The following is a 72,089-nucleotide window of genomic DNA, read 5'->3' on the forward strand; positions in this document are numbered from 1 at the left end:
CCACCAGAGACGGCCTCAGGTACACATCTCATCAGAAAGACCACACCTCTGACAGTGCAGAATTCCCCCAGAACTGCGTGAGTCTCAATGTTGCGCCCACATGAACAATAATATTGATCTCCAAGGTGAAGCACCAGAGAATGTCTGGTGACTACGAAGCTGTGTTGCATTAAGAAGTCAATTACTTTCAAATGAGGCACAAAGCTGGCAAAGGGAAACAGAAGTATTTGCTTAGCACTGCTAAAAATCTTCACCCGATCACAGCAATCCAAATGGGCAGAGGTTTGCACATTTGAACATGATTGCGGACAGCCTTATGAGGCATAGACCAAAAGAAGGGCGTTGACCAAATTCTCAAGTTCCATTGTGTTAGTGGCAACAAGGAGAGATCCCTTTATTGTCTCGTGTCCAGACAGAAATATTTCGGAAACACAGAAAATCAGGAAAACAAGGTAGTGTCTCAAACAGAAGTAAAAAGCAGTGTCAGTTGCCTTTCATGTATGAAACGGTAATGCAGTGATTTTATAACATGAAACGTGGCATTAAAGGGACCACGATCAAAAAAGGAAAAGTTTGATTCAGGCCATTCGCATTGTGCTTGAAAAACAAGCGGGCAGGAGCTACAAATGAACCTTTGCTACCCTGGGGTGAAAGAGCCATATTCAGGCTGGTTTATAAATGGACAAGCAGCTCTGCCTGGGTTTCCTCAGGGTGCCCCAGTTTCCTCCCACAGTCCAAAGATGTGCGGGTTACGTGGATTAGCCATGATAAATTGCCCCTTAGTGTCCAAAAAGGTTAGGTGGGATTACTGGGTTACGGGTGGAGGTGTGGACTTAAGTTGGATTTCTTAAGTTGGATGCTCCTTCCAAGGGCCGGTGCAGACTCAATGGGCTGAATGGCCCCCTTCTTAACTGCAAATTCTATGATTCTGTGATTCTATCATGTGACTAAACTCTTAAGTTGACCAGGCAACAATACAACAACAACCCACATATATAACATCCCTCCCCTTTTACTTCGAAGGTCCATCACAACAAATAACCATAGTTTGTTTTCCATTGTCATTGAAACATGTATGCAACGGCAAGAGTAAAATCATTATACCTAGAGGGGCCAGATGGCCGACTCCTTATTCTTATGTTCTTATACTGTAGTAATACAGTTAATAGGAAAGATAGCCTGGTGGGCTTCTCTTCCTCACTGGCTGCCTGGGCACTTCAGGGATGAGATGATTCTTGGCCTTAGAGGTACTCTCTGGGTCTTCAGAGGATGTCTCCTCCCTGGAAGGCATTACAGTCTCTTTTGCAGAAGGAAGACGATTAGCAGTAGTGGAATCTTCGGCAATCCTGGCTTCTGTGCATTGAGCAGGAGTCAATCACATGATCTGGTTGTATGGGTGGTGTTTCCTCCAGAGGTAGTTCTGGCAAACACGGTACTGACACATTGATGCCTGTAGATAACAACTGATCTGCATATCACCTCCACACTAAACGCGTCATCAGTTTGTACTGCATAGGCGATAGGGCCAGTTTGAGCCAATATAGTTGCAGGAACCATTTCTCGCTAGTGGTATAATTGCCCGCCAACACGTGCTCTCCCTGTTTAACAAGTGTCTTATTGAATTGTCTTCTCTTCTCATGGTCTGTGACAGCTGGTTGCGTTCTACTATTTTGGTCATCTCCTGCAGTAAAAGTAGATCAGCCCCCTCTTCAGGAGAAGTAAAGTTGGAGAACTCTGAGTCATTGCCTGTGTGGTGTTGTGGTAAGTAACCAAGAAAACGTTAAAGCGGCGATGTAATGAACCTTGGTCCTTGGAGGATTTTTGTCTTTGCTTCAGGGATTGACAAACCTTTCAGCTAAACCATTCATGGATGGGTGGTAAGGTGCTGATTAGATGTGTTGGATATCACTCATGGTTAAATAGTCCTTGAACTCCTGAGCCGTGAACTGTGGACCGTTGTCACTCACGATTTGTTCTGGTTTCCCAAATCCGGTGAAAATCTCATCCAGATTTTCAATGGGTTGTTCCGCAGTGGATGATTTCATCAGGACCACCGCAGGAGTTTGCATCTACAACAACCGTGGACACGTGCCCCTTGTATGGACCAGCAAGATCAATGTGTAGATGTTGCCATGGAGTTTTAGGCCACACCCATGGATGCAATAGGGACAACGGTGGTGTGTTCCTTACCCGCGCACAGTCCTGCGCTTTTCCCTCTATCTGGGCATCAATTCCTGGCCACCGGAAGTGGCTCTGTGCTGGTTCCTTCATGTGAACTATAAATGGGTGTCCTTTGTGTAATTATTCCAAGTTTGGAGGAATTTCCTACAACAGGCATCCACCCTATACTGTCAACCCCAGTCTCCTGGAAATGTACAGTTTTAATTCAGAATATATTCCTACTATCCTCCCTTTTAATACTATTTCTGGTACTTTCCCCATCACGGGATCATTTCTGGTATGTCGTTGGACTTGAACTGCAGTCAGTGGACTGTGTTCTATTTCTGCACAATATAAGATATTTTCTGGCTGGTATCTGATCAGCGGGCAAATGCAAACGTGACAATGCACCAACATTGGAAAGGCTCTGTGACTGACCGTATTTGTTCTCATATGAACGTGCAGATAATATTAAAGACTGTTGGAGTTTGCTTGCTGCCAACAAAAGAATACCTCTATGTGGCCCAGAAATAGCTGTTAAGGGCCTGTGGTCCGTCAACAACATGAAATGATGACCATAGAAATATTAGTGACATTTTTTCACACCAAAAATCACATTCAGTGCCGATTTCTCCAATTCAGCATTTGTTGAGATACGTGACGTTAAAGCTATTGGTCTTTCTTCCCCTGAAAGTAGTATGTGTGATAACACCTCAACTCTACAGCCAAGCATCGCAGGCAAATTGCAATGGTAACTTTGGGTTGAAACGTACCAACACTTCCGACTTCTTCAGTGTTTGTTGAACTGACTGACAGGCTTTTTTGCATTCTGGTGTCCATTGACATGCTTGTTTTACACATAGCAAAGTATTAATGGTTGAAGCAAGGTTGCCAGATTCAGGACAAATTTCCTAAATTAGTTAATTAACCCTCGGAATGATCTTAACTAGGTTCCATTCGTTGATCGTGGGGCATCCATAATAGCCTCCATCTTCTTAGGTGCCTCGTGTAAACCCTTGCCATCGATCACATGGCCTAAATATTGGACTGATATTTGAAAGAAGTCACATTTAACTCTCCTCACATGCGAATCATGCATCCTTAGGTGTTTCAATGTGACTTCCAAGTTACAAACGTGTTCCTGATCATGGGTACCAGTAATCAGTATATCATGAAAGTAACACTGTACTCCCTGTAAGCCACTAAGGATTAGCTCCATTGACCATCGAAATATAAGGGTTGCCTTAGTGATGGGATCTAAGACTCCTCTATCCCCAAGTCTCAGTTCAGATCCTATCTTTGGACGTATGCCGCAGGGATCTGTTCTAGCCTTGAGACTCTCAGATTAGCTGTTTTGTTTGATCTTTAATGACACTTGTACTCCTTTCATGGACCCCTGTGCATCCTCAAATACACTGCTGTATTTTTCTAAAAACGTCTGTAAATCCGTCTTTGAATCAACTGAGCTGTTCACAGCATTCTCAGTTCAACATTATCTTTTCCAGCCAAGAGCAGCCAAAGCGATCTGGAAAACATCTTCGGACAACATGGAGTGGCAGCTCTGCAGTTTTCTCAATTAATTCGACTTTGACTATGATGTATCCTCTCAGAGGCGCTGTTTCCTTGGTGTGAGTCCTCAGGATGACATCTGGTAGCTTTAACGGTAGGTGATTAAATTTTTGTCATAGATGGTCTCGGAAATTAAGAAGACGGTAGCTCCCGTATCGACCACCATAGGTTGTCCATTCAATTTTGGAACGACCCAGAGCCGATGTGATTCACCTTCAAGTCATGGTCCCCACAGTGCAGAATGAGGCCATTCGGCCCATCGAGCCTGCACCGACCCTCTGAAAGAGCACTCTACCTTAGCCCATCCCCTGCAATAATCTCACCTAACATTTGCACACTAAGGGGCAATTTAGCACAGCCAATCCACCTAACCCACACATGGTTGGGCTGTGGGAGGAAACCGGAGCACCCAGGGAAACCCACGCAGACACGGGGAGAAAGTGCAAACTTCACACAGACAGTCACCCAAGATTGGAATTGAACCCGGGTTCCTGGAATGGAATGTGGGCAGCACGGTAGCACAGTGGTTAGTACTGTTGATTCACAGCGCCAGGGTCCCAGGTTCGATTCCCGCTTGGGTCACTGTCTGTGCGGAGTCTGCACGTTCTCCCCGTGACTGCGTGGGTTTCCTCCAGGTGCTCCGGTTTCCTCCCACAGTCCAAAGATGTGCAGGTTAAGTGGATTGGCCATGATAAATTGTCCACAGTGTCCAAAAAGGTTAAGTGGGGTTACTGGGTTATGGGGATAGGGTGGAGGTGTGGGCTTGGGCAGGGTGCTCTTTCCAAGGGCCAGTGCAGACTTGAGGGGCCGAATGGCCTCCTTCAGCACTGTAAAAAAAAATTCATCTGGTCCCAACTTAGGGAGCAGTCTTAAGGTAAATAGAATACTTGTCGAGCTTGACAGAATTAGAGTAGGCAATAGCAATTCATTCGATGGGGTCAGAGTAAGGGGACAAAAAAGAAAGCTTAAATCTGAGTTAATGTGCATGTGTGTGAATGCACAGTGTGATTAATAAGATTGGTGAGTTACAGGCACAGGGTTGCCAAATGGAATTATAATATTACTGCTATGACAGAGACCTGGCTCAAAGGGCAAGACTGGGTGTTAAATGTTCCTGGGCATAAGGTGTTTAGGAGACACAGGACAGGAATAAAAGGGGGTGGGGTGGTGGGGGTGGGGAAAGAGCGGCGATGTTGATTAATATTTACATTACTGGAGTGACAGAACGTTCCAGAGGGGTCAAGAACAAAGTCTATCCGGCTCAAGGCATGACTGAAAAAAGGGCCATAACATTGATTGGTGCAGTTTGTAGATCACCAACCAGTGGAAGGGCAATTTAGAGTGGCCAATCCACCTAGCCTGCACACCTTTGGGTTGTGGGGGCAAAACCCACACAAACACGGGGAGAATGTGCAAACTCCACACGGACAGTGACCCAGAGCCGGGATTGAACCTGGGACCTCAGCGCCGTGAGGCTGCAGTGCTAACCACTGCGCCACTGTGCTGCCCTTTTCTAAAGTAATTATAATGGTGACTTCAATTATCCAAATATAGACTGAGACCGAGACTGGGGTAGGAATAGTGCGAAAGGACAAGAGGGGTGAGAGCTCCTGGAATGTGTTTAAGATGGTTTTCTGCAGCAGGCATTGTTGAACCTGGCTCTGAGGAATGAGTTGGTCGAAGTGGATCAATTATTAGTGGGAGAACATTTAGGGTACAGTGACCATTGCATCATAAGGTTTAGATTGGTTACAAGAATCAGCCCAGAGCAGGGAATAATTGAGGGGAAGCCAACTTCAATGGGTGGAGAATGCTTCTGAGTGGAGTGCCTGAGCAATAGGCCACCATCGAAGAAGAAGTATTTCAGGCAATGTCAAGGTACATTCCTGTGATGGGGAAAGGTCTAGCAAATAAATTCAAAGATGATGAGCGAGAGAGAGAAAGAGAGAGGTGAAGATGGAAAGGAAGATACTGTGCGCACGACAGAAGTCACATAGAAAACACAATGCAGAACCGGCTGAATATAGAAGGACCAGGGAGGAAGTGAAACCACTCATAAGAAAAGCAAGGTGAGAGCATGAAAAGAGGCTGGCAGCTCACATAAAAGGGAATCCGAAGGTTTTCTTTAAGCATATAAATAATGAGAGGGTGTAAAGGAAAGAATAGCACTAATTTGGGATAAAAAAGAGGACTTACATGTGGAGCAGGAGAAGTAACAGAGGTCGCAGAGATGGTTGATAAGGACAACACTGTTGATGTTGCTGTTCGGGTAGCACGGTAGCACAGTGGTTAGCACAATTGCTTCACCGCTCCAGGGTCCCAGGTTCGATTCCCGGCTTGGTTCACTATCTGTGCGGAGTCTGCACATCCTCCCCGTGTGTGCGTGGGTTTCCTCCGGGTGCTCCGGTTTCCTCCCACAATCCAAAGGTGTGCAGGTTAGGTGGATTGTCCGTGATAAATTGCCCTTAGTGTCCAAAATTGCCTTTAGTGTTGGGTGGGGTTACTGGGTTATTGGGATAGGGGGAGGTGTTGACCTTGGGTAGGGTGCTCTTTCCAAGAGCCGGTGCAGGCTCGATGGGCCGAATGGCCTCCTTCTGCACTGTAAATTCTATGGTTCTATGATGTGATGTATATGGATTTTCAAAAGTCTTTTGATTCAGCGCCGTACAACACACTTGGGAGTAAAATTCCAGCTCAGGGAATAAAAGGGAAAGTATACACTTGGGTAAGAAATTGGTTGAGTGACAGGAAACAGGTAGTGATAAACGCATGTTTTTCAGAACCGAGAAAGGTTTGTAGTGGAGTTCCTTAGGGGTCAGTTGGGTGCTTTGCTCTTCCTGATATATTAATGGCCTAGACGGTGAGGTGGTGTTCAGGGCACAATTTCAAAATTTGCAGGTGATGCGAAGATTGGAAGCATTGTCTGCTGTGATGAGAATAGTCTTCAACTTCAAAAGGACATAGACATGTTGATAGATTGGGAAGAAAAGTGGCAGATGAAGTTCAATACAGAGAAGGAAGATGTGTGGAAGAATATGAAGAGACAGCACAAGATAATGCGAGGAACTCTAAAGTAGGTGCAGGAACAGAGAGACCTCAGTTGATACGTACATAAGTCATTGAAGATGGCAGGGCACGTTGAGAGAGCAGTTAATAAAGCATACAGTATCTTAGGCTTTATCAATAGGGACATTGAGTATAAGAGTAAGGTGGTCATGTTGAACTTGTATATGACGAGTTAGGCCTCACCTGGAGCACTGCATACTGTTCTGGGTGCCATACTTGAGGAAGGATATGAAGGGATTAGAGGGAGTACAAAGGAGATTCACAAGAATGATTCCAGGGGTAAAGAAATGTAGCTATAAGGATAGATTGGAGAGGTTCGGACTGTTTTTCTTGGGAAAAAGAAGGCTGAGAGGAGACTTCATAGAGGTATTCAAAATCCCGAGGAGTACGGACAGGGTAAATAATAATAAATTGTCCCCACTCGAGAGCATCAAGAACTAGAGGGCACAGGTTCAAACTATTTGCAAAAGGAGTACAAGTGATGTGAGGAAAATAGTTTTCACCCAGGGGGTGGTTGGAGTCTAGAACGAACTTCCTGCGAGGATGGTGGAAGCAGGTTTGATGGAGGAATTCACAAGGCAATTGGATTGCTTTCTGAAACGAAAGGATGTACAAGGTGAGGGGGATAAGGCAGGGTGGGGGGGGGGGGGGGTAGAATGGTCTTTCAGAGAGCCAGTGCAGACTCGATGGGTCGAATGGCCTCCTTCTGCACTGGAAAGATTCTGTGCAAGGTCCATCAGATTGTCTGGTGGGTATTCGCCAGTTCCACTCAAATGAAGCCAAAGCTGGATTTGGCTAGGCCACAACCTACTGCGTGGAATTTGTTTTAACAGATTTTTATGGAGCAGTCTCTGCCTCCACCATCTGCTCCCCTTCCAACCATCAGAAAGCCCCAATGCAAAAACCAATCCATTTTCTGCCACACCACCTGTACCAAGCTGAAGAATGGCCGTCTGCAGTTTAATTGGTTCAGGTCCTCCACCGGTAACCATGGGTACACCAATGATATTGTGCTAATTTGGAGTTTAGCTTGAAAATCTCCCCTGACATGAGAATAAGGCTCTCCACCAGCAATGTTAACCTGGAAAGTTACGCACCCAAATGCCCATTTCTGCTGCAATCCCGTTCCAAACTCTTTTTGTTTTATCGGCAAGACTTTCACTTTATCATGTTGGGCTTGAATCAAACCCAGACCAGGAGTTGAAAGGACATGGACCTGATTCTCACAGAAGTTAGTTTCGATTTCAGCTTTAATCATTTTCTTTTTAGATGTGGAAGCCACACTTGCACATACTAACCACAAACTAGGGCCACAGAATTGTTCAGTACTTCACTGCATCAAAGGTGTAACGTAATTGGTTTAGAAACGTTTTGTTTAAGGACGCTAATTTCCAAAGTGACAAATCAGCTCTCTGATGCATTCCCAATTGGACTGGGGGCTCCGATTTTATTGATTTATGCCAGACTGTCACATTGCGGGTATCACACTGTATAACAAACACTGACCATACATGGCGACAAACTTTGTTTCATAAAGTGCCGAATGTCGTGTCAATTCATTTTGCATGGGAAATAAGACACTCTCAGAATAGAATCATACAATTATGCAAAAGTTACAGGACAGAAGAAGGCCATTTGGCCCATCTTGTCCATACCAGCCCGAGGACACCCAGATGCCCTTTTCTAATCCCACCTTCCCGCACCCGATCCATAGCCCTGTAGTTTAGACCCAACTCGGGCAGTGAATTCCAGACGCCCACTACCCTCTGCATAAAAAGGTTTTTCCTCATGTCCTCTCTACACTTTCTGCCACTTATCTTGAATCTATGTCCCCGGTTCTAGAATTCTCCACCAGGGGAAACCATTTCATTCTGTCCACCCTATCGCTTCACCTCGTAATTTTCTACACCTCAATCAAATTACCCCCAGCCTTCTTTGTTCCAAGGAAAATAATCCCAACCTCTCCAATCTCTCCTCGTAGCCGCACTTTTCTAACCCTGGCAACATTCTTGTAAAGGTCTTCTGCACTCTTTCCAGAGCTATAACGTCCTTCCTATAATGTGGCGACCAGACCTGCGTTCAATACTCCAGTTGTGGCCTCACCAATATTTTATACAATTCCAACATTATATCCTTACTTTTATATTCTATACCTCTGCTAATGAAGGAGAGCATTCCATATGCTTTCTTAATAACCTTGCCAACTTGAACTGCTGCTTTTAGGGCCCTGTGTACCTATACACCCAGATCTCTCACTTCATCTACCTCTCTTAGTATATTTCTATTTATTGTGCACTCCCTACAACTGTTTGACCTCCCTAAATGCTGACCTCACACTTCTCTGTGTTAATTTCCATCTGACGCTTTATCGCCCATTTCACCAATCCATCTATATTGTTTGAGATTGTAGCTATCCTCTACATTGTCCACCATTTGGCCAATCTTTATGTCATCTATACATTTTCCAGTCATGCTCCCCACGTTCACATCCAAATCGTTAATATATAACACAAACAGTAAGGGTCCCAACACCGAGCCCTGTGGAACATCTCTTGAAGCAACTTTCCAATTGCAAGGTCAGCCATCGACCACTACACTTTGTTTCCTGTTACTGAGCCAGCTTTTTACCCAGTTTGCCACATTGCCCTGTATCCTATGGGTTTTCACTTTCGTGACCAATCTGCCATGTGGGGCTTTGTCTAATGCCTTATTAAAGTCCATGTACACCACATCCACTGCACTACCTACTGCAAGGGTGGGATTTTTCCCAGCAAATATAAAGAAGTGATTTGACACAAGTTTACTTTAAAAATATTGTGGCATTTTGTCCATGATTTTTTTAAAACCACATTAGGCCCATGGAGAAAACTCTGCCTTGAGGCTTCAACTGTCATCATGACTCCAACTTCAAATCCTAGCCATGCATGCCTGGATAGTGGAGGCTGGAAGTAAATATAAAGTGAATCTGACAAAACATTCTTCACGCTATTTGGGAGTCGTGCACATTATTCACATAGAACAAAATAAGATTTTTTTGCGACCGAAGCCAAAGGGTGGTTGTGGAATGTTGTTTTTCAAACTGGAGGCCTGTGACCAGCGATGTGCCTCAGGGATCGGTGCTGGGTCCAGTTATTTGTGATATATATAAATGATTTGGATGAGAATGTAGAGGCATGGTTAGTAAGTTTGCAGATGACACCAAGATTGGTGGCATAGTGGACAGTGAAGAAGGTTATATAAGATTGCAACAGGATATTGACCAATTGGGCAAGTGGGCCGATGAATGGCAGATGGAGTTTAATTTAGATAAATGTGAGGTAGATCAAATCAGGGCAGGACCTACTCAGTTAATGGTAGGGAGTTGGGGAGAGTTACAGAACAAAGAGATCTAGGGGCACAGGTTCATAGTTCCTTGAAAGTGGAGTCACAGGTGGACAGGGTGGTGAAGGCGGCATTCTGCATGGTAGGTTTTATTGGTCAGAACATTTAATAAAGGAGTTGGGACGTCTTGTTGAAGTTGTACAAGACATTGGTAAGACCACACATGGAATACTGTGTTCAGTTCTGGTCACCCTATTATAGGAAGGATATTGTTAAACTAGAAATAGTGCAGAAGAGATTTACTAGGCTGCTACCGGGACTTGATGGTCTAAGTTATAAGGAGAGGCTGGGACCTTTTTTCCCTGGAGCGTAGGAGGTTTAGGGGTGATCTTATAGAGGTCTATAAAATAATGAGGGGCATAGATAAGGTAGATAGTCAACATATTTTCCCAAAAGTATGGAGTCGAGAACTAAGGTGAGACGGGAGAGATACAAAAGAGACCAGAGGAGAAATTCTTTCACACAGAGGGTGGTGAGTGTCTGGAACGAGCTGCCAGAGGCAGTGGTAGAGGCGGGTACAATTTATTCCTTTAAAAAGCAGTTAGACAGTTACATGGGCAGGGTGGGTATACATAGACCATACAGTGCAGAAGGAGACCATTCGGCCCATCATGTCTGCACCGACCCACTTAAGCCCACACTTCCTCCCTATCCCCCTAACCCAATAACCCCTCCTAACCTTTTTGGTCACTAAGGGCAATTTAGCATGGCCAATCCACCTAACCTGCACGTCTTTGGACTGTGGGAGGAAACCGGAGCACCCGGAGGAAACCCACGCACACACGGGGAGACCGAGCAGACTCCGCACAGTGACCCAGCGGGGAATCGAACTTGGGACCCTGGCACTGTGAAGCCACAGTGCTATCCACTTGTGCTACCGTGCTGCCCCCGCCGGTATTGAGGGATATGGGCCAAATGCAGGCAAGTGGTACTAGCTTAGTGATAGCAACTGGACGGCATGGACAAGCTGGGCTGAAGGGCCTGTTTCCATGCTGAAAACATCTATGACTCTATGTACATAACTTGGCCTTGCATCGCTGCTACAAATTATACAACATGAATGATATAATGTAGGAACCTCAAGCTATATTTATCTGGGTGCGTCCTAGCATAAATTCATTAATGAACTCTATCCATGGCTTTGCCTTGTAATTAAAACTACACTTCTGTTGTAATAAAATCAATAGAAAATGACCTGAGCATGGCTCATGGGTTCAAATGCAAAGAATTTTCGATAAGTAACAATAGATTAAGTGAATTTCCCTCAAAGCCTTCCTATTGCAAGTAACAGGAGTCTTAAAGGTAATTTTCTGTTTAGTAGCTCACTGAACACTGAAGTCAATTCAATTGTCAAATAAGCAAGCAATCAGCAGCTTGAAAACTGAAATTGACAACCTCTCTGGAAGTGATCAGAGTATAAACCTGACTGGACGAAGTAGTCCGAGTTTCAGGTCTACACTCTGTTCCATTGCTGTGATGTTCAGCCACAGTCAGTGTGTGTGATTCACTCTCTGCATCATTGAAGTAATATGCTGGATTCCAGACAATTGTAATGCATCACAATAGGAACACCCTTCAGTGTCTGGAAAAGCATTGGGTTGATTGCCCAGTTATGGAACCCACAATTTCACTCAGTATAAACAGTGCTTAGAGTTTCCAATCACTTTCACAACAAGACCACAATTTTCAGCCTCTTTCAAAAAGGTACCCAGAACTCTGAAAGGCCACAAGGTTTGACTGGCATTCAGGAAAAGGCATGATCTTGCAATCGTATCCTCAAGAGTGGATTTACACCTTGTTGGGCCCCACGCTCACCTTCGTTTCTGGGTCCACTCCCCGCCCCATGATGTCACGTCCCCCCCCCCAACCCCGCCCACCTTCACCCCATGGAACGCAAAGGCATAAGCTACAAAAATACACAATACTTGCTTTAGTGCAAGTCTGCAACCCTAGCCAACCCCCCTCCCCCTGCACACAGTCTGCTCCCCGGGTCCCCTACAGCCTCTCACACTACCCCTCCACTCTCAAACTCTCACTAACGTTCCTCACCTGAGGTCTTCACGGCAGCCTCCTGCTTCACTCATTGTCTCCTTGTGCTGGTAAGGCCCGATTCGGCACCTCGAGCCACACTGTTGTTGGCTGGCCTTCCCTCCTTAGCCCTAGCTGGGTCGTTGCCCCGCCGCCTGCCCCCCTCGTCACTCGACGACTCCTGACGGCGACCGGCTGACTCACCACCTGGTGGTTTCTGTCTGGCATCTCGCTTTGCTGTAGCTGGCTGGCCGGCCCTCAGACCTGGGTCAGGAAACCAGCTGGCTGTGCCTCTTTTCGCAAAAGTAAAATACAGGGGTCTGGATTCTCCGCCCCGACATTTCAGCCTCGACCCGCCAGCGGGATTCTCTGTTACGCCGGTCGGTCAATGGGGTTTCCCATTGTGGGGCAGCCCCACGCCGTCGGGAAACCCCCGGCGCCAGCAAAACGGAGCATCGCGCCGGCGGGGAATCCTGCCCATTATCTTCTGTCTCTGCCCCTCGTCCTCGTGCACGTGCCTCAACATTCGGACCAGTCTGCTTCCCCGCTCCAAGGGAGCTCGACCAGCCAGAGTCTGATGTCGCTTGAGCCTATCAGCAGGCAATGCAGAGTAATCAAGCTCTAATTGGCTGGTACAGGGCCTCCCCATTGGTCAGGGCCTTGTGCCTAGTCATGGTGTATTTCATTGTAAATCTGCCTCTGCCTATCCTACAAACATTTTCAAGTATTTTGACTTCTTATAAAAGGTAATGTTAAATCACGCCCCCTGCAGTTGTGATGTAAGTGCTGAGTGCTGACTGTATCAGCCTAACTTGATTCATCTTAAAGTCAACTGGACATAGAAGGGAACCATCCATAAGTTTCACCTTTTTCTGAGAGTATGTTTTTGTTTACTTTGCACCTTGTAAATGAACACATTTGAAAAAAAATACACACAGCTTTCTATCTTCCTGAGAGCTCACAGAAGTAACATTTATACATGGCCAAGATGCAGAAATGGAAAAACAACTTCAATTCGTATCGTCCCCTCGACAAGGTTATCTCAGGATAATCCAAATCACTTCAGATCCAAAGGCGGCCAATTTACACTCGAGCTTCCACAAACCGCAAAAACAATTAATCTGCTTTACTGATGTGAAAGGAAAAATGTTTGCCAAATCAGAACTTCGAATGTGGCCAAGAGATTTGATTTGCCTCCACCAGAACGGGCAGTCAGGGCTCTTCAATGCCTCACAAACACCTCCAGCAGCGGCCCGGAGGAGTAATCCCAGATCCTGTGAAGTCCCGAAAAAAGGTGGGAATGGTGTGGATTGTTCTCACGCCATGTAACTCGGCTCTGAGAGTATTACCATCCAGCCAAACTGATCGTAGCGGCTCTAATTTCTTTTGATATCAGAACTTTAAAAAAAATTCTATTCTTTTCCAATTAAGGGGCAATTTAGCTTGACCAATGAATCTACTCTGCACATCTTTGGGTTGTGGGGGTGACACCCACGCAGACACGGGGAGATTGTGCAAACTCCACACAGACAGTGACCCAGAGCCGGGATTGAACCCGGGTCCTCGGCCCCGTGAGGCACCAGTGCTAACCACAGCACCACCATCGTATCAGAATGTTAACACATTCATCTGAAGTTCTTCTTTCACGATTTAACACAATTGTGAAACATCTAAAACAGGAGGCTGGATTCTCAGATTCTGGGGTTATGTCCCCACGCCGGCGTGGGAATGGTGCCGTTTTATGCCAGAAAATCTGGCTCACAACGGCCATCGATTCCCCCGTTTTGCTGGAGGCTAGCAGGACGGCAGCGTAGAGCGCCCAACTCTAGCTGCTGATACGCCCTGGAGAATTGCCGGGTCCGTGGCCGCAGATGCGCACGGTGGCAGCCTGCAGCAGTCGCACCGTGCTACATGGCAGCGGTCGCTCGTGGACCCGGCCCGCGAAATAGTTCCCCCCTTCGGCCGGCTCGCCCACCCAGGACCGCCTCACCACAGTGCCCTCAGCCCCAAATAATGTCACCCCCTGACCGCGGACCGGCCCTCCCTCAACTGTGGTGGCGCTGGACTGAGTCTGCAGCCGCCACACCGAGTTCCCGATGGGTGAGACCGTGAGAGACCCACGCCATCGGGAATGAAGTGTTGGCTAGTGAGGACTTAAGAGATGAACAGACACTTCCAACACTGATGAAGGTTCAACTCAATTTTATTAACTACTTCTAACTAACTGACTCACGATGACTGTGGGTCTAAATGATGCTAACTTGAACTAGAGACCTAAGCCTTGTCCGAACCAGTTGATTCTCTCAGCACGTGTTGAGAGTCTGTGCTGGGCTGGATGAGTTCTTGTTACACTGAGAGGCAGCACCCAGAATGAGTGGGAACCGTGGTGCCCTCTGCCTTTATAGTGAGTGTATTCTAACTGGCGATTGATTGCGGTGTTTGTACATGTTGATTGGTCCCTGTGTGTGTCCATCAGTGTGTGTCTGCACCATGATATACTGGTGTATATTATGACAGGGAACTTGGCCAATGTGGGGTGGAGCATCAGGTGGCGGGCCTTGGGCAATGGCAGTCGATACGTGGCGTAGCGCGCTCACAGAGTATGCCACATTGGAGGGGGTGGAGCATCGCAAAAGCGGCGCCGTCCCCGATTTCGTCGGAAACTTGGATTCTCCAGCCAGTCGGCGAACACGATTTCGATGTCGCCAACCGGATAATCCAACCCAGGGTTTTTCAGAGTTTTCATATGTAACATGCGTTTTAAACACTAACATCTTTTAAAAGACAACAGCAATTGTCCAAATGGTGTCATCATGGGAGAAGATAGTAATTCCTGGTGTGGAGCAATATCACAACATCAATAAAAATAACCGGTTACTATCGAGCAAATATGAAAAGCTACAGATAGCATACGCAGATATGTCCACCGGGTCACCTGGTAACTTCTTGCAGCTCGCATGATGCAGTGGTTGCTAGGCTTTTGGTGGGAGCCAACCCAGAGGTGCACTTGCTCGGTGGTCAACCCCTCAGTGGGGGAGGGGGTTAGGAGAAGACCAAAAGCAGGACGTCGCCCCCTGTTTGATCACTGGTTGACACAGAAAGTGATTTGAGGAAGGCCGAAACTTCACCCAAGAGATTTGACTAGAACTCTGAAAAAAATGAACAAGGTAAATTATAAGATGAACGAATTAGTCCATCCCCCGGTCAATAAGACAGAGCGCTTTCGAGTATTAAGCGGTAGTACATGGGGAAAGTGGCAAATTCAGAAACCCTCAAGCAGAATGTATCATAAGTATACTCAATGATACAAAATAGTAAGATGTTAATGGAATGATTAATATCTGAGAAAACTTTGTTCAGCATCCATTCTGTCTGGTTAATGACAACCAGAACAGTTAAAGTCAGTTGTCTGTGGAGTAGTTTTAATGCTGACAGCATTGACAAATATTGATGAACTTGTTTCTAACAGCATACTTTGAAGTTGAATAAACATGCATCAAGTAATGGAATTGAATATAAGCAAATTATAAATCAAGATTTCAATATCACTATCTTCAGATTTATGGCTGTTTTATTTGAAAGGACCAGCATGATTCGCTCTCAGCGATATGTTCTTGTTCGCCTCTCAAGTCTTCTTTCTTCGTTTCTTTTTCCCCCTCGAGGCAGTGTCCCATGATAAATTTAGGTTCATAATTGTTGGCCGCCCTCCAATATCTCTCCTGAATAACTGCTCTTCATGTGTGACACCGGACAGTGAATGTGTTAGATAGGAGAACATCACAGGCATGTCTGATCCTGTCTTCACTCAATACTGACACAAAGTCAATCCATCAGGAGCGACTGGGTAATAATTAACATGAAAACGGGATGATTTTCTTTCCCCCACCCACTGCACTTGCCTGGAGATAGAAAACATTAGTGTCCCAAACACTGCCTTGACTCAGGATAGACTGTGTCAACCAATGCGGTTGGCCAGTTGGTAAAAGTGGGGCCTGGGGGAATAAAAATATTGAAAAACACCGATTTGAAATACAGGTCAAGAACTGCATTAACCAGCAGGCAGCACCTAATAATAATAATAATTGCTTATTGTCACAAGTAGGCTTCAATGAAGTTACTGTGAAAAGCCCCTAGTCGCCACATTCCGGCGCCTGTTCGGGGAGGTCGGTACGGGAATTGAACCGTGCTGCTGGCCTGCCTTGGTCTGCTTTAAAAGCCAGCGATTTAGACCAGTGTGCTGGAACCCGTGCTGCTGGCCTTGTACTGCATTACAAGCCAGCTGTCTAGCCCACTGTGCTAAATCAGCCCCTGTATACAAATCCACTAAGCAACATATTGCTAGAGGAAATTAAAGCCTGATTTTTTGAACCTTTCTTGGATTGTAATAAAAGTTCTCACCTTCAAGTTATTGTGGTGCAAATAAAAATTTTGTGAGCATTAGTATTTAGTGTCAAAATGGGGTGAATGTAGGATGGAAGCGGATATCTTCAGGAGCACCAGTTTTTAAAAACGTCTCTGATATCCGGAAAGAACAATGCAGAGTCAATCATTAGGAATGCCTGAAGAAAACAGACAGATTATCCAATACGAGTATTTTCACATCTTACAAAGGTCAAAGGAAAAACAGGGCAAACCACCACTCGGCAACAAAGGGCAGTTCTGAGAAATTTTGAGATCACCCACAGAAAAGGAATGGTGAAAAGGTGAATAATCTGATGAGCATAAGAGTGAATTTTAGGAGTTAACAACAGTGCAAATAGCTCAATGCCAGTTTCCCGTGCAAAAGATCTGAATCTAACAGTGTGGATTGGGCCAATGCTCCGTTTGGCTCCCTTGAAGGCAGACAGATGAGCAGATTTTGATTATGAATAAATTAATCTGTTAGGACTACTGAATAAACAGAAGGACCATATGGTTAAGCACGCCAAAAGCTCTGATAAGCTTTGAGGGTTCAGTGTGAAGCATTAAGGTCATTTCAGTGACTGCTTCAACTACCAGATTCAGCTCATAATTCAACTACAGTGTGTCTTACTAAAATGCAAACATACATGATTACAGTGACAAAGGCTAGACATGAAACTAGAGAAGAAAAGCCAAATAAAGCACAGGTCAATAAGTGACTTAAAGATCTAATTTTCAATAGGCCTGAAAATCAGATGCAAATAAGCATTTTATTTCTATATTCCTGTCGACACCCTTTGACCAAGAAGATTGAGAGTAATTTATCTAATCCCATTTCCTCACCAGTATACTCTAAAACCACTTACTAGAGGGTGTGGAAAAGCATACCAAGGTGCTCCTCCCTCAATATGGCTTGGGCTGGTTTAGCACAGGGCTAAATCGCTGGCTTTGAAAGCAGACCAAGCAGGCCAGCAGCACAGTTCAATTCCCGTACCAGCCTCCCCGAACAGGCGCCGGAATGTGGCGACTAGGGGCTTTTCACAGTAACTTCATTTGAAGCCTACTCGTGACAATAAGTGATTTTCATTTCATTTCCCAAAATGAAAATGGTTCAGTCCAGGAATTCGCTGTGTGGGGGAATAGTGATCCTACCACAGAAGAATTGGTATTGTCTAACATGGCTTTGCCCTCCTCCTGCACGTCTCAATTTTCTAAAATCAGGAAAACTGGTTTGGAGGCTGCTGGCATGTACCAGCACAAAGGAGCGTAATTAAAAAGTGCAGCTGAAATGATACGATCGAAGCTTGTGTTAAGGCTGAGCCTGAGGTGACATTCAGTGACCTCACCAGCTGACAAAAAGTAATTCAAGCAGATTGGGAGAGGGTATCCTCAAAGACACACAATTTGTTGGAAGTTCTTCAAAAAGGTGCAAAAATTCTTAAATTTGCCAGAAAGTAACAGTATTGAAGCTATTTTTCGCCTCTTTCATCCATTGTGCATTCCCTCTCCTTATACAACACCTTGGTGACAGCTCAAGGCAGCGAGAGAAGGTGAAATCAATCACTGCAAAGATATTTCCCCCAAAGTTGAATCTCCCTCCGACTCCCTCTGAAATGTACCAGCCTGGCTAACATGTGATGCTGTTGAGATAAGGGAATGAATAGCATCGACAGCTGTTAGAATAGAGCTACCATTATGAATATAAAAGCATAGGCCATATATGTAAGCACTATAAAAATATGCATCACAAAAACTGTAGGACAACGGAGAAAACACCACAATGAATATACGTTTTAAATAAAAATGCTATTGTAATTGAATAAATGTTGGTTTAATTCTAGGGTATAGATGGCATGCATAAGGGAAGAAAAATAATACTAATAATAATCTTTATTAGTGTCACAAGTAGGCTTACATTAACACTGCAATGAAGTTACTGTGAAAATCCACCAGTCACCACACTTTGGTACACAGAGGGAGAATTCAGAATATCCAAATCATCCAACAGCACGGCTTTCAGGACTTGTAGGTGGAAACCAGAGCACCCAGAGAAAACCCACACAGACACAGAGAGAACGTGCAGACCCCGCACAGACAGTGACCAAGCCGGGAATCATACCCTGGTTCCTGGCGCTGTGAAGCAACTGTGCTGAACATCCTAGATCCTGGTGAAAATAATAATCGTCTAATTATTTCCGACATACATTACTTTACATAATAACCTTATGTAGTACTCCAGACAATAGTGTTGCACTACTTCCTTCAATATGAGTCAACAATTCCATAATACAATTGAGTAAAAGAAAAATAAACTGCTTTCTTTTCTAAAGGAAAATACATCTTATAACATGCACAAGGAAAGATCTGCAAATATTTTTTTTTCTTTTATAAATTTAGAGTACCCAATTCATTTTCTTCCAATTAAGGGGCAATTTAGGGTGGCCAATCCACCTACCCTGCACATCTTTGGATTGTGGGGGTGAGACCCACGCAGACACGGGGAGAATGTGCAAACTCCACACGGACAGTGACCCAGAACTGGGATTGAACCTGGAACCTCGGCACCGTGAAACAGCAGTGCTAACCACTGTGCCACCATGCGGCCCTAAGATCTGAAAATCTGAGTGAACTGCACTTGCGTAAGGCGTGGTGAATATTGCTCACCGCCATGGCAAAGTATTTAGATAACTGCTACAGAAAACAAAATTAAATCTGGAACACTGGGGGTGTACTGACGTTAACATTCTCGCGCACAATACCTGTGTCATGTTTCGGGAATACACTTACTTTGTAATTATCTCCAAAGTTACAGCAGTAACCACAGGTCAGAGGAAGCAATCTGCAAGCAGCTACAATTGGAACTATGCAAACGTGTTCACTCAGCTTCATGCATGACAGAGGGTAGAATTTTATATTAGAAGAAATTTACAGACACCAAACATCAAGCGAGAAAAAGGTCAAGGAAATAATGAAAAAAAAGCAATTACACGTCAAAGCACTGTAAACCGAAGAATTGGATTTCCAAATTATATCAAAATGTGAGAATTAATGTTTTTATTTTGTAATTAAAAGTAGTGTTCGAAAAACTCAGCAGGACTGCCAGCACGTGTGAAGAGAAAAGAGGTAATAGAGTTAAATCTGAAGTCATATTTGACTCGAAACATCAACTGTTTCTCTCTGAAATGAAATGAAAATCACTTATTGTCACGAGTAGGCTTCAAATGAAGTTACTGTGAAAAGCCCTAGTCGCCACATTCTGGCGCCTGTTCGGGGAGGCCGGTACGGGAATTGAACCGTGCTGTTGGCCTGCCTTGGTCTGATTTAAAAGCCAGTGATTTAGCCCAGTGTGCTAAACCAGCCCAAACCTGCTGAGATTTTTCAGTATTGCTTTTGTTTCAGATTTCCAGAACTCACGGTATTTTGCTTTACTTTTAGGTGTAAAATGTTTGCTGATTCAATTTTCAAAATATTATCAGCATTGTATGAATCTTCAACGTTAATCATACAAAATGCAATTTAGACATTTTTAAAAGACAGTGCTTACAATAATGAAACTTGTTCCTGACTTGGTACGGCCTCCCACTTCACCCCCTAGCGTTTTGCAACTTGTGCAACCTCTTGCCCAAGCCCTTATGGTGCGCATGTTTGACTAACTGATGCACCATCAATTGGACACGAGATGAAGATGAGATCCAAACAAAAGGCTTTAATGCACAAGATGTGTGCCCGGTAGCAGACGTACAGAAGAATGGCCGACTGCCGGGAAGCACGGGTTCTTATATACCGCCTTGTAGGTGGAGCTACCTACCTCTCAGCCAATCAGCCGAGAGGCACATGACTTACCCAGGCCAATGGGAAGGGAATCCTCTGCACCAATAGCAGCTCACTTCTAAGGTACCGTAATATCCCTAGTCATACTACCACATTCACCCCTTGTTGAGAAAGAAGCGGGGGGGGGGGGGGGGGGGGGAACGCGGGCATGAGGGGGGGGGTGGTATCCCGTGAGTGCGTGAGACTGGTAGTATGACTAGAGATGTTTAGGTCGTACCGTTGCATCGATGGCTGCCCACTGACCCGTAACTTATGTGCAAAAGGAAAAACAACAACTATGCACAGTGTGCACAATCAGGGGGGGTGGGGGGGGTGGGGTGGGGTGGGGGGGGGGGGGGGGGAATGGGTGAACAGGTAAAGAACAAAAGAAAATCACAAGAGTCCATCCGCAGGCAGAAGTCCACCAGTAGGTCACATTGATTCAATCAGTCGAGTGGACGGGCTTTGTCGGCGTAATTGGGGACCCACTGGGCGTAATATGAAAAGAAGCCCAAACAGCGCTTGAGGGCTTTGAGGGAGTGGGGGAGGGGGAGCTCCATCAGGGGGCGCATGCGTTCAGCGTCGGGGCCTATTACTCCGTTGCGCACTACGTAGTCGAGGATGGCTAGACGGTCGGTGCCAAACACGCACTTATCCTTATTGTAGGTCAGGTTAAGGAGTTTTGCGGTAAGGAGGAATTTGTGGAGGTTGGTGTTGTGGTCCTGCCGGTCGTGGCCACAGATGGTGACATTGGCGAGATACGGGAAGATTGCCCGTAAACCGTGTTGGTCGACCATTCGGTCCATCTCCCTTTGGAAGACCAAGACCCCATTTGTGACACCGAAAGGAACCCTTAAAAAGTGGTAGAGTTGGCCATCCGCTTCGAACGCAATGTACTTTCGGTCACTCGTGCGGATGGGGAGCTGATGGTAGGAGGACTTAAGGTCCACCGTGGAAAAAACCTTGTACTGCGCGATCCTGTTGACCAGGTCGGAGATACGTGGGAGAGGATACACGTCCAGCTGCGTAAACCTGTTGATGGTCTGACTGTAGTCTATGACCATCCGATTTTTCTCCCCGGTCTTAACCACCAGCACTTGTGCTCGCCAGGGGCTGTTGCTTGCCGCTATGACCCCTTCCTTCAGAAACCTTTGGACTTCGGTCCTGATGAAGGTCCGGTCCTGGGCACTGTACCGTCTGCTCCTGGTGGCGACGGGTTTGCAATCCGGGTGAGGTTTGCAAACAAGGATAGTGGATCGACCTTGAGGGACGCGAGGCTGCAGACAGTAAGGGGGGGCATAGGGCCACCGAATTTGAATGTTAAACTCTGGAGGTTGCACTGGAAATCTAACCCCAGGAGTGCTGCCACGCAGAGGCGGGGAAGGACGAAGAGCTTATGGTTTTTAAACTCCCTCCCCTGGACCGTGAGGTCCGCTACGCAGCACCCTGTGATCTGGACCGAGTGCGAGCCGGAGGCCAGAGCGATTCTTTGTTTTACCGGGTAAATGGTAAGTGCGCAGCGTCTTACCGTGGCGGGGTGGACGAAACTTTCTGTACTCCCGGAGTCCAACAGGCAACTCGCCTCATGGCCGTTGAGAAGGATTTTCGTGGTCGCCGTGGAAAGTGTGCGGGGCCGTGACTGATCCAACGTTAGTGAGGCGAGTTGTGGCAGGAACTCCAAGTCGTCATCCGGCAGCGAGTGGTCACTTGCGGGGTCCTCGGTGCCGATCCAAGATGGCGGCGCCCGTCGGCCGCACGTGGTGGGGGGTGAACAAAATGGCGACACCCTGGAGGTCGCACATGGAGTCGGGGGCCCAAAAAGGCAGCGCCCGGTGATCACTCGTGGCGGTGGGGGGGTGGGGGCAGCGAGGTTCGCGGGCCGCGCGAGGACCGTGGGGGGGGGGCCGCGGTCGCTGCTCGGGACTGCAGCGACCGCCTTTGACTGGCAAACGGCCGCAAAATGACCCTTTTTGCCGCAGCTTTTACAGGTTGCGGTGCGGGCCGGGCAGCGCTGGCGGGGGTGCTTGGCCTGGCCGCAAACGTAGCAGCGGGGCCCCGTGGGTTTATCGGGGCGTCCTGCAGCGCAGGCCTGAGGGGGTTCCGAGTCTGCGGAAGTGAGGCGGGTCGCATTCCATGCTGCCCAGGGGGCTGCCGCGCGGTCGGGAGCGTACGCGCGGGCGTTGCGATTAGCGACATCTAGAGAGGAGGCGAGGGCCCGTGCCTCAGCGAGGCTTAACGTTTCCTTCTCCAAGAGTCTCTGGTGGATCTGGGAAGATTGAACACCCGCAACAAAAGCGTCTCTAATTAAAAGTTTGGTGTGTTCGGCCACAGAAACTTGTGGGCAGGCGCAGTTTCTCCCCAGAATAAGGAGGGCCCGGTAGAATTCGTCTAAAGACTCTCCAGGGAATTGCTGTCTCGTGGCCAGTAGGTGCCGTGCGTAGACCTGGTTCACCTGCCGGATGAAATGTCCTTTGAGCAAGTCCATAGCTGTGTCATAGTCTGTTGTGTCCTCTATGAGCGTATACACGGCGGTGCCAACGCACGAGTGGAGGATGTGCAGTTTTTGTTCCCTCGTCGGGCGGTTTTCGGCTTTGCTCAAGTAACTATTGAAACACGCCAGCCAGTGTTTAAATGCTGCTGTTGCATTTGCTGCGTGTGGGCTGAGTCGAAGGCACTCCAGCTTGATATGAAGCTCCATCTTTTAAAACTTGTGCATTAAATTGATGCACCATCAATTGGACACAAGACGAAGATGAGATCCACACAAAAGGCTTTAATGCACAAGATGTGTGCCCGGCAGCAGACGTACAGAAGAATGGCCGACTGCCGGGAAGCACGGGTTCTTATATACCGCCTTGAAGGCGGAGTTACCCACCTCTCAGCCAATCAGCTGAGAGGCACATGACTTACCCGGGCCAATGGGCAGCTAGTCCTCTGCACCAATAGCAGCTCACTTCTAAGGTACCGTAATACCCCTAGTCATACTACCACACTAACCACATCACCAAATAACATGCATTGGCTATATCTTTTGTCAAAGATACTGGAGATTAATTTGCTTCATACAAGTACAAATGAACACGACAGAGCGTATTTCATTTATGGATTTGAATATCAGATTCCTATAATTCAGTAATGAACAACTACTCTAGCCCAAGACATAGCGTGCCCCTACAAAGTTTGTTTGGAAGTGTTTGTGTAAAATGTGTCCATAAACAAGCATTAAACAGAAGCTGGGGAAAGTACTTCATTTTGAATCTCCGTTCCTCATATTAGACCAGTCCGAGAACCAAAAGAGAAAATACTGGATAATCTCGGCAGGTCTGACAGCGTCTGTGGAGCTAACAGAGTCTGGATGACTCTTTGTCAAAGCTAGAGGGAAGTGGAAATAAGGTGATATTTATACTGTTGTGAGTGGGAGGGGTGGAAGGTTAGGGTTGGATACAGGACAAGCGATAGATGGAGATTGACATGCCACAACAGCAGATCTGCTGGTAGGAGCAGCCCCGAGCAAGAGCAGCAGTAGTGCATGTTTAAAAATGGGACAAATAACAAAATCAGTTAAAACTGGCTGTGAATTAAGCCTAACAGAGGCAACGCATCAGCTTAGCCTTCGCCTGTGACCAGACTCAGTAACACACACCAAGCCAATCTGTGCCTTCTCTTTATGTCATCAACTTTCACTCAGCAAGACACAAATAACACTGAAGCGAATAATTCTTTGCTGATGGAGACAGTTGTTTTTGTTAGAGGTCCATCAGCATCAACTATGGTCCACATTAAGACAATGACTCCAAAACATTGCTGGAGAATTAGATTTTTTCTCGGTTTCTCTCCTGAAGGTGGTAACACAGCCCACACCATTAAAATGGGCCTGGAAGTAATTGCCCATACCGGTGATGGTTCAGCAGGAGGAAAAATCACAGCTGTGCTCGATCCTGTCCTTGCCCAACATCTACTAAGCATGCATCTCATGCGGGACCATTAGAGTAAATAACAATGGAACCCACCCCCTACCCCCAGACATTTTTTACCTTCCTAGGCCCAAGGATATTGAATAAAATATATTGCCCTAACTTCCTGATGGACTTAATAGAGATTGGAAATCAATCCGTGCTTTCCTAAAACATGTGGCACAACCACCAACCTAACCCATGAGGGGAATAAAGGGAAAATATACCATGGAAATTATCCAAAGATATTCACACTTTGTACTAATAGAACAGCTCATATTATAAATTGATTCAAAAGTCTCGTTTGACATCTCGAAGCTACCTTGCTGAATCAATATGACATCACTAAAGTCTACTTCCCCTTCACATCCCATAACATTCCCAACAGAAGATAGGAAAGTTGGCTGACAATTTTGAAATCACAGTGGATTTTGCAATGGACAGTTGAAACCTCAGACATTTACCGAGCAGATTTAAGAAAGTGTTTAACGATGCTAAGTTTACACTTGTCGAAACTAATTTGGCAGAAAACAGAGTTGAAAAGATGATCACAGAATGAGGTCTACAACTTCGCAATATCATGCCTTTAAATCTAATTTGGTCACTTCCGGTGGCGGCTATGAAGGAGTAAGTCGCACATTTGGTGGCTCCCGCTCTGGTCGGACTTTTGAGCACTTTCCCCCGATCTTTTAACGGACTTGAATTGTAGAACGGATGTTAGTGGCAATTCTCTACTGAATTCCCACTTCGCTGCATGGAGAAACGGACTGGAAGTGTTCGTAAGGGCAGAAACAAGACAGAGAAGGTTTGGGCTGTAGTTGCAACAGAAGACAGCATGGCGGAGGGGCAAACCTTGGGCTTGTCAACTCAGCAATCTATGGAGCAGCTGATGCAGGTCATCCAGGAGGGCTTTGCTACGCAGAAACGGCACTGCTCGGACCCGATAAAAGCGTCGATTGAGCGGCTGGAACTCAGGTTGGACGCCCAGGATTGGGGAATCCAGAAGGTGGAGAAGGCGCTGGCTGAGCAGGAGGAGTATCAGGCCACGGTGGAGCTGGAGGTGGGGATGCTGAGGGACCAGCAAAAGAAGCTTCTGGAGAAGGTTGAGGACCTAGAAAATAGGTCCCGCTGGCAGAACCTAAGAATCGTCGGGCTCCTGGAGGGGTCCGAAGGAATGGACGCTGGGGCATACATCGCAGACATGTTTGAGAAGCTGCTGGGGGATGGGGCATTCTCCTGGCCCTTGGAGGTGGACAGGGCTCACAGAGCACTCGCAAAGAAGCCACGAATGGGAGATCTCCCGAGGGCAATAGTGGTGAGATTCCACAGGTTCTCTGATAAGGAGCGTATTCTGCAGTGGGCCAAGCAGACACAGAGCTGTAGGTGGGACAATAGCATCCTGTGGGTTTACCAAGACCTGAGTGTAAAGTGGCCAGGAGGAGAGCAGGCTTCAACCAAATCAGGGCAATCCTTTTAAAGAAAAAGGTGAAGTTTGGACTGTTATACCCAGCCTGTCTCTGGGTCACACATGAGGATCAGCACTTTTTCTTTGAGTTGCCTGAGGATGCGTTGGACTTTGCAAGAACGAAAGGGATGACGAAGGACTGAGAACTTTTGAACTTGGCTGCAATGTTCGTGTTTCTGTTTTCTCTGTTTTGTTTCTGTTTTTGTAAAAGGTTTCTCGTTTTGCTTGGAACCAGCACTAGAGCTGGGTGAGTTCAAGTTTTCATTTGCACTATTGGGGGATGGAGGTGTGCTTGATTTAATCTTGGTGTTTTTCGGTTGGGCAATTTTGTGGGGATTGTTTGATGTTGGGAGTTTGTTTGCGTGCGCGGGGAGGGTGGGGAGGGAATAGGTGGGAGCCTATCTGGCGCCGGGAATGGGGGCCACCAAGCTAGCTGGATGAGCTAGCTCTCGGAAGCGCAGTGGGGGGTGTGCATATATTTGGTTGAGGAAAGGGATTGGGTTACAGGGTGTTGTTGCTGGGGGGAGGGGGTGGGGCAATGAGCCCCCTAACTAGGCTGATCACCTGAAATGGGCCGGTCAAAAGGGCGCTTGTGTTCGTGCGTCTTAGGGGATTGAAGGCGGACGTAGTGATGTTGCAGGAGACGCACCTTAAGGTAACGGACCAGGTTAGACTGAGGAAAGGCTGGGTCAGCCAGGTGTTTCATTTGGGACTAGATTCAAAGGCTAGAGGGGTCGCGATCCTGATCAATAAGCAAATGGTGTTTGAGGCGGATAGAATAGTCTCGGACGTGGGAGGTCGGTACATTATGGTCAGTGGGAAACTGGAGAGGGTGTAGGTGGTGTTAGTGAATGTATATGCGCCAAATTGGGAAGATGTGGAGTTTATAAAGAGGATGCTGGGGAAGATACCGGATCTGGACTCACACAGGTTGGTCATGGGAGGGGACTTCAATACAGTTATGAACCAGTTATTAGACTGGTCAAGCTCGAAAACAGGCAGGGTGCCAGCAATGGCAAAGGAACTAAGAGGGTTCATGGAGCTGATTGGGGGGGGGGGGGGGGGGATCCATGGAGGTTTGGGCAGCCGAGGGTGAAGGAGTTCTCCTTCTACTCACACATGCATAAAGTGTACTCCTGGATTGAGTTCTTTATTTTGAGCTGGGTCTTTCTGGCTGGGGTAGTGGACATGGGGTATTTGGCGATCACAATCTCAGACCATGCTCCGCACTGGGTTGACCTGCAGGTTAGTAAAAACGGTAATCAGCGCCCGCACTGGAGGTTAGATGCAGAACTTTTGGCTGACGAAGGGGTGTGCGAGCGGCTGAGAAAATGCATTCAGAACGAGCTGCAGGTCAATGAGACGGGGGAAACTTCGGCAGAGGTGGTTTCGGAAGCACTGAAGGCAGTGGTAAGGGGGGAGCTGATCTCAATCCGAGCTCATAGGGAGAAGGTTGACAGGGCAGAGATGGACAGACTGATAAAGGAGATACAGATCGAAAGGAGGTATGTGGAGACCCCAGAGGCAGGGCTCCTGAGGGAACGGTGGAGGCTGCAGGCGGAGTTTAGCTTGCTGACCACAGGGAGGGCGGTGGAGCAGCTGAGAAAGGCAAGGGGGGCGATTTATGAACATGGGGAGAAGGCCAGCAGCATGCTTGCACAGCAGCTAAAGAAGAGGGAGGCAGCTAGAGAGATAGGGAAAGTAACGAATGGTTAGGGGAACCTGGTTGGTGATTCGGTCGGGGTGAATAAGGCGTTTAGAGATTTTTACAGCAGGCTGTACAGGTCGGAACCCCACGGGGCCGGAGGGGATGAGGCACTTCCTGGAGGGGCTGAATTTCCCAACGGTGGACAGGGAGCGGGTAGAAGGACTGGGGGCCCCAAATTGAGCTGGAAGAGATAGTGGAGGGCGTGAAGGCCATGCAGGCGGGTAAGGCCCCGGGTCCGGACGGGTACCCAGTGGAGTTCTATAAAAGGTTCTCGGGGATACTGGGGCCAGTGTTGTTGAGGATGTTCTATGAGGCAAGGGAAAGAGGGGTGCTGCCCCCGACGATGTCACATGCAATGATTTTGCTGATTCTTAAGTGGGACTAGAACCTGGAGCTGTGTGGGTCCTACAGGCCGATTTCCCTGCTGAATGTGGATGCCAAGTTGCTGGCCAAAATCTTGTCTTCCAGGATTGAGGATTGTGTTCCGGACATTATTGTGGAGGAGCAGACGGGGTTTTTTAAGGGTAGGCAGTTTGTGGCCAATGTAAGGCGGCTGTTAAATGTGATCATGATGCCCCGGAAGGTAGGGAGGTGGAGGTAGTGATCGCAATGGATGCAGAAAAGGCTTTTGATCAGGTAGAATGGGAATATCTGTGGGAGGTACTGGGACGGTTCAGATTTGGACAGGGCTTTATTGACTGGGTCAGGTTACTGTATCAGGCTCCGGTGGCAAGTGTGCGGATGAACAGGACAACTTCCCACTACTTTAGACTGCACCGGGGGACGAGACAGGGATGCCCCCTCTCCCCACTGTTGTTTGCGCTGACTGTAGTCGTTGGCAATCGCTCTGAAGGGCTGGAGGGTACTGATCCGGGGGGGGGGGGGGGGGGGGGGGGGAGGGAAAGCACAGGGTTTCGCTCTATGCGGATGATCTGCTTCTGTACGTTTTGGACCCAGTAGAGGGGACGGAGGAAATTATGAAGATTCATGGGGAATTCGGACAGTTTTCGGGGTATAAGCTAAACATGGATAAGAGTGAGATGTTTGTGGTTCAGGCGAGGGGACAGGAGGGGCGACTGGGGGAGCTGCCGTTTAGGTCAGTAGCGGATAGTTTTAGGAACCTGGGCATCCAGGTGGCGCGGGAATGGGACCGGCTGCATAAATTAAATCTGGTCCGGCTAGTGGACCAAATGAAGGACAATTTCCGGAGATGGGACGCACTCCCGCTGTCACTGGCCGGGAGGGTACAAATGGTGAAAATGGCGGTCCTCCCGAGATTCCTATTTGTATTTCAGTGTCTCCCCATTTTTATTCGCGGTCCTTTTTTAAGCAGGTCAACAGGGTGATCACGGGCTTCGTCTGGGTGGGCAAAACCCCACGGGTAAGGAAGGTAATGCTCGAGCGGAGCGGGGGAAGAGGGCGGGCTGGCACTGCCAAATTTTAGTTATTATTACTGGGCAGCTAACACAGCTATGATCAGGAAGTGGGTGGTGGGGGAGGGGTCAGAGTGGGTGCGTATGGAGGCGGTTTCTTGTAAGGGCACCAGTCTGGGGGCGTTCGTAACTGCGCCTCTGCCTCTCCCGCCGGGGTGGTACTCCACCAGCCCCGTGGTGGTGGTGGTGGCAGCCCTGAGAGTTTGGGGCCAGTGGAGGCGGCATGTGGGAGCACGGTCTGGGCCCCAATTTGTGATAACCACCGGTTTGCCCAGGGGCGTATGGGTGGGGGGTTCAGGGTATGGTGGAGAGAGGGGATTGAGAGGATGGGGATTGAGAGGATGGGGGATGTGTTCATTGAGAGGAGCTTTCAGAGGATGAGGGCATTGGAGGAAAAGTTTGGGCTGGCGAGGGGAAACGAATTCAGATACTTGCAGGTGCGGGACTTCCTTTGTAAACAGGTGGCAACCTTCCCGCTCCTACCGCTGAGGGGAATTCAGGAAAGGGTAATTTCCAGAGGATAGGTGGGGGAGGTGAGCGTCTCGGACATCTAAAAGGAGCTTATGGGGTCGGAGGAAAATGAAATGAAAAATGAAAATCGCTTATTGTCACGAGTAGGCTTCAACGAAGTTACTGTGAAAAGCCCCTAGTCGCCACATTCTGGCGCCTGTCCGGGGAGGCTGGTACGGGAGACGCAGACCAAGGAGCTGAATCGTAAGTGGGAGGAGCTGGGAGGTGAGATAGAGGATGGTTTATGGGCAGACGCGTTGAGTAGAGTCAACACGTCTGCAACATGTGCCAGGCTCAGCCTGATACAATTTAAGGTTGTGCACGGGGCTCACATGACAGTGGCCCGGATGAGCAGATTCTTTGGGGTGGAGGACAGTTGCACAAAATGCGTGGGAGGACCAGCAAACCATGTCCATATGTTCTGGACATGCGCAAAGCTTCGGGGATTTTGGCATGGGTTTGCGGACGTCGTGTCCAAGGTTTTAAAAACAAGGGTGTCGCTGGGTCCAGAGGTGGCGATTTTCAGGGTGTCGTCAGATCCGGAAATCCAGGAGAAAGAGGCAGATGCTCTGCCTTTGCGCCCCTGGTAGCCCGGAGACAGATACTATTGGCATGGAGGGACCCAAAGCCCCCGAAGTCGGAGACCTGGCTATCGGACATTGCTAACTTTCTCTGTATGGAGAAAATCAAGTTCGCCTTGAGAGGGTCACTGTTCACCCGGAGGTGGCACCCGTTCGTCGACCTCTTTGCGGAAAATTCATCGTCAGCAGACTGGGGGGGGGGGGGGGGGGGGGAAAGAGAAGAGTAGTTTAGGTTCGAGCAGGGGGTAATAAGGGTGGGACCTGTACGAAAGGTAAACGTTTTTTGCACTATGTTTATGGTTTCATGTATCTTGTTTATTTTGTTCTTTCTCTACCAAAAATACCTCAATAAAATGTATATTAGAAGGAATCTAATTCGGGAACCAAAGTATATTAGCAGCAATATACGAGGCGACTGGAATGTTCAAACCTATCATTAGGGCGGCACAGTAGCTAGCACAGTTGCTTCACAGCACCAAGGTCCCAGGTTCGATTCCCAGCTAGGGTCACTGTGCAGTCTGCACGTTCTCCCCGTGTCTGCGTGGGTTTCCTCCGGGTGCTCCGGTTTCCTCCCACAAGTCCCGAAAGACGTTAGGTTTATTGGACATTCGGAATTCTCCCTGTGTACCCAAACAGGCACCCGAGTGTGGCGACTAGGGTGTTTTCACAGTAACTTCATTGCAGTGTTAATGTAAGTCTACTTGTGACAATAATAAAGATTAGAATAATTATTATGTGCAAATGCAACCAGCCCAATTTTTTTCAAGTTAATTAAAAATCAGAACCTAGATTTTCTGATTGGTTTAAAGCAGCATTTTCCAAGCTGAGTTGCAATCCCAATTAGGACCTCAAAAAGAGTGGGTGGCATCATGAGCTCCCCTTCCTCAGAGACAGCATTCTGCAGATACCCAGACGATGTCCAGTCCTGCCCTAGCCATGGTTGTGTCTCAGCTTCTCTCCAATGGGTGGCAGACGAACGTGAGGGTATGGGCAGGTGGGCTTCATAAATTTGTGCAGGCCACAAATCCCAGATAAGCTACCAGTCCTACACTTGCTTTGCAAGGCTACATCCAGGTTCATGGTTGCGATTTTCACACGGGTAAAGTGTGACAAGTGCATGCCTGGCCATCCTGGGCCAGGAAGCTGGATTGGGCCTTTACTGATTCTTCTGTGATGGGGAACATGGAGAGTTTGATTGAAACCTACACAAGATATGAAATAATAACATTTTTAGGTTCAAACACATATGTATATGTTGACCTAGAATGCGCAAACTTTAAATTATATACTGAATGCTACAATGCTGCTTTATTGTGCTTTTGCAGAATCAGAGGTCATGTTAATTTTCAAAGTTGAAATGGAGTCACGTGGAAAAGTTTGGGACCTTCCATCAAGCAGCTGAGCTACATTGACCACTCAAGACTGATATTTAATTCTTCGGCAATGCAAGCAGTTTATCTCAATTGGAGTGGTGGTAGAGGCAACACCATTTCTGTCTTGATAAGCATAATACCTGGCTCAGTTGTGAAGATCCTCAACTTTAGCAGTCTATTGACACTCACCATGAATAATGGTCATTTGGCCGAGTTACCTTGGAAGGGTGGCTTCTCCACCAACTGAACAATGGTTCAGGGAGTGATGGGAGAAATAAAAGCTTAAGAATATTTTTTTCAGAATTAAGAGAGCAGACTGATGGGTTGTCATATATTTATTTTTATAAATTCATCCCACTTTACTGTACAGTGTTGTCGTTCCCAAATGAAGGTGAAGTAATCTGCTTCAGGACACACAGTTCGCCCTGCCAACGTAAAGAAACAGTTGTTAAGCAGAAATCATTTAACATGCGGGTGGAAAGAACAAATGCAAATCCTACACAAAGTCCAGAAATTGATTAATGCGATCCACACCTTGATATAAACAATGCACCAATGGTTCACCTTGGGTTGAATGTTTGCACTCAAGTTGCAAGGGCCGGGAATGCAAATATAACAACTTTCTATTTGAGCGCAGTGTGCAGATTAGTGAAGCAAACAGAGACAATATGATAAAGCTCTGGGAAATGTACTTCAAATCTGGTTGATATGAACTTGGGTATTATCACATCAACACCAAGATTGACATCCCAGCTAATAAGTGACTTTCTACGAGTCACCCAATTGCCCCGTCCTCAATCAGAGTCGATGCAAGCAGACTATAATTTTTAAAAACAACAATGGGCAGCACGGTGGCGCAGTGGGTTAGCGCTGCCGCCTCACGGCGCTGAGGTCCCAGGTTCGATCCCAGCTCTGGGTCACTGTCTGTGTGGAGTTTGCACATTCTCCCTGTGTCTGCGTGGGTTTCGCCCCCACAACCCAAAGATGTGCAGGGTAGGTGGACTGGCCACGCTAAATTGCCCCTTAATTGGAAAAAATGAATTGGGCACACTAAATTTATTAAAAAAAACAACAATGTTGTCCCAAAGGATTCTCCGAGCATGGCGGTATTTTAAAATATTTCACAGGGTATTGCCAATTACAAAATGGCAAAATAATCAACAAATGTCAGAACATTTGAAAATAAACAAAATAACTATCCTTTGGCTCTCAGCATTTAGTTATCATCCAAATTTTACTTGCCCTAAGATTTTCCCTATGGGTTTATATCTCAGTTCCAAAGCATTCAATGAATTTATAAATATAGTGCTGCTACAAAATAATTTAAACCACATAATTTATTTGGTTAGATATTTCTTGTATTTATTTGTTCTGAAAGACCTGGAAATCACCCAGTGTTCTGAAGATGACAGAAGGTGATCAAAGTCCCACCTCCAATAAACCTTCTCACACCTGGCTTAGCAAGGGTCAGTTAGAAACGAGTGACACGCATTCATTTCAGACTGAAAGTACAACCTATTTTGATGTATATCACACTTAAAAGTAAACACAGCTCACGTTTAAAGCCTTGCTGACAAGTGTCATTTTTAACTATTAGTCTGACAGGTTGGATACGCACATACAAATTACACTGCCACAAAGTCAGAGGTTAAGGCAAGGTAACTGACCTGATGGTACAGTAATCAAATAAATTACACAACATCAAAACCCAATAATTAAATAGTATATTAGGCAGAAAATACTGTACATTTGGGTAAAACTACCTCAATGTTTCCGACTGAAAATTTAGATTACTGTAAACAGTACCTGGTAAAAAGGACTAATGTCCCCCATATACCGTGAAAAATTAAGAAATTAAAAATACTAAAAATAAACACAAATTTGAATTTCATACAGCCTACTTCAGACTCAGATAAGGTCAGGAGCCTGTGTCTGTCCAGCAGTCCACGAGGAATACCAAAAATAATACAAAGAGGAAGAGCAATGATTAAGGGCTACTCCCGTGATATCTTTTAAGCAAGGTTTGATGGCTGGTGCAGACACAATGGGCCAAAGGGGCTCTGTCAGTGCTGCAAAAACTCTATGAACTGTCAGAAAAAAGAATTTCACGCTCTGAAAAAAGCTCCCAAAACAAGAGTTCCAGAACTAATCTTGTGAAAATGTAAAACCATGAATATCCATTATTCCCCCCATCGTGCATAATTTCATAATACGACTGAACCCCAGAGAAACTTTCAGAGCAATGAGACACTGAACTAAGAAATCTGTTGCATGCAATCTATCTGCGTACAATCTACATTCTGTTGTGGGGCAGGTTTAGAGAACCCCAAAGTGTAACATGGAGTTCACCTGACCCACGACTTTTAATAGATTGTGGTATGGGGAGCACACGGCCCACTGTACAGGTGTGGTACAGCAGAAATGGAAATGTATTTTTTAAAGCAAAACAATGTTTAGTCTAGGAACTCAAGTTAACCTTTTTAAAACATAGTGAAGATCTTAGCAACCATCAATTCAAATACAACCCCCAAAGAATACAACACTAAGTAATTCTTAATAACTTCCCAAACACCAACAAGACAAAGAAGTACCTTTTAACAGAAGCACATTAGGTTTACATTCACTACTGAGAACATTTATAATTCTGAATTCACCAAATGATCAAGAGGTAGTCTTTTCATGGTAGAGATCAACAGACACCTGCTTTGTCTGGCTTCAGCTCCAACACTGAAAACGAAACTAAAACACACCCTGCAGCAACAGCCTAAAACAAAAGTAAAAAGCTGACAGCCCAGCTCCACCCACTCTCTGACACCACTGCAGTAATATGAGCAGCCAAACATTTCTTAAAGCGACATTCTCATGACAATTCCAATAACTATTCAGCAAACACTTTGGACTTTGGCATCAAAACGATTTCCAAATTTGTGGATGACACTGAATTGGGGTAGATGGCCAATACAGAGGGCTGCAACAAATTTCAGGAAGACATTAATAAACTTGCAGAATGGGTAAATAATTGGCAAATGAAGTTCAACACAGATAAATGTACATTTTGATGGGAATAGGGAGGTCACATTACATGAAAAATGCAAACTCTCGTTGGGGTAGAGGAATAAAGGGATCTTGGAATACAGACCATAAGACATAGGAGCAAAATTAGGCCACTCGGCCCATTGAGACTGCACCGCCATTCAATCATTGCTGATATTTTCTCATCCCCATTCTCCTGCCTTCTCCCCATAACCCCTGATCCCTTTAATCAAAAGGATACAAATAGATCAAATGAGTGGGCAAAACATTGGCAGGTGATATATAATGCAGGAAAATGTGAAGTTATGCATTTTACTAGGAAGAATCAAGGCGCTGAATATTTTTTTAAGATGGGGAAAGACTGCAGAAGATTGTAGCTTAGAGAGATTGGTGGGGTCTTCGTGCTTAAATCACAAAAAGCTAACTGCAAGTTCAGCAGGTAATAGGGAAGGCAATGGAATGTTGGCCTTTATCCCAAAAGGAATGGAGTGTAAAAATAGGGACGTTTTGCTAAAACTATACAAGGCACTGGTTAGACCATACCTGAAATACTATGAACAGTTTAGGTTCCCTTATCTCAGGGGAAAGATATGCTGGCATTGGAGGCAGTCCAGAGAAGGTTCACACGGTTGATCCGGGATATGTTATGAGAAGTTGAGTCGTTTTTGCCTGTACTCATTGAAATTAGGAAGAATGAAGAGGTGATCTCATTCAGACATATAGGATTCTCAGGGGGTTTGACAGGGTGGATGCTAAAAGGATGTTTCCCTGTGTGGGAGAGTCTAGGACCAGAAGGCATAATCTCAGAGTAAGTGATCGCCCATTTCAGACAGAGATGAGGAGGAATTTCTTCTCTCAGAGGATAGTGAATCTGTGGAATTCTTCACCGCAGAGAGCTGTAGAGGCTGGGACATAAAGTATGTTCCAGGCTGGAATAGATATTTTTAATCAGCGAGGGAATGGAGATAAGGCAGTAAAGTGGAGTTGAAGATTATCAGATTGGTCATGATCTCATTGAATGGTGGAGCAAGCTCAATGGGTCGCATAGTTTACTTCTGCGCCTACATCTTATGGTCTAGAGTTTCACCACTGGGTACCAAGATCGGAAAAAATACAAACTAAGCAAGGTGTAGAAATAGAAAATAGGAAAGTTATGCTAAAATGGAGTAATGCAGGTATTTCTGTTCGCCATATTACAAAAAAGACTAGAGGCCCTTGAGAAGATGAAAAGGAGATGTACAAGGGTGATACCAGGCTATACACATCAGGGAAGGGCTAGCAATGCGGGTCTCAATCAGCTAAGGGGTGACCTAGATGTATTTAAAATTATGGAAGGTTTTGATACAGCAGAAAGTGATGATTTAAAAATGTTTTTATTTTTATTTTTAAAAAGAGTATCCAATTCCCCCCCCCCCAATTAAGGGGCAATTTAGCGTGGCCAATTCACCTATCTTGCACATCTTTGGGTTTGGGGGGTGAGACCCACGCATACACAGGGAGAATGTGCAAACTCCACACAGACAGTGACCCAGGGCCAGGATCGAACCTGGGGTCTCGGCGGCGAGAGGCAGTAATGCTAACCACTGCGCCACCACACTGCCCCAGAAAGTGGTGATTTAAGCAGAGTGGTGAAAATGTGGAACTTGTTATCACAGGGAGTGGCTGAAACAAAAAAAGTATAGATATATTTATGGTGAGCGTAGACGTGAAGGGATAGACAGGTTACAATTATTGATTTAGATGAGAAAAAATGGCAGAAAGCTCAACTAGAACATAGAAACGAGCATGGGCAGCTTTAGCCAAATGGCTTATTAATGCGTCCTATATTTCTGCGTAATCCTATGAAAAGGAGAGTTCAGCAAATTTTCCAAGAAGGAGTGTAGCAATATCGTAGCCAAAACAAAATGTCGTTCATAAACTAGAACATCTGAAAAAACTGTAGAAAATAGCTGGGGATTAATTACAAACCTCCAGGTTTGAAGAAAAGCTGCAAAACTCTCAATATTACATTATGCGTAAACAAAGGCCATTCTAAATTTGTAACTTATTCTTCGATGAAAAAGCAGTCTACCAGTATGAGCCAGTCAGATGGTGTTAAATCCCACAGCACAGCTCAAAAGGCAGAGAATTTAGGCCACTTTTCCTCCCTCAATTAATGCTACCAAAAACAGACCAACTTGTTATTCACCTCACTGCAGTTTGAGACCTTAGTGAGCACAGAAGAGCTGTGTCGGCCGACACGAACTCTGGTTTATGGAGTGCTTGGAGATCATTCAGAGACATGGTAACGTGCAAAGCAAACACATTTTCCTCACACAAAGTACCTCAACCTAAAGGTTTGAGAGAAACCCCAAAATGTAGTCACATTTCTGATTTGCAGATGTAAAGCAAACAAGGGCAGCACGGTAGCATGGTGGTTAGTATCAATGCTTCACAGCTCCAGGGTCCCAGGTTCAATTCCCGGCTGGGTCACTGTCTGTGCGGAGTCTTCACGTCCTCTCCGTGTGTGCGTGGGTTTCCTCCGGGTGCTCCGGTTTCCTCCCACAGTCCAAAGATGTGCGGGTTAGGTGGATTGGCCAGGCTAAATTGCCCATAGTGTCCTAAAAAATAATGTTAATGGGGGTTGTTGGGTTACTGGTATAGGGTGGATACGTGGGCTTGAGTAGGGTGATCATTGCTCGGCACAACATTGAGGGCCGAAGGGCCTGTTCTGTGCTGTACTGTTCTAATTCTAATTTTAAAACAAACTTGTGCTGCAATTTAAAAAAATGTAAGATCAAGAAGCTGCGGTCGATCAGATCAGGCCTCTTCCAGGACTTCTTTTTCGTAGATTCTACACATTAAACATATGTACAAGTGATGTTATTTGGATCTCCCTTCAAATTTATACAAAAACACATTCCCCAACTCGAGGATATCTACAACTAAAAATGGAGTGGGTTTTTAAACCAATTACACAATGCAAATCCAAACAAAACATGTGAATTCTGAGAATTACTGTTTTTTTTCTTAAATTCTTCATTCCTCCATTTGTTTTGTCCCTAGGTTCACAAGATGTAATGCCTCTTGCTTGGGCAAAGAAAATTAGCGACAATGATCATAATTTTTTATCATTTACATCAGCCATATATGTTTACTTATGGTGTGTTATTAAAATGCTTCTAATAATCAATGAACATCAGACATGGCATTTTGCAATGTCAATACCTTAATTACTTTACTGCAATTTTTCTCCCTTCATACTCTTATTTTTCTGGCTTGCTTTTGCTCTTTCTAGTACTCTTACAAATTATGGGACAGAGTTTCAGACTAATGGAAATGCAGCCAACAAAGCTGTTCTCAACAATACGTACACTATGATTAATATGGACAATAGAGCAGTTTTGATTTTTCTTCTTTCATTCTCCCCCGCCCACAACCGGCCCCATCCCTGCAAATGTGACATCCATTTGCGTTAATAAAGCTCAGGTCAACAAAATTGCTGAGCCTCTCCCATGTTCCTGAAGATAATTGCATGGACCCTACCCACGCATCCTTTTTCAATGTGTGAAGATTGACAGTGAGCATTTCCAGGGTAATCACAACTGAGCCCAATGCCATCCACCCAAATGTATTTTCATCAGTAGTTTCAGCATTATTGGTGGATAAGGAAGCCAGACTGATTTTCATCCCGCCCTTTCGTTCAATATCTCAATGCAGGTGGGCAAAATGGAATCCAACTTGGGAAGTGTAATATGATGCATTTGGAGAGGTCAAACTTGGCAAGGATTACACAGTAAATGGGAGGACAATAATAGGTGGAGATGAAGTGAGGGAGCTTGGAGTAAATGCCTACAGATCCCTGAAGGTGGCAGGCCAGGTTGGTACGGTGGTTAAGGCAAATGGAATCCTTTTATTTACTGGCCAAGGTGCACAATATAAGAGCATGGAGGTTATGCTGGAACTAAATAAAACATTACTTAGGCCACAACTTAAGTAGTGTGTGTAGGTCTGGTCCTCATTACAGAAAGCATATAATTGCACTGGAGAGGTTACAAAGGAGATGTAGGATGTTTCCAGGACTGGAAAGTTGCAGCTACGAAGAAAAATTGGATAGGGTGGGCTTGTTCTCCTTGGAACAGAGGAGGCAGAGAGGAGATTTGATTGAGGTACAAAATTGTGAGGGAGCTACTGAAGAGTGGATAAGAAGGTTTATTTACTTTTGCAGAAAGGTCAATGACTTTGGGGCATAGATTTAAAGTGACTGGTAAAACGATTACAGGGGAAGCAAGGAACATTTCTTTTCACCCAGATGGTTGTGTAACGGCATATAACTCGCAGCCTGAAAGGGCAATACATGTATAAATCCTCAACTCATTTAAAGTGTATGGATCTGCACCTCAAGTGCCATAATCTGTAGGGCTAGCTCATTTTTCAGCCATCGCAGACACGATCAACCAAGTGGCCCCTTTCTGTGCAGTAAATTTCCTATGATTCCATTCTAACACTATTGAGCCCAACAATAGAGTTTAATGCGACCCAATTCAGATTAGCTAATTAAGCACAAAACAAAAAGATCATCCTCTGATGTAAACTGGCCTTGTTGGGACAGGTACTCATGGAAAAAAAACATCCAAATTAGTTTTTTGAATATTAGAAGAAAACTAAAATATAATCAGCTGTAAATAATGTATCCTCCAGGAAGGGGAAACTAGGATACCGTAGAAAGATTGAACCGAATGGTACAGAACTTACAAAATGTGTCATCTAGTGGTAGAACTTTAGCAATGAACCTACATCAAGTAGCAATAGCCAAAACATACAAATGCACATTAAAGTGAATTGTTCATGTATCCTCAAGGCTCAAGTTGTGAAAATTAGTGTATATAGTGTGTAAACTACAAAGATGAAAAATGTTCAGGTGCAGGAAAATGTCTCAGTAGTTGATCTTGGTCAGTGTATCTGTCGGCCAGGGTATGCTCCTGAGTCAGGAGGTACCCAAGATGTGCACTTTGGGTCATTGTCCAGTGAGAACACCCCCAGGCCTCTCATCCCTGCTGGAAATTACATCTCACCCCTTAATTTCATGTCAGATACCACAGTTAAAACTGGTGTGCAAAATCTGTACATAATCTGATATTACAGTAAGCAGCTATCGACAACTCTTCCCACAAACAGAATTTGCAGGGTTTGTTTAACCTTCTTTATTAGCTTTAAAAGCAACTTATCTTTGCTGAAAGATGTATCAGAATTGTGATGACTGTTCAGCTCCTATTCAAAGGAATACTTAATTCCTTATGGACAGGAGGAAAGGCTCTGAAGCACTAAGGCAGATAACCAGATGGGGTATCTCATCTCAAGGGGCATGAAGAGCTAAACATCCAAAATATAAATACACTACATTCCAATGTTCAGAAAAGACTAAATGCTAAAGCAAAATGATGCTGTATCAACCTCTTTTTGTGGCACCAAAATCATTATCTCTCCATCTCAGAAGGATTCCAATAAACAGCATGAATACATTTGGAACCAAAGAGAGTATTTTCCAGAAGAGGAGTGATCAAAGACTGGCAAGCAGCAACTGGGGTCAATAACAACACTTTGAACCTGACAAATGAATATCAAAACCTTGGCAGTCACATTCCTCACGATAGCGGAGGGAGTACACTGCACTACTTCCGCAGCGCACTTTGGCATTTCAACATGGTCGAGTCATTGCATGCATTGTTTGGCAAATCCAATTCGGTATCCCAAGATTTTAAGCAGCATAGCAGAAACTAATATAAATGATGCAGTGTACTGCTTCAAAGTTCAAAAGATTAAGCCAAGTGCTATAATATTCTCAGCATAAGATGCATCATCTTCTATTATTATGACCGTTAGACTTTATAAAAAGGTTATATTTTAAACCGTCTCTTTAAATTGAAGGTAGAACAGAATGACCTGGAAGAGGTGGTGTGAAGTTGTTCAAACTCTTGCGCAGCAACGGGCCCACATGATTTGGTTGCCATGAGCATAGGGGGCCCAGATCAAGTCCTACTAAAAGTCAACTACGGGTTTTAACACCGGGTGCAGAGGGGCAAGACTCGATATGCAGACATAACAGGCAGTCAGTCAAAAGTTGGGGCAGTAGACCCACATCAGTGCTGCTATGCTAGGTAGAAGAAAAAGACTTATTTTAGGTTATTCACTAAGCAGAGGGCTGGTGTTGACAGAACAGTTAAAGACCACAAAATCACAAGAGGGTATGTACCTTGCAATGGGAAATCGACTTGAAGGGGACTTTGTTTAAAAGCAGCCCATGTGCAAATCCAAACCTGGACGATATCCAGGTCTGGGCTGACAAACGGAAAGTAATATTTGTGCCAAACAATTGTCAGGCAATGACCCCCAAGAGAGAATCAAACCATCGTCCCTTGACATTCAATGGCATTAGTGGTTAGCACTGCTGCCTTACAGTGCCAGGGATCTAGGTTCCATTCCAACCGTGGGTGACTGTGTGGAGTTTGCATATTCTTCCCATGTCTGCTTGGGTTTCCTCCCACAGTCTAGAGTAGGTGGATTGGCTATGCTAAATTCCCCCTTGGCAGGGTTACAGGGATAGGGTGCTCTTTCAGAGGGTCGGTGCAGACTCAACGAGTGGATGTTTTGGTCTGTATATTGACGATGGGGATGCTGTTTTTGTTTGGAGGATTGATATTGTATTTGTTTTGTTGTTTATTTGATGAAAATGTTGAAAATAAAAATTCGGACTATATGTCCACATAGAGCGCAACATAATGTATAAATGCAGCTTGCGGTTTTCGGTTGTGTTAAGAAGTTAAGGGAGGGGATACCCAATCTGTATTTTAGTGTATTGATTGATTATTGAGTAATGTTTAGTTAAGACTGGTTTTGTTTGGTTTGTTAACGTAAAACCGTGTGAAAGATTGTGTAGATCAGTCAGAAACTCGCATCTCTTATCAATCTCTACAGAGACTTAACCCTTTTTAAAATTTAAATTCAATTAAGGGGTAATTTAGCATGGCCAATCTGCCTACCTTGCACATCTTTGGGTTGTGGGGGTGAGACCCACACAGACACGGGGAGAATGTGCAAACTCCACACGGACAGTGACCTGGAGCTGGGATCTAACCGGGGTCCTTGGCGCCTTGAGGCAGCAAGGAGTTGATATTTTTTATATTATGGAAAAAGGCAACATGCAAACACCAGCAGATTCATTCTTATATACTTCGAAGATATGTGCTCACCTCCATTGGTACGTCACCTTTCAATTGCTGCAACTTACCTGCTAGTTGTGCAGTCATTCAATATTTTTGAATATTCAAAATAATCTAAATAAAAAATCTGTCCAGGGGTCCAAACCAACATGACCACAAAGACAGTTCTCAATTCAAAAAAGCTCTTACCTATCGATCAAGTCACTCCAGGGCTTTTATGATTGCTTCATGAGCTTCTATACTAATTAAGACCTCAGCCCGTTCTATCTCACCAGAGGCTGATGATAGTTCAGCATTAGCCTTGTCCAGGTTAGCCTTTGCAGCCTGTAACAAAAATTTAAAACTTTTAACAACTCAGCGATTAAATATCTATGTGCCTTTTTGGCACCATTTAATTTTTACCTCCTTAACAAAATAATGCAAATAATAGTTTACTCAGGCATGTCTTACAAAATGACTGGGTACATAGTCTACAATCCATTTAGTTGGGCCATCCAAAAGGAAGGCCCAGAATTAGTTTCACACATAGTTACAAGTACAAAATTAAATAGCAACGGTCGACAGGAAAATATTCAATCAATATTCATTATAGTGTGCAAAATCTAACTCCAAAACAAATAAAGACACGTTGCACAAATAGCTGTGCTTTTATCTAAATCCTAGTCAATCCAATGTTGAAGTATTGCTGCCAGTTTATACCACCCCGATGCAAGGCAACCACATATCCTCACCACCAAGATGAGAATTTATTTTAATGTTGCGAGAAGTTTAACAACGGTATTTACATTTACACCTTGAAATCAACAGGAAAGCGATGCCATTTCTTCAATAGAATTGATTTACTAGGCTACCAATTTTGTTGAAAACTCAATTCCATCAAAAGCGCAATCCATAACTGAAACTTGGGCCCAGCTCAAAAAGTATACCCCGTGTAAGCCAGAGGCTGCACAGTTCAGATTTTTCTTAATTGAGAAGCCCAGGTGAAGGGTAAAGATCTATAGTGCAGGGCATGACTTGAGTTTGAAATTAAATTGTGGATTCAATCAGCTCTGTCCTATTTGTCGTGCAAGGAATTTGATTAAAGCAGTGAATGTAGCGTCCACCTCTTTTGGCAACTGCACACAAAGCATAACACATGAAGCCACTGAGAACTAGTGGTATAATAAATAACAGCATTACCAAATCCACAGTACAGTATAAAACCTCAGCATTAATAGGACATTAGAGTAAAGCTTTAAACTAATAAAGGATGGTGTTGTTTTTCAGAGTCTCTGCCAGCCATTTCTCAACTGGTATCCAAATAATATCCATTTGGTCTCCAATGACAGTAAAACCTTGGCTGGGAGATTACAAGAAACAGAGTTTAATTGAGTTCATTTTTTTCTGCTTGTGAAGTGTGCCTCAATCTGACGCCTAGCAAAAGCATAGCTGAGATTGCGAATTTGTGGCACCATCACTCAGGCACTGCTTTTATATCCTCTTAGCATTAACAGCCCCTGAAGATCACCAGGCAGCGATAAATAAGCTAAAGGCACAATAATCTTGCACAAGCACACAAAATCACAATTTAGTACTCTGCAGGCAAATTTGAAATATCACTTCAATAACTATCAGAATGATGTACAAAATTATGCACAGGATATTAATTTTATACAGTACCCTTTCTTTAACCTTGATGCAAAGTCATTAATTAAAGGATCTTTCTGGCTGTCAACCAGTGCTTTTGTCTTACAAAAGAGTTTTGGTGAATAACCTTTATGGATAGGAGGGAGGTGTACAGTAGAGTTCCACAAGGTTCATTAGTAATTGCTGGGGGAGGGGGGCACAGAGCCTAATTTCAAAATTTGCAGATGATATACTGATGAGGATGGTAAAAGGCTTCAAAAGGACATTGGCTGGTGGAATGGACACACATGAAAAGTGAAATTCAACTGAAAAAAAATTAAGGCAGTACATTTTGATAAGAAGAATAAGAGACAATACATGTGAAATTATATAATTCTGAAGGAGGTGAAAAGAGAGGGGGTGGAATCCTGGGACATGCTTCTTCCACCTTCAAAGATTCATGCAGAACAGGGCAACTAATTAGTTAATAAATCAGATGTAATGTTCAATAAATAGAGGTAGAAAGCACAAAGTGAGGGATTTATGTAAAACATATATGAAATACCAGACTGGCTTCAACTGTAGTATCACGCACAATCACTGGCACAACACTTTAGTGAGGGCGTGAAGGCTTTGAAGAGGTACAGAAGAGATTTACTAGAGTAGTTCTAGGGTGATGGATTAATGTGAACAGACTGGAGAGGTTGAGGTTGTTCTCCTTCAGTCGGAGGAAGAGCCAAGAAATTTGATTAGATATTTAAAATCATATTAGGGGGTTTAGATAGAGTAAACAAAGAGAAGCTACTTCCAAGGATCAATAACCTAGGCACACAGATTTAAAGTAACAAACTGTTACTGGTCCAAAACTGGGTCATAGTAAAAACGTGGTGGCCTGGTCCAGGATTAACAATTTGGGGACCCATCTGGGATTTTTAACCCACAAACAGATACGTGTGTTGGTGCTTGCTGAGGTAAAGGCTACATGATTTTCACGATGACTTTACTGCCCTAGAAGTGGTGGATACAGATTCAATAGTAGCCTTCCAAAATAGAATTGGACAAATATTGTAGGTACATAGGGTAGAGCAAGAGAGCAGCAAAATACCAATTCATGAGATGTAGAGATAGAATCATAGAATCCCTACAGTGCAGAAAGAGGCCATTCGGCCCATCGGGTCTGCACCAACTCTCTTTCCGAGTACTCCACCCAATCCCAGTCCCCCACCCTATCCCAATAACCCCTTAATCTAATCTTCACATCTTTTTTGGACACTCGGGGCCAATTTAGCATGGCCAATTCACCTAACCTACACATCTTTGAACTGTGGGAGGACACCGGAGCACCCGGAGGGTGTACTGTGAAGTAGTAGGTTGGGCAAGTTACACAATAGATCATGACACAATTCCACACTATAGATCACTCATCTGAGAAACATTCATTGCAGGGAAAAGCCTTATAAAATAGAAATGATCAACGTGTTGTGTAAAAACTGCCAGAGCGAGCTTAAGATATTTGTTAATCTAATCAGAAATAAGGGGCTCTGATAATTTACCCAGTGAGCAGTTGAACCGTGGACTTAACTGATTCCAACAATGTTATAACTGGCCTGATTGTTCACATGGTCATGGTTCCTTTCCCAAATGGCATTTGGTGGTCAATAAAGTGAAAACAATTGAAATCATTAAAAGGAAAGGTGTTTGCAGTTTACATAGGTACAAAATGGCAAAAAAGAAAAAATGAAAGTCAGACACAGCAACATTCTATTTGACTTCTACTTTATAAGTGTATCTCCAAGACTACATTTTCTATTATTTATAGCAAGTTAAATTTAACATAAATAGCTATCTCAGCTAAATTGACGGTGAAAGAGTACATATGAAATCCTTACATAAGGGATTTTTAAAATTCTGCTATCAGAAGGTACACTGAAAAATTGCAGCAGTTGACTTATCAATGCCATCCTTTAAGTACATTCCAAACCTTGTGGACTGGATGCCAGCTTCAAACTTGCAAACACAACCCACAAATAGTGGTACAAAAGCATTTTAATGCAAGGGCAGTTAATTGCTTAGTCAGATATGAAACAGTTAAAGACAGCAAATTCACTGATTTGCTTACATTCTGATCCATATACAAAACATGTGGTGTTTTATAAAAGCAAACTTACCTAATGTTGAAATCAGAAGTCAAAGCAATTGCGCATGTGCAGACCGGGAGCAGGCTACACATGGGTGGATTGATACTTTTACATTCCTTGAGCCCCAGTGCACTCTTTGGTGCCAAAGTCTAGGTCAGGTGATTGGGGTAGCGTCACCAGGGAACAGGGAGACATCCCAAAAAAAGGAGACCCAGAGAGGGCACAGGGACTGAAAAGTATCCCAGTTCCATTGAAATGAGCAGAGCAGAAAAATAGATTCCAAATAGAAAAGGGCTGTGGGGAGCAGGCATTAATCGGAGGGTTCAAGGGAAACCCTGGTGATCAAATGAGGCTCAACAGAAGCCCTGAAGATCCAAGAAGGCCGCCAAATGTTTGGTGACTCCATATTGCAGGCTGTTGGGGCAAAGGTACCCCTTTGAAGCAGTAGCATTTTGCGCAGTGCAGCTGAAGATCTGAAGTTGTGTTTGTATGTTGGTGTTCGAGGTACGTACTCAGGAATCTAGGGGAACGGAATCTCAGGAGAAGAGGGCTGAAACCCTGTAAGGTGGGCCAGCGTTGGCGTCATTCTGAATCGCAGCAATGTTTGGAGAGAATTTCCAGGTTACATCTTTAAAGGTGAAGACTGGAATCCCTTGTGGCAGAGACAGAGTTTCAGTGAGACTGGCTGACTCAGTATTTACTTTTGTCTGGATGGGTTGTTGAGAAATCCGTGCACTGGGTCTCGGTTGCATCTGTTATGTGTGGTGCAGTGTGACGCATTCAACCACAGTTTGTCCATTAATTCACAAGGACCTGGCATTAACCCTGAATGTTAGAGGATCAGATATTGTAAATAGTTTTATCCATCTGATCTTGAATAATAATTTATTTTTATTTGTTCAAACCCTAGTGGAATGTTGTGACTTTCGTCACTGAATTTCAGACTTTAACCACAAATACAATAAACACAATATTATTGGTCCCAACAACTTGTGGGGTTCGGACTAGACAGATAACACATGGAGTAAGGACTTTTAGCAAAAAACAAAAGGCCAAATTTTATCATCATAATATTTTTGTAATCTTTGGCTTATAAAACATGGACAGGTCACACTGTATGGAGTTGTAGAGGAGTTCCAAACTCAACAGCACAATAAGGCCCAAGACAAATTATCCAGGGAGGGAGAGAAACCTCTGCCACGCTTCTCATAGTAAACAGCCACATGAAGATACCCAAAATATGGCAGTTAAAATTTTCTAGCAAGGAAAGTATGCCTACTCAGCTGAACTTTTATAGTTGATCAAACAGGTATTAAAGCATGTCGATTTAGAGGATAAATCAGATTCTTTTCAAAGGATTCAGCAAGAACTCAGCAGGCAGGCGTGGGCAGCAAGATCGGCCAGGCATGGGCAGCGAGGGTTCCATGATTGCTGAATAGTTTGGGTTAGCTGGGCCTCCATTTCGGAACAAACTGACAACTTGCAGAGTTAATTAAAGAGATACAAGAGAAACAAATCAAGTAACTCGTGCATTCGATAAAAATGCACCCAATCACTTTCCTGAGAAATGCACTGGACAATAGCTTCATTAGAAGTTACCAAAATTGTCAGAAGGAATCCTGAATATCACAATAAACGTTCAAGATCCAATCAGCGCACAGAGCACTTCAACATCTGACTGGATCAGGCAACATTTCAATCTTAATTGACAAACACGGAAATTTGTACTCACAGTTATGTCTAATGCATCCAGAGCTGCTGCTGCTTCAGCCAAGAGTTGAACTGATGAGTCTGCATTCACTGTCACAGAACCACTGCTCACTAGAAAACAGCAAACAATGAATGTCGATAGTGCAAAATCTCCAGTATGTGTTTGATTATTTCTGGTACCTATCATTTATTTTTCCTCCTGCAGCTCTGACCATTAGCATGTTTCCATTACTTTTTTGAGCTTGAAAATGGCATATATTCTTAAATTCATCTCTGATGATTATTATTCTTAACATAGTGCATCCCATTTAGTGTGATCACTGATTTTAACACAGTAAACCAATACATAAAGAATGTATCAGAATGGCAACAATCATTAATAAAACACAAACACAGTAAACACCATAAACAGTATTGGGTAAAAGAAATAACAGTTCTAACAGTTCACAAGTCAATTGATTCCTCCCACCCAAGCAATGACACCCACCCTTTACTTTCCTAGAATTTTCCATAATTAGCAAGATTTTAAAGTTTTCTGTATAAATTTGTCCACTGTTATTAGTTTACAGCGTGACCATGAAGTGCACACACAAGAAGAGACTAAAAACAGCGGAAAATGATAAATTATCAATCATTACTGAAAATATTAAGCAACGAGACTAGTTAAATCAAGGCAATATAAACCCATATATAGCATAAGCAAGTGGTTTAAATGGGACTTGTATTTCACTTTATTGCGACAGAAACTGCAACGAACCTGGAAAAAGCAAGTTCAATTATCAAAATGAGTCAAAGCCAAACTCCATTCTAATTAAATATTTTGATTTTTATTGGCGAGATATAGCATTACTAAAATTTTCCATCTGTATTCTATGATTTCCTACTTTTACCTGGAATGCTCTTGCAAGCTATTGTGTGCACATATGCTATGTTGTGGTGTTGGTGGGGTGAGGGGGGTGGGGGGGGGGGGGGGGGGGGGAAAGAGGACAGCCAAATACACCAGCAATATGTATTTTGTAAATGTTGACTGGCCAGTGTAAGTGTTTAGCCACAAGACGATAGCATAGTGGTATTGCCAGTGGACCAGTAATCTAGAGATCCAGGGTAACGTTCTGGAGACTTGAGTCCAAATCCCATCACGGTAGATGGAGAAATTTTGACATACATGTTACTTCAAATCCACAGCAATGTGACCCCTGAAATAGCACGCAAGCCCTCAGTTCAAGGGTGATGAGGGATGGGTAGTAAATGCTGCCCTCGTCAGCGACACACATATCCACGATGAATTAAAAAGGAAAGCAAAAGCCATTTTTCCCTTTTCAGATATAGATGAGCATTGTCCAGCTCAACAAATTCAGCGTCAGTCTCCATTCAACCCATATTAACCTTCCTGTTGCTCACAATTTTAACTCAGCACTTTGCTCTCATGCCCATCCTTGGCCTGCTGCAATTAAGTCCCAATGCAAGCTGGAGGAGCAGCACCTCATCTTCCAAATGGGCATGTTGCAGCTCTCGGCAATCAACGTTGAGTTCAGTAACTTCAGATTCTGACCGTTCTCCTCCATCTTAAATCCATTTTTACAATATCCCATCTATGTATTGCCTCAATGCAACCTCCTCTCTCTTCCACCCCACCCCCTCTTTTCTCTTCTCATAGCAGGTCAGACCAGCTGAGTTTTTACAGAAACCTGTCCTTGGTTCAGATTCCAGCATCTGCACTACTTTGCTCATTTCAATAGTTATGGTTTTGCTTCAAAGGCAGTTTTAAAAAATAAATTTAGAGTACTCAATTCTTTTTTTTCCCAAATAAGGGGCAATTTAGCATGGTCAATTGACCTACCCTGCACATCCTTTTGGGTTGTGGAGGTGAGACCCACGCAGCCAAAGGGAGAATGTGCAAACTCCACATGGATAATGACCCGAGGCCAGGATTAGCCGGAGACAGCAGTGCTAACCACTGCGCCACTATGCTGCCCTGCAAAGGCAGTTTATGGATTAAAATAAAAATTCCATTTGTTCATTTTAAAATGCCAGCAAAGCACTCAAAATTTCAAGACAGAGGGAACTATAGAAAACAAAAATATGTGTCAGAAAAACATTTTACAGTAAAAATGTTATTGTAAAAGTGTCTTCCTTTAGCTATCGGTTTCTTTCACAACGTGAGAAAAATGGCCACACTGTTTATTTCATTCAAAATAAATCTGGCCAATAAGGTCAAGTAAATTGTCAAAACCTAACACAGCCACGAATACATAAATATATCACATAGCTGATATGGAAAGGATTAAATTTTCTCCAAGAGGCACCATTTTGTGCAAGAAGATGCCATTTGTTGTGTTGGGAGTTTAAGCAACACAAAGGCATCAAGCTAATTAACAATCCTTATTTTACAATGTTCAGAACTGGGCACTTTCCAGCAATAACCACAAGGTAGAAAGCAGGCAAACCTTGCCAATTTACTTCACCAGTACCTAAGGCACATTTTAGCACAAGTACAATTTTTAAAAAGATTTCTAATTAAGGGGCAATTTAGCGTGGTCCATCCACCTACCCTGTACATTTGTTTTAGGTTGTAGGGGTGAGATCCACGAAGACATGGGGAGAATGTGCAAACTCCACACGGACAGTGACCCGGGGCCGGGGTTGAACCCGGGACCTCGGCACTAACCACTGCACCACCGTGCCGCCCTCCACATTTAATTAGTGTACTACGTTCAAATTTAGTCAATCAGGAGCTCTACTGTCTGTATCATTGATACGTTAGTGTATCTACAGCTACCATAGGACGGCAGGGTGGCACAGTGGTTAGAACTGATGACTCATGGCACCAAACACCCGGGTTCGATCTCGGCCCCTGTCCCTGTGGAGTTTGCACATTCTCCTCGTGTCTGCGTGGGTCTCAGCCCCACAACCCAAAGATGTGCAGGGTAGGTGGATTAGCGACGCTAAATTGCCCCTTATTTGGGAAAAAAATGAATCGGGTACTCCAAATTTATATTTTAAAATCTACAGCTCCCAATTTTTTGTTGATGCGCCTATTACACTGCAAAATTGACAGCCACCTGACATGCAATTTGTACTGAGTTTTGAAGAAACGCTGCTTTGATGCAGTTTATGGTTAATCAAGTTTTAAAAGTCATTCCCCAAAAATGAATAAGGGCCAGCAACAGTTAATAACAAACTGAGAGAAAATGCGTCTTGGGAGAATGTAACAAAAAAAGACAATTAAAATATTGACAATCTTTTATGGAATAGAGTCATGGAAGCTTACAGCATAGGCAGTCATTTGGCACACTGCGCTAAGCAGTCATGCTTAATCCTTTTTTCTGTGATTCAAGTCCTTCATCCTCACGTACCTGCCCAACATCCATTTAAAATTACAGACAGAATCAGCTTTCATCACCTTTTCAGGTACCGTGTACCAGATACTAAAAACCCCGAGTAAAAATATGAATGAAAATTCTATTTGTTTTGCAGGTTGGGGTTAAATAAAAGCTGGCGAAGATCAAAAAGAATAAATAAATATGGACAATAAGAGGAAATTAAGAGAGAAGGTGGCATTAAGGCCCCTGGCTAATGCTCTGGGACACGAGTTCAAATCCCACCATGGGAAGGGAATTTAAATAAATAAATTTGGAAAAGAAAGCTAGCTAACGATGATCAGGAAACTATTACTAAAAACCCACAGGGTTCACTCCTTTCAGGAAGGAAATCTGCAATCCTTACCTGATCTACCCACATATGACTCCAGATCCGTAGTAATATTACTGACTCTGAACTTCCTATGAATAGGTACTTCCATTTTAGAATCCAATTACTTTGATACTAGTTATACATTTAAAAATATGTATATTCATTCAGTTTGATTTTTATTCTTTGTGTACCAGTGTGCGATATAAGCACTTATATCTGAAAGCTTTTCTGCCAGTGAATAAATCATAGCTGGTAATTGCATGCTGTACAAGAGGCTGTAATAGTGCTGGCATTTACAAAAGCTATCAATGCAAAAAGCTGCACAAGGATTATCAACATTTTTAGCTCTCAAGTTACTGTTAAGATAAAAATACTTAGCAACAAGAATCCTACATTTTTCATCTGGTGTAAAAATATCAATGTTAATTGCCTCCAGTTATACAGAAAACAGTAGAAAATGATATTATAACTGTAATTATGAAATTCCGTTTTCAAATTACCCTACTGCATATGAAGGAATTGACATACCAAAATACTTGGACTGTGCACCCTCTTCATCAAACACGGTTACAATTCCAGGTTTTAGCACCTGTAGCGTGGGTACATGGGACGGGAGAATGCCAAAGTTTCCGGTCATTGTTGGAACATCAACTTGTTTCACGTTGGCTTCCGTATAATACACCTGATGGAAACAAAGAAAGTAATAGCCAAATAATTGCCTCAAGTCTCTGCATTTCTCCCCACCTTAGTCAAAACTCATAACATTGTGGGTCAGTGGCATAAACCCAACATAGAGTAACATTCAAAAATAAGTTGCGTCACTAGAATCACTGCCACTGCAAAAAAATTGTAAACTGAAATACAAGTTTCCCATAAGACACAAATGTTACAAAGGTCATAGGTTCTAACTTCAGTCTGTGCTGAGTTAATCTCTGGCACAAAAGTAGAAATATTGCTATTGATCAATTACCTAAATCGGAGGGATAATTACCCAAATCGGAGGGATGATACATTGAGGAAATTTACAGAAATGGGGGTGATTCAGCCCCTCAAGCCTGCACCTAATTTGGTTGCCAGACCATTACTGGAAAATTGTGCCTGGATATCACAAGGACAAGATTGAGATTGAATGCTTCCAGGCATTAATTGGTCCACAGACATTCACTGTAATCTCCAACATGAAGAATGACCACCTGTGTACATACAGGAATGCAACTAGTGCCAGTGTGTCTACATCATATACAGGAATCTGGTTGAGGAGAATATTCAGATCTCTGTACTCTCCCAGGGCTGGGAGTATTTTCTTTCTCAAAAACTAGGAGTAATGACATTAATAAATCTATGTTTGGAATCACAGCTGCACAAAGGACAATAGTTGTGGGGTTGTTTTGAGGCCAATCATCTCAATCCCAAGATATGGAGGAGTACCTCAAGAGCGGAATTCTAGACCGAGAAAGTCCCAGGTACTTCAATTATTTTCCCACTGTCATAAGATCAGAAGTGGGATCTTTACTGACAATTAGTACTCAGTTCCACTTGCAACTCCTCAGGTAACAAAACAGTCCTTTCCCACATGCACGGCATGTTGATACAATGGTTAGCACTGCTGCCTCACAGCGCCAGGGACCCGGGTTCAATTCCAGACTTGTGCGACTTTGTGGAGTTTGCACCTTCTCCACGTGACTATGTGGGTTTCCTCTGGGTGCTCCAGTTTCCTCCCACAGTCCAAAGATGTGTAGATTAGGTGGATTGGCCATGCTAAATTACCCCTTTGTGTCCAAAAAGGTTAGGTGGGGTTACTGGGATAGGGTGGAGGCGTGGGCTTAAGTAGTGTGCTCTTTCCAAGTGCCGGTGCAGACTCGATGGGCCGAATGACTTCCTTCTGCACTGTAAATTCTATGGCAGCTAGTCTCACTCTAATATGCAGTTCCCAGAGGTAACCAAGGCCTTGGGATCCATCCCCTTCACCTTGGAGTCTTTGGGCGAGCGCCGTTCAGTCCTGGTCTCCACAAACGAGGACCAGACAAAGGGCACTCATGCAGGTCGTCCAGGAGACCCCCAGGTGCTCACACTTAGGGCAGGGTGCCACCCAGGCACTCCCAGCCTGGCACCACCACCTGGGTGCCAGCATGGCACTGCCAAGGTGGCACTGCCAGCAGGTAGGGGCACTGCCAGGGTGCTGGGCTGGCATAATCAAGGTGCTAAAATGGCATTTCCGTGCAGCAGTGATCAGGCCAGGGGGTGCAGTGCACGGATGTGGGTGTCCGGGGACTCCTATACAGTGAGTTGGGCTGGGGGTGGGTTTCGGGGGTCGCTTTGGGAGCTTGTGATATCATTCCAGCAGGCGGAACTCCTCAGTGCAGAAAACGGGGTTGAGTGCGGCCTCGACACGAGGTACCCACTGAGGCCCTGTATCTAACCAGATGGGCGTTCGGATAGCATGGTGTTTCTCGGCGCTGCGAGCGCCAGGAAACACAAGGCTAAACCTACTCACTCTGGGACTCTTGTTTCATTTGGTTTGAACGGCCTTCAGTGTCCAAGAAGGTTAGGTTGGGTAGGGTTACAGAATTATGGTGGCACATGGGCCTAGGTAGGTTGCTCTTTCAGACTCGATAGGCCGAATGGCCTCCTTCTGCACTGTATGGATTCTTTATTGTGGTTAACACTGCTGCCTCACAGCGTCACAGACCCAGGTTTAATTCCAGGCTTGGGTGACTGTCTGTGCGGAGTTTGCACTTCTCTCCATGCCTTCGTGGGTTTCCTCCGGGTGCTCCGGTTTCTTCCCACAGTCCAAAGCTGTGGTTAGGTGGAATTATGGGGATAGGGCGGGGAGAGGGCCTAGGTAGGGTGCTCTTTCAGAGGGCCAGTGCAGACTTGATGGCCAAATGGCCGCCTTCTGCACGGTAATGATTTCAGGACTGGGTTGATAAGTGAAAAATGCCAAGCAATGAACATATCCAGCAAGAGAGAATCGAGCCACCTCCCATTATCACTTCAAAGGCATTATCGTTGCAAAAACCTTCACCATTAAAACCTTAGGGGTGAATATTGATCGGAAATTTAACCAAACCAGCCACATAAATACTGTGACTATCCAAGCACATCAGAGTCTGGGTATTTTGCAAAGAGTGACTGACCTCCTGACTTCTCAAAGCTTGTCCACCATCTACAATGGTAAAGTCTGAAATGTGATAGAATACTCTTCATGTGCCTGGATGATTGCACCTCCAACAACACTAAGATCTCGACACCATCCAGGTAGCAGTAGCTGTTTGACTGGGGCCTCAGCCTCCACTTCAAACATTTGCTCCCACTGTTTGCAAGATGCACTGCAGCAACTTGCCAAGATGTCTTTGACAGCACCTACTAACCAGTGATCCCCATCACCGAAAAGGGCAAAGTCAGCAGACCCATAAGAATGCCATCACCTGCAAGTACCCACCAGGTCCCACACCACATTGACTTGAAATATTCTTTCAATGTCACTAGGTCAAAATTCAGAATTCTCCCAGCTCCCCCAACAGCACTGTGAATGTAACTACACTCTATGGACTACAACAATTCAAAGTGACGGCTCATTACCATCTTCGCAAGGGCAACTAGGAGTGAGTAATAAATGCTGGCCTTGCCAGCAATGCTTACATTCTATGAATAAATAGTTTATCATTTTAGCTGTAGATCATCCGTGCTGCTGAATTTGTATTTGAGTTACATACAAACATACGAATTAGGAGGCCACACGACCCCTCGAGCCTGCTCCGCCATCCAATAAGTTCATGGCTGATCTGACTGCAACCTCAACCCCACATTCCTGCCGACCCCCGATCCCCCTTGTTAATCAAGAAACTATCTAGCTCAGACTTAAACGTTGAAAGATGCTGCTTCAACTCACTTTGAGGAAGAGTTCCAGAGACCCAAAACCCTCAAACTTTTTTCCTCATTTCTATCTTAAACGGGCAACCCCTTATTTTGAAACTGTGACCTAGTTCTAGATTCTCCCACAAGAGGAAACATCCTCTCCACATACACCCTTCAGGATCTTAAAGGTTCCAATCAAGTCACCCCACCGTACTCTTCTAAACTCCAGTGGATACAAGAGCTTCCGCCCATGTACATTTGATTGGCACAGTAAGAAGGCTTACAACATCAGGTTAAAATCCAACAGGTTTGTTTGGAATCACTAGCTTTCGGAGTGCAGCTCCTTCATCAGGTGAGTCACCAGTCCAACGCCGGCATCACATCATGGCTACCATTTGATTAGAAACATAGATTACCGGACAATAAGGGGGTGGGGGGGGCAGGGAGACAAGAAAGATGGAGACAAGAAAGATGCAGGCAAGGGCCTTGTTAACAATGGCAGGTGAAATGAATAAATATCTCCCAAAACTTCAATGAGGTTCCCCTCGTCCTCACCACCAGCTTCCACATTCAATAGATCATCCTCTGCCGTTTACACCATCTTCAGTATGACACCACCAAACACGTGACACTCCACCTTCCAAAGAAACTATTCCTCCCATCTCACCCAAACCCACTTAAGCATCCCAAGTACCCTTCCCCTATAAGGCAGGAAATGCCACCTGCCTTCAAATCTCCTCCCTTTCCACCATCCAGGGCCCCAAAACACCCCGCCCAGATAAAAGGTGGTTTGCTTGCACTTCTTTCGACCTAGTATACCACATTCATTGCTCACAATGCAGTCTCATCTACATCGGGGAGACCCTGGGTGATCATGATGTGGAACTCCTCCGTTCAGACTGTAAACATTATTATAATAAATTAGCTCGCCGGCCGCGGGGATTTGAACATGGATCTCCCGCTTGCCAGCCTAGCGGTCACTGCTGCGCCACGGCCACCTGCCACTCTCCACCCCACCTGTCCTGACCGTTGTCGTCAGCGTCCAACGAATCTCGAGGAACAGAACCTTATTGCTGCAATCAGACACTATTGTTTTTCAGACTCAACACAAATCCCGGGGCTGGTTTAGCTCACTGGGCTAAATCGCTGGCTTTTAAAGCAGACCAAGCAGGCCAGCAGCACGGTTCGATTCCCGTACCAGCCTCCCCAGAATGTGGCACTAGGGGCTTTTCACAGTAACTTAATTGAAGCCTACTCGTGACAATAAGCGATTTTCATTTTAAAATCCAAAAAATCAGATCAGTTTTTCAGACAGCTGCTATTCCCGTGTACACCTCCTCGAGGCCCATCTTGTTTCTTTACTTGTCCCATTATCATAGCTATTGCTATATAACCTCTCCTGCTTTCCGCCCTATCACAGACCTTTCCCCTTTGTTCACACCCCTCCTCTTCCTAGCATTTGTACTTGCTTGAAACCGAAAAAGTAATCGACCCTGACCTGTTACTCTTTCCACAAATGCTGCCTGACCTGCTGATTATCTCCTGCACAATTTTCATTTTGAGAATTCTTATAAATTTTCCAGGGGGAGACAAAGGAAGCATCAGAGAATTGATGTTCAAACTCCACAAGGTAGAAGCTGCTAATTTATCTTCAAACTCCACAAGGTAGAGGCTGGTTCAGCAGACAACAATGCCACCAACCTGAACAAGCTTAACAACGATGTTAGGGTTGGATCAGAGAAGTTACGCTAAACTTGTATTGAACCGTGGCAAGACCACACATAGGGGTATGGACATAATTTTCATCCTCATGTTATGAAAAGAGTCACAAGCATTGGATTAGGGGTCTAAACACCAGATTAGGTGGAACAGGGCAATGTTCTTTTTTCTCGAAAACAGAAAGTTAAGGAATACTTTTTCTTCATTCTCCCACCCGGGTTCTTGTCCCTTCCATCGGGCAGAAGATACAAAAGTCTGAGAACACGCACTAGCAGGTTCAAAAACAGCTTCTCCCCGCTGTTACCAAACTCCTGATCTGATCCTTCCACACACTACGAATGCTCACTCGATGTCGCCGTCTATGTTTTTACATTGTGTATCTCATAGATAGAATCAGATGTTTACACCATGGAAACATGCCTTTCAGCCATGCTCGTCCATACTGCTATCTATCATATATGGGTTAGCACAGTGGGCTAAGACAGCTGGTTTGTAATGCAGAAAAAGACCAGCTGAGTGGGTTCAATTATCATTCCAGCTTCCCCGAACAGGCGCAGGACTGTGGCGACTAGGGGCTTTTCACAGTAACTCCATTGAAGCCTACTCGTGACAATAAGCGATTATTATGTCCTATGTTATTTCATGTACAGAACAATGTGTCTGGACTATACACAGAACAAGATTTTTCACTATACCCCAGAATACGTTGACAACAAATCTAAATCTCCGATCTAACCCCCCCCCCCCCTCAGTTAGGGGGGGGTGATGGGGGGGGGGGGCTGGGAGGCTGCGAGGGGGGTGATTGGGGGGGGGCTGGGAGGGCTGCGAGGGAGGTGATGGGGGGTGCTGGGAGGCTGCAAGGGGGTGATTGGGGGGGCTGGGAGGGGGTGGGGGGCTGGGAGGGGGTGGGGGGCTGCGAGGGGGTGGGGGGCTGCGAGGGGGGTGATTGGGGGGGCTGGGAGAGGGTGGGGGGCTGGGAGAGGGTGGGGGGCTGGGAGAGGGTGGGGGGCTGCGAGGGAGGTGATGGGGGTGCTGGCTGATTGGGGGGGCTTGCGAGGGGGGTGGCTGATTGGGGGGGCTGGGTGGGGGGAATGTGAGGTGGGGGGAATGAGAGGGGGGGCTGGGTGGGGGGATGAGAGGGGGGGGCTGGGTGGGGGGGATGAGAGGGGGGGCTGGGTGGGGGGGATGAGAGGGGGGGCTGGGTGGGGGGGATGAGAGGGGGGGCTGGGTGGGGGGGATGAGAGGGGGGGCTGGGTGGGGGGGATGAGAGGGGGGGCTGAGAGGGGGGGGCTGAGAGGGGGGGGGCTGGGTGGGGGGGCTGAGAGGGGGGGGCTGGGTGGGGGGGATGGTGGGGGGGGATGAGGGGGGGGGCTGGTGGGGGGGGATGAGGGGGGGGATGGTGGGGGGGGGATGAGGGGGGGGCTGGGTGGGGGGGATGAGAGAGGGGGGAATGAGAGAGGGGGGGATGAGAGAGGGGGGGATGAGAGGGGGGGGATGAGAGGGGGGGGGATGAGAGGGGGGGGATGAGAGGGGGGGGGGATGAGAGGGGGGGGGGGGATGAGAGGGGGGGGATGAGAGGGGGGGGGATGAGAGGGGGGGGGGATGAGGGGGGTGGGGGATGAGAGGGGGGGGATGAGAGGGGGGGGGGATGAGAGGGGGGGGATGAGAGGGGGGGGATGAGAGGGGGGGGGATGGGGGGGGGGATGGGGGGGGGGGGATGGGGGGGGGGGGATGGGGGGGGGGATGGGGGATGGGGGGGGGATGGGGGATGGGGGGGGGGGGGGATGGGGGGGGGGGATGGGGGATGGGGGGGGGGGGGATGGGGGGGGGGGGATGAGAGGGGGGGGGGGCTGGGTGTGGGCCGGATTCGGGTGACCTGGCTCGACGTGACTAGCGGGCGCAGCTGGAGGTTAAGGCGGCTTTGATCCAACATACGGAGCATCCACACCAATAAACACAGGCCGGTATGTCACCCCAGGCTACCGGCGGGGACAGGCCCCAGGCCTCACCTCGGTGGGAGAGGCGAATGTGAAAGCCATCCCGCCGGCCGAAGACGGCGCGTCGGCGTAGCCCCTGCTGAGAACTGCCCGGACCAGGTGCAGTTGCTGGGGACGGAGGAGGGAGCGGATGGCGGCGGTGAACATCCCGGCGGCGGCGAGTCTCCCTGACAGACTGATCGGCCGCTGCAGCAAGGACAAGCCAGCACCCAGCATGCACCGCGAGCCCAGCACCCAGCCTGCACCGCGAGCCCAGCACCCAGCCTGCACCGCGAGCTCAGCCGCGCGCCTGCAGGTCCCGCCCCCCGTCAGAGTACTACGCCTGCGCAGAGCCGGTCACACACTGCGCATGCGCGGCTCCGCCCCGGTGCATTCTGGTCTCTGTAGTCCTTTTCCTCGATGAGGGGAACCCTGCAAAAACCATCCAGCAAAATGCAGCCTGGCCCCAACTTCTCTTATCTCTCCTCATAATTTAAATCCTCATCCCTCATAACTGAAGCCCTCATCCCTGAAACCATTCTCATGAATTTTTGCTGCATTTTCTCCAAAGCCTCATTTTTTTTTTTGCCCAGAATTTGACACAATAAAGGGAAAAGTCACCACAGTCCCGATGGCCATAGGCTGCTTTCCCCTTTGTGGGGGAGAGCTGACTAGTGGTGATTTAACCTGAGGATCACCACATCTCAGGCGAGGGGCAAGGTTGAGAAGGCGGGGCCTTCATGAATAACCTCATTTGGCTGCCTTCCGGTGGCGCCCTCAAGGAAGCAGGTCGCAGGTCGGATCGCTCCCGCCCGCGATGGGCAAACGGACCTTTTTCAATGGACTTTTTCGGGACCTGGCGACCTGAATCGGTGGAGGAGACGATAGGGAAGAGGCTTCCCCTGCCCCCCCCCCCCCCTCCCCCCGGGTATGGACAGCTGGACAAGAAATGGTCGAGTGGAGCGGCAAGGATCGAAGCAGGAGCAGCGGGATCCTGACTGGGCGGCAAAGCATGGCGGACGGCAGAGACCAGGGAATGGAGGCTCACTGGCCAAGAGAGCAACAGATGGAGTTCTTCAGGAATTGCTTCACCGAACTGAGGAGGGACACGCTGGACCCGATGAGCTCAGGGAGGTCGAGGTGAAGCTCCCCAGCTAGGCGGACACGGTAACAGAGCTGGAGCTGAACGCCCGCCAGAGGAGGATGCAGGAGCAGCTTGAAGAGCTAGGAAACAGAGCCAGGAGGCAGAATTTGAGGATCGTTGGCCTTGCCGAGGGCTGCAAGGGATCGGATGTGGGTGCAGACGGGTATGCTCGGGGCGCTGATGGGACCGGAGACCTTCCCTCGACCTCTGGAGTTGGAAGTTCGGAGGCCGGGAGTATTATTTCGAGACCCCAGAAGCGACCGAAGACTTCATTAAGGAGCATAAACTTAGGGAGAACTGAGTGGACAATGCTTGGGAATCGGGGTGCTGGCACTATGTAATGGTCGGGAGCATGTTTCAAGTGGGTGTAGGGATTGGAGGATTTTCTCCTTTTTTGTGAGGGGGGGGTTTCTGTTCAATGTTGAGGTTGTAAGGAGTTGTAGGGGTGAAAAGTTTATGTGGGGATGGATGTTCCCATTCCCCCTCCTGTTTTATGGGACTGTTTGTGTTTAACATCTGTTTGTTTGCTTTTGGGGAAGGCTACCTGGAGTTCAGGAAAAGTCCCTGTTTGGGTGGGGGAGGGTAAGGCCAGCAGGAGGCCTTCTTGTTTGAGCTGAGGAGTGCGGGGGGGGGGGGGGGGGGCGTTAGGATGTGCCTTTGGACAGGGGCAGCCACGCTAGCAGGTTATGCTGGTGAATGGAAGTGAGGTGGTGGGGGAGGCGGTAGAGGGGATTGGAGGCGCAAGCCTCCGGTAAAGTTGGTAACGTGGAGCGTCCGGGGACTGAATGGGCCGGTTAAAAGGTCGCGGGTGTTCACGCACCTCAGGAGCTTGAAAGCGGGGGTTGTCTTTTTGCAGGAGACACACCTCCGTGTGAAGGGCCAGGTTAGGTGAAGGAAGGGGTGGGTCGGGCAGGCTTTTCACTCGGGGTTTGATTTGAAGTCGAGGGGTGTGGCGATTTTAATGAGCAAAAAATGGGATTAGTGAGTGGGAAGGAGGTGAGGGATCCGGGTGGGAGATATGTGATTGTGAGTGGGGTATTGGAAGGGGCACTGGTAGTGGTGGTAAATGTGTCTGCCCCAAATTGGGATGATGTGGGTTTTATGAGGGGGTTGCTGGCAGCAATCCCGGATTTGGCCACGTACCAGTTGATATATTTGTTTTTACAAATATATTTGTTTTTACAAATATATAAAACAAAGAAGAGTGGCTAAGGTAAATATTGGTCCTTTAGAGGATGAGAAGGGAGATTTAATAATGGGAAATGAGGAAATGGCTGAGGAACTGAACAGGTTTTTTGGGTCGGTCTTCACAGTGGAAGACACAAATAACATGCCAGCGACTGATAGAAATGAGGCTATGACAGGTGAGGACCTTGAGAGGATTGCTATCACTAAGGAGGTAGTGATGGGCAAGCTAATGGGGCTAACGGTAGACAAGTCTCCTGGCCCTGATGGAATGCATCCCAGAGTGCTAAAAGAGATGGCTAGGGAAATTGCAGATGCACTAGTGATAATTTACCGAAATTCACTAGACTCTGGGGTGGTCCCGGTGGATTGGAAATTAGCAAACGTGACGCCACTGTTTAAAAAAGGAGGTAGGCAGAAAGCAGGAAATTATAGGCCAGTGAGTTTAACTTCGGTAATAGGGAAGATGCTGGAATCTATCATCAAGGAAGAAATTGCGAGGCATCTGGATAGAAATTGTCCCATTGGGCAGACGCAGCATGGGTTTGTAAAAGGCAGGTCATGCCTAACTAATTTAGTGGAATTTTTTGAGGACATTACCAGTGCAGTAGATAACGGGGAGCCGATGGATGTGGTATATCTGGATTTCCAGAAAGCCTTTGACAAGGTGCCACACAAAAGGTTGCTGCATAAGATAAAGATGCATGGCATTAAGGGTAAAGTAGTAGCATGGATAGAGGATTGGTTAATTAATAGAAAGCAAAGAGTTGGGATAAATGGGTGTTTCTCTGGTTGGCAATCAGTAGCTAGTGGTGTCCCTCAGGGATCCGTGTTGGGCCCACAATTGTTCACAATTTACATTGATGATTTGGAGTTGGGGACCAAGGGCAATGTGTCCAAGTTTGCAGATGACACTAAGATGAGTGGTAAAGCGAAAAGTGCAGAGGATACTGGAAGTCTGCAGAGGGATTTGGATAGGTTAAGTGAATGGGCTCGGGTCTGGCAGATGGAATACAATGTTGACAAATGTGAGGTTATCCATTTTGGTAGGAATAACAGCAAACGGGATTATTATTTAAACGATAAAATATTAAAGCATGCCGCTGTTCAGAGAGACTTGGGTGTGCTAGTGCATGAATCACAGAAGGTTGGTTTACAAGTGCAACAGGTGATTAAGAAGGCAAATGGAATTTTGTCCTTCATTGCTAGAGGGATGGAGTTTAAGACTAGGGAGGTTATGTTGCAATTGTATAAGGTGTTGGTGCGGCCACACCTGGAGTATTGTGTTCAGTTTTGGTCTCCTTACTTGAGAAAGGACGTACTGGCGCTGGAGGGTGTGCAGAGGAGATTCACTAGGTTAATCCCAGAGCTGAAGGGGTTGGATTATGAGGAGAGGTTGAGTAGACTGGGACTGTACTCGTTGGAATATAGAAGGATGAGGGGGGATCTTATAGAAACATTTAAAATTATGAAGGGAATAGATAGGATAGATGCGGGCAGGTTGTTTCCACTGGCGGGTGACAGCAGAACTAGGGGGCATAGCCTCAAAATAAGGGGAAGTAGATTTAGGACTGAGTTTAGGGGGAACTTCTTCACCCAAAGGGTTGTGAATCTATGGAATTCCTTGCCCAGTGAAGCAGTTGAGGCTCCTTCATTACATGTTTTTAAGGTAAAGATAGATAGTTTTTTGAAGAATAAAGGGATTAAGGGTTATGGTGTTCGGGCCGGAAAGTGGAGCTGAGTCCACAAAAGATCAGCCATGATCTAATTGAATGGCGGAGCAGGCTCGAGGGGCCAGATGGCCTACTCCTGCTCCTAGTTCTTATGTTCTTATGTTCTTATGATAATGGGAGGAGATTTTAACTGTGTCCTGGAGCCGAGGGTGGATAGATCGAGCCCCAGGTCGATGGGAAGGGTACAAATGGCAAGGTAGCTGAGGAGGGGGGGGGGGGGGGGGGGGGCGGGGGGGGGGGGGGGGTTATGGAGAGGATGGGTATGGTGGATCCATGGTGCTTTCAGAACCCAGCGGGAAGGGAATATTGCTTCTTTTCACACGTCTATAAGGTGTGTTCGAGGATTGATTACTTTGTGGTGAGTCGGGAGATTTTGGTTGGGGTGGAGGGGGCAGAGTATGTGGGGATAGTTATCTCGGACCATGCACCCCACTGGCTGGATATTCGGTTCAGTACGGGACGAGAGCAGAGGCCGGGATGGAGGTTTGACTCGGGGTTGTTGGCGGATGGAGGTATTTGTGATAAGGTGCGGTTGGCGATTAGGGATTATGTGGAGTTCAATCAGAATGGGGAGGTGTCGGTGGGCATTTTTTGGGAAGCACTGAAGGCAGTGGTCCGGGGAGAAATTATCTCATTTACGGTTCGTGCGAATAAGGAAAGGAGGGCGGAACATGACCGTCTCGTGGGCGAGGTAGTGGAGGTGGACAGAGAATATTCCACCGTGGAGGGATTGGCGAGGAGGAAAAAGTTGCAGAGGCAATGTGACAGACTGACAACGGGCAGGGCGGTAGTGCAACTGCGTAGGGCAAGAGGGGTGCAATACGGGTATGGGGAGAAGGCGAGCCGCATGCTGGGGCACCAGCTGCGGAGGCAGGCTGCGTCCAGGGAAACATTGAACACCCGGACTGGGGCTGGGGATGTGGTGTCAGAGCCGGGGAAGATAAATGAGGCATTTAGAGAGTATTACCAGGGACATTATGAGGCAGACCCAGGAGGAGAGGAGGGGGACATGGGGTGGTTTCTGGACAAGCTGGAAATTCCCCAGGTGGAGGAAGCAAAGAGGCAGGCGTTGGAGGAGCCACTGGGGCTGAGGGAGGTGCTGGATAGTATTAGGGGTATGAAGTCGGGGAAAGCCCCTGGGCCGGATGGGTACCCGGCAGAATTTTATAGGGAAGTTGGGCACCACATCTGTTGGGGGCATTTAATGAAGCACTGGAGAAGGGGGAGTTGCCGAAAACGATGAAGCAGTCAGTAATCACACTAATCCCAAAAAAAGGGAAGGACCCAGTGGAATGTGGGTCGTATAGGCCCATATCACTATTGAACACGGATGTGAAAGTATTGGCTAAGTTGTTGGTGGGGAGGATGGAGGATTGTGCCCCGGGGGTGGTTGCAGAAGATCAAACAGGCTTCGTGAAGGGCAGGCAGCTCGCGAGTAATGTAAAACGGCTGTTGAATGTGGTGATGAATCCGTCGAGAGCTCTGGTACCAGAGGTGGTGGTGTCCATGGACGCGGAGAAAGCATTTGATCGGGTGGAGTGGCGGCACTTGTTCGAAGTTTTGGGAAGGTTTGGGTTTGGGCTGAGATTTGTGGCATGGGTGCGGTTGCTGTATGTGGCACCAAGAGCGAGGGTGAGGACGAATGATATGAGCTCACGAAGCTTTGACTTACACAGGGGTACGAGGCAGGGGTACCCGCTGTCGCCGCTGCTGTTTGCGCTGGCCATAGAGCCATTGGCGATGGCTCTCAGGGGGTCGGCGGAGTGGCAGGGGATAATGAGGGGACAGAGGGAGCATCGGGTGTCGCTCTATGCCGATGACCTCTTGCTGTATGTTTCAGATCCGTTGGAGAGTATGGGAAGGATTATGGGCCTGTCGGGGAGGTTTGGAAGGTTCTCGGGATACAAGCTGAATGTAGGGAAAAGCGAGGGGCTTAATTCTCCGCACTCACGACGGTGCGGAGAATAGCGTGGCTCGTAAAATTTTACGGCCACGCTCGTCCGACGCCCTCCCGCTATTCTCCCCCCCCCCCCCCACACCCGACTCCCGATACGAATCGCTGCCGCCGTTTTTTTACGGCCAGCAGCGATTCTCAGCTGTCCGAAGGGCCGAGTTCCCAGCCCTTTACGGCTGTTTTTACGAACGGCAAACACACCTGGTCTGGCCGTTCGTAAAAACGGCCGTAAAGTCCCGATTTTTAAAACCATGGCACCGATTGGCACGGCAGTACCACGGCCGTACCAAGGGTGCCATGGGCAGCAGGTCCGATGCCCGCGCACTCTTTGTCCCTCCGCCGCCCCGCTGTATCACTTCGCGGGGCGGCTGAGGGGCATCCCGGCCCGCGCATGCGCGGGTTTCGCGCAAATGCGCGATGACGTCATCCGCGCATGCGCGGGTTGGAGTCGTCCAATCCGCGCATGCGCGGCTGACGTCATATGACGCGTCAGCCGGCGCAAACTCTGGCAAGCGGGCTTAACGAAATTCGTTAAGCCCGCGATGCCGGAGTTTACGGCGTCGGCATGCTAGCCCCGACCGGGGACCAGAATCGGTTCCCGGTCGGGAAGGGGGGGGGGGGCTGGCGTCAAACCAGCCCGGAATTGACGCCAGACTTATGATTTCTCCCCCTCTGGGAGAGTCGCGCCCGAGGTATTCCCAGTGAATGAGCTGGCACAGCGGACTAATTTAGGGGGGATGCCATTTACGGTAGCGAGTGATAGGTTTAGGTACTTGGGGATTCAGGTAAGAAGAGAATGGACAGGGCTCCATAAGTGGAACTTAACGAAGCTGGTGGAGGAGGCCAGGGAGGATCTTAAGAGGTGGGATACACCGCACTTAACGTTGGCGGGGAGGGTCCAAGTGGGGAAAATGTATATTCTGCCAAGATTCTTGTTTATCTGTCAGGCTCTCCCGATCTTTATACCAAAGGCCTTTTTTCGGAAAGTGGACACATTTATCTCTGAGTTTGTATGGGCGGGGAATGTGCCGAGGGTGGGGAGGACCTTGCTACAGAGGCAGAGGCAGCCGGGGGGGGGGGGGGATTGGCATTGCCAAACTTGCTTCATTATTATTGGGAGGCGAATGTGGACAAGGTGCGGTGGTGGTGGGAAGAAGGGGTATGGCTCCGAGTAGATATTCAGGGAGCCCAATGGTGTAGTCCACGGTGAAGATATGGAATCAGCTGAGGAGGCATTTTAGGGTGGAAGGGATGTCGGTGCTAACGCCGCTGTGTGGGAATCATGGGTTTGAGCCGGGGGGGGGGGGTCGGTGGATAGTGTAGACAGGAGGTGGAGGGAAGTGGGGCTGGTCAAGGTGAGGGATTTGTATTTGGAGGAAGGGTTCACCAGTCTGGAGGAGCTAAGGGAGAGGGTAGTGCTGCCGAGGGGTAGTGAGTTCAGGTATCTACAGGTTAGGGACTTTGCCTGAAAGGTCTGGAAGGGGTTCCCTAGATTGCCGGGATACACCCTGCTGGAGCGACTGCTGCTTCTGGATGTGGAAGGGGAGGGAAGAATTGGGGATATATATAAGTGGCTGGGGGAGCAGGGAGGCGAGCAGGTGGTGAAGATCAAGGAGAAATGGGAAGCGGAGTTGGGAATGGAGATCAATTGGGGAGTATGGAGTGAGGCCCTGCGAAGGGTAAATGGGACCTCCTCTTGTGCAAGGATGAGCCTGATACAGTTGAAGGTGGTGCACAGGGTGCATATGACTCGGACGAGAATCAGTGGGTTATTTCAGGGGTAGCAATGAGTGTGAGAGGTGTGGGCGGGGGCCAGCGAATCATGCGCACACTGTTTGGGGGTTGTGAAAAATTGGGAAGATTCTGGGCGGGAGTGTTTTCAGTCTTAGCCAGGATAGTGGGGGAGGGAGTGGACCCAGACCCTATGGTGGCGATATTTGGGGTTTCAGAGAAGCCGGAGCTCATGGAGAGGAGGAAGGCCGATGTCGTGGCCTTCGCCTCTCTGATTGCGCGGCGACGAGTTTTGCTGGAGTGGCGGTCGGCATCGCCACCGGGGGTAGCAGCATGGCTGGGTGACCTGTACGACTTCCTGCAGTTAGAGAAGATAAAGTATGAGTTAAGGGGCTCAGCAGGGGAGTTTGAGAAAAGTTGGGGGATGTTTGTGACCGTGTTTGAGGAGCTGTTCGTCGCAGTGGGGGGAGGGCGGCGGGGGGGGGGGGGGGGGGAGGGGGGGGGGGGTGCTGATCGGGAGGGGTGGGTGAAAAAGGAGAAAACTCTGTACAAACTGTGTAGTTGATTGTTGGGAAGAATGTTTCCCGGGGTGTTTATTTGCTGTAACCTACTTTGATACAAGTTTGAATAAAATGCGTTTTAAAAAAGTGTTCTTGTAATATAAATCAGGCCATCTGACAGGAACATTACAGTGATCACATCTGTTTACAAAATAGAGAAAGTCTTACCAGATGATAATTTTTTAAAATGTGTTCCTTCACAGGATATGTAGGCCGCCAGCAAGACCAGCATTTGCTGTCCATCCTTTTGAACTGAGTGGCTGGCTGGGCAACTTCAGAGGGCAGCTAAGGGTCTGCCACATTGCTGTGGGTTTGGACTGAACAGGCGGCAGAATGTGGCGACTAGGGGCTTTTCACAGTAACTTCATTTGAAGCCTAATTGTGACAATAAGCGATTTTCAGAGGGGCTGGTTTAGCTCACAGGGCTAAATCGCTGGCTTTTAAAGCAGACCAAGCAGGCCAGCAGCACGGTTCGATTCCCGTACCAGCCTCCCCGAACAGGCACTGGAATGTGGCGACTAGGGGCTTTTCACAGTAACTTCATTGAAGCCTACTCGTGACAATAAATGATTTTCATTTTATTTCATTTTCATACGTAGGCCAGAACGGATAAGGACGGCAGATTTCCTTCCCGAAAGGACATTAGTGAACCAGATAGGTTGTCACAAGAATCAATGAAATGAAATGAAAATTAAATGAAAATCGCTTATTGTCACGAGTAGGCTTCAATGAAGTTACTGTGAAAAGCCCCTAGTCGCCACATTCCGCGCCTGTTCGGGGAGGCTGTTACGGGAATCGAACCGTGCTGCTGGCCTGCTTGGTCTGCTTTCAAAGCCAGCGATTTAGCCCAGTGCTAAACAGCCCAATTCTGCCGAGGTAATGACAGCGTAATGGTTACATTACTGAGACTAGATTTATATTCCAGATTTATTAATTGAGTTTAAATTGCACTTGCCTGGGTCTCTGGATTATGAGTTCAGTGACTTTAACACAACTGCACCTTCTCCCCTCAATCTGGTGAATTGTAAAATAATCAGTGATGTGTCAGGACCACCAGCAGAGGGCTCTATAGCTCTATAACATTGACCGACTTTTTGAGACAATCAGCTGAGTTAGTTGAATTATTTTTTTAATTGTGCGACCTATTTCAAAATAGCTATCATTAAAATAATAATTATTCACTTTGCCACAAAATAGAATTGATATTGTCACCAAGCAGCACTTGCAATGCATTTGGTGTAGCTCATAGCTCAACAAATGGAATATTTGCAAACCTGCAATTGCTTTCTTACCCCCGCGCACCGATTGGTGAGAGATCGCGTTTAACTTCTCCGTCTGGAGTTTCTCCTGCGACCTTGGCTTTTGAGACATCTGACCTGAACTGACTCAAAGTAAAAATATCTTGGCTATGTTAATCCACTGAAAACAATTCATTGCCATCGTATCCCCTCCAGAAATGCTTCCAGCGATGAGAAAATTCAGTCATGAGGACACTTTGGAGAGGTTGGGGCTGTTCTCCTTGTAGAGAAGGAGGGGGAGAACCCGTTCCCACTCGTAGGGGCTCGACAGTGAGAAGACACAGATTTAAAGTGATTTGCAAAAGAAGCAAATGTGATGTCAGAAAAAAACTTTTTCACACGAGTGGTTCAAATCTGGAATGCACGGCCTGGAAGTCTGATGGAGGTGGGTTCAATTGAGGCATTCAACAGGGCATTTGATGATTAGACGGGCCGAATGGCCTTCTTCACCGCCATAAGAATTCTGTGATTCGGAGAAGCAGAATGGATCATGAGCACCTTGCTGACATGTTCCCCCCCCCACCCCCACCCACACCATCACCCCCGCACCCGATCAATCACTTGTGTAGATCCACTGTCCTCCCTGTACCCCAGTGAGATTTATCAAACATATATAATAATAATAATCTTTATTAGTGTCACAAGTAGGCTTGCATTAACACTGCAATGAAGTTACTGTGAAAATCCCCTCGTCGCCACTTCCAGCGCCTATTCAGGTACACAGAGGGAGAATTCAGAATGTCCAAATTACCTAATAGCATGTCTTTCGGGACCTGTAGGAGGAAACCGCAGCACCTGGAGGAATCCCACGCAGACACGGGGAGAACATGCAGACTCCACACAGACAGTGACACAAACCAGGAATCGAACCCAGGACCCTGGCGCTGTGAAGCAACAGTGTTTCCCACTGTGCTACCGTGCCGTCCTGTTAAACTGTTTAAAAGAACTTTTTAAAAGTAAGCAAAAGTACTGACTTAAAATGGCTGTCACAAGTCACCCGATGTCTGATATTAGCGGTTGACCTGTTTTCTGGAAGATTCCAGTGTGGAGTACGATTAACATAGGCCTCATGGGAATTAATACTTGCTGATGTCAAGGACATCAGCGAGGGCAAGATCCAGATCATGACATCTCGCGAGGTTCAGTTGTTGCTCGTTATGCTTTCCTTAATTTGCTCTGTTTTAATTACCTTTTCTCAAGAGTCGCCAGGTATCTTTCTGATACCACCACAAGGTTCAAAACCGAATACTGATCAATGACTTGATACACCAGTTAGTAAGTTTGAAATCAATGCACATTTATTTACACACACAGTCAATTATTACTCATGCACAAACTCTACTCACTAAACTACAACTACTACTACAAGCCTATACTTAGCTTCGGGCGCCCACTCAGTCAGAGGAACAATGGCCGTTTGTCCGGTTCTGATACTGCTGGCTTCGAACTGGTATAGAATAGTAGCTAGGAGCGTCTATCTCGTAGCGTGCGTTGACCTTAGACTTACTTGGCTGGTGCTTGACGGCCTCTCGTCGCTGAGAGCCAAATGACAAGGTGAAGATGAAGAGCTCAAGAGTTCTTAAGAGCGCGCTCTGACCTTGGGACTCTGTTTTATACCCCAAAGGGTTTCGCGCCCTTCTGGGCGGTTCCTGAACTTGGTCACAATTAATTGGACCATGTCCCGATCATTTGTATTGATTCTCTCCAATAAAGGGGTCGTTGCTTGATCACGGGGCGGGTCCTAGGTACCCGTTGGCCTGCCTTTGTTTTAGTCTCCACTGGCGCCGGGGAGTCTGCCCTGGTACCGATTGCTTAAATGTTTCTCTTTTGTCCCCGGAGATAGCTCATTACTATGCTAATGGCTTGTAGTATCAGTTCTGTCTGGGACCTGCAAGTTCCAATCCACAGGCAAACCTTGCACCTGCTTGTTTTCCTAGTACTGTCCAATTTTCCCTGTACTCTTTGTGAATGTCCATTTTGGAATCGGGACGTGGCCACCCCAGGTGGCTACACAGTTGAATCTTGTGAGACATCTCAACCATTGTGAATCCTGCGAGAGGCCTCTCGGGAGATTCAACAGCCTCGCCGTATCACCAAGCTGGGTGCAACAAGGCTGGTAAATTGCACCCATGGTTGCTATTATTGATGAAGGACTATTTAATGCTTAACTGATAATAAGGTATTAACGTCACATTATGTTGAATTTTTTAACGTTTTCATGTGTTTTGAACATGATATATTCACGCATTTTAAATTTATTTCTTTGAAAATGTTGCATCAACTCACCTTGGCAGCAGCCCTCTCGAGATATTTCAGATGGCAGGGTTACCCAGCCCACCACCAGGAGAGTCAGCAGGGAATGCATCCCCACCGATGCTAGCTTTCCTGCAGCCATTTAACTCTCGGAGGAGGGGATCCTGGTGATGTGCTGCCTCGCAGAGCCTCCGGCCAATCTCTACCAGTCCCAACAGCGCCAAGGCTGAGTAGTGGGTGCTGCTGGAACTACAAGCAGCCCCGCAAAGCATTTCAATGGAATACTAGCCAGATCAGTTCCCGGTTTCTAGAGCAGAGAGGGATTGTCCAGCCAAGGGAGGGGTCGGGGTGGGGGGCACTGGTTTTGGAGGCTAGGCAGGGAGGAACAACGTAGGGGGTAACAACCTGGACCATAGAACCATAAGAAGTAGGAAGAGAAGTTGTCCATTTGATGCATCTGCTCCGCAATTCAGTGAGATCAGGGCTGATCGGATGTATGTGGTGGGTGGGGGTGGGGGGAATTGCCCCTGACATGCAAAAGACATGCCCTAGATTTCCACCCCCCCCCCCCCCCCCCTCCTTCCTGCCTTCCCAATCATCTTTTTTAAAAGCGGGCTCTCCACTGATGCCCGCCTACGCCAACCATTGTATGGTGTGGGCAGCAATTACCCAATAATTACTTTCCAAAATATCATAGACAGGCTGCCAATTTTGCAAACTGTTTTAAAATTCAAATTCCATCTTTCTTTTTGTGCAACCAAGGATAATATATATTTGGCAACATAAACGATACAAACAGAATAATTTGGTTTCAGAATTCAAATTAGTGACGTGTTGCACAGTTTTGGGATTACAGGATCAGTTTTAGCTGGTTCCTGCTTCAAGTACAATTTGTGTGACATTCCACATTTGACTGTTACAATATTTGCTTGACAATCTTAAAAGGAGGAGCTGGAGGATGGGGGACAGACGGTGGCAAAGATCCGGCATGCCGGAGGACGATGGAGGTCCTCATCATTGCCCAATTCTCATAGGATGAGGCTTTGTCCATCAACTCACTCCCTTCCCCCACTGTTCCTCTCCTTACCCCTCCATTTCCCTCCGACCCCCATTTCCCTCCTTCCTCACATTCCTCCCCCACACTGCCCCTCTCCACCACCGACTACCCTGTTCCACCCTCCATGTGCCTGCGTAACATCTCCCCAGGATGATAGGCCTGTGTCGGCACAGTCAGCCGGGTCAACGTATAGAATGGGTAAGTGATGATCGCTCGCTGTGAGGTATGTGTTTCTGCTCCTCAGTTTATGCTAAAGTCTGACTCCTGTCTTTCTGCTGACAGAGGGCTCATACCCATCCTCTGATTGGGGTATGGATTGGGTGGGTTTGATCTTGGGCTGCTGTGCTCGGCCGGGGGCAGGAGATGGGGGAGTGTTGGGCAACACGGAATGGGGGTGGAGGTGGGCCCACTATGAACATGACAGAGGTTTCACATGTACCAGGTGTGACCTGTTTTAATTCTGAATATTGGACGTTTCCAATCCCCTGAGCCACAGGTAGTGACCCTCACCCCTCCCCAGTACCCTCTCAGTGATCCTCAATCTTCTTGATCTTACGTGGTCAATTGCTACGCGTGTCCCCAAGATGCAGCGGAGGTGGAGGCAGCCTGCTGCTTTTCATGCCCTGTGGCGGACATCCTCTGGAAGGCCTGGACCAGAGAACCCCGGCTGATTTCCCGGTATCACTGGCATTGCCGTGTCACTCTGTTCTGCCCACTGCTCTTGAGATATGCCGGTGTCAGGAGGGAGGAAATTAGGAAGGGCTGAAGATCGTCATCGTCTCCTTGGTGACAGATGCTGGGTTGG

General features: G+C 46.5%; 1 protein-coding gene across 1 annotated transcript; it reads right to left on the reverse strand.

The window, feature by feature from the left end:
- Positions 1-31,758: 31,758 nt before the first annotated feature.
- atp5f1d (ATP synthase F1 subunit delta) lies at positions 31,759-58,642 on the reverse strand. The gene is made up of 5 exons (XM_038777340.1): positions 58,403-58,642; positions 51,345-51,498; positions 47,146-47,234; positions 41,860-41,994; positions 31,759-31,863 (listed from the first exon to the last, which is right to left on the reverse strand). The coding sequence occupies exons 1-4, from the start codon at positions 58,604-58,606 to the stop codon at positions 41,872-41,874; spliced, it is 570 nt and encodes a 189-aa protein (XP_038633268.1). The 5' UTR covers positions 58,607-58,642; the 3' UTR covers positions 31,759-31,863; positions 41,860-41,871.
- Between the last annotated feature and the right edge of the window lie 13,447 nt (positions 58,643-72,089).

Source organism: Scyliorhinus canicula, chromosome 18 (genome assembly GCF_902713615.1).
Source record: "Scyliorhinus canicula chromosome 18, sScyCan1.1, whole genome shotgun sequence".
In the NCBI taxonomy this organism is placed as follows: Eukaryota; Metazoa; Chordata; class Chondrichthyes; order Carcharhiniformes; family Scyliorhinidae; genus Scyliorhinus; species Scyliorhinus canicula.

Excerpts from the sequence above, each read along its gene's own strand:
- atp5f1d (XM_038777340.1), bottom strand. The coding sequence starts at position 58,606 with ATGCTGGGTGCTGGCTTGTCCTTGCTGCAGCGGCCGATCAGTCTGTCA. Across the intron at positions 51,499-58,402 it reads CATTCGCCTCTCCCACCGAG|GTGTATTATACGGAAGCCAA; the intron begins GTGAGGCCTGGG and ends TGTTTCCATCAG. Across the intron at positions 41,995-47,145 it reads TGGATGCATTAGACATAACT|GCTGCAAAGGCTAACCTGGA; the intron begins GTGAGTACAAAT and ends TTTTTGTTACAG.